General features: G+C 37.5%; 2 protein-coding genes across 6 annotated transcripts; one reads left to right on the forward strand and one right to left on the reverse strand.

Annotated features, from left to right (window-relative positions):
* Positions 1 to 13,163: 13,163 nt before the first annotated feature.
* Positions 13,164 to 41,024, reverse strand: PROSER1 (proline and serine rich 1). Of its 2 annotated transcripts, XM_054446377.2 has the most exons (13): positions 40,102 to 41,023; positions 37,057 to 37,122; positions 34,492 to 34,560; positions 32,192 to 32,286; positions 31,116 to 31,209; positions 29,159 to 29,269; positions 27,346 to 27,429; positions 25,923 to 26,001; positions 25,197 to 25,283; positions 20,418 to 20,462; positions 15,702 to 17,487; positions 15,094 to 15,244; positions 13,164 to 14,503 (listed from the first exon to the last, which is right to left on the reverse strand). In XM_054446377.2, exons 1-13 carry the CDS (start codon positions 40,144 to 40,146, stop codon positions 14,381 to 14,383), a joined length of 2,835 nt encoding a protein of 944 aa, XP_054302352.2. In that variant the 5' UTR covers positions 40,147 to 41,023; the 3' UTR covers positions 13,164 to 14,380. The 2 variants fall into 2 exon arrangements, with proteins under 2 accessions (XP_054302352.2, XP_054302353.2); XM_054446378.2 differs by lacking the exon at positions 37,057 to 37,122 and having other exon boundaries at positions 40,102 to 41,024.
* A 186-nt stretch (positions 41,025 to 41,210) lies between these two features.
* On the forward strand, positions 41,211 to 52,714 carry NHLRC3 (NHL repeat containing 3). Of its 4 annotated transcripts, none has more exons than XM_054446381.2 (7): positions 41,211 to 41,625; positions 42,040 to 42,192; positions 42,468 to 42,615; positions 45,003 to 45,203; positions 46,991 to 47,082; positions 49,642 to 49,754; positions 50,279 to 52,714. In XM_054446381.2, the coding sequence occupies exons 1-7, from the start codon at positions 41,542 to 41,544 to the stop codon at positions 50,529 to 50,531; spliced, it is 1,044 nt and encodes a 347-aa protein (XP_054302356.1). In that variant the 5' UTR covers positions 41,211 to 41,541; the 3' UTR covers positions 50,532 to 52,714. The 4 variants fall into 4 exon arrangements, with proteins under 4 accessions (XP_054302356.1, XP_054302354.1, XP_054302355.1 ...); XM_054446379.2 differs by having other exon boundaries at positions 41,238 to 41,792; XM_054446380.2 differs by having other exon boundaries at positions 41,247 to 41,792; positions 45,057 to 45,203.
* The last annotated feature ends 227 nt before the right edge of the window (positions 52,715 to 52,941 follow it).

Here is a 52,941-nt window from a genome sequence, read left to right on the forward strand (position 1 = left end):
AGCTTTTGAAGCTCAAATCTGATCATGTCTTCATCCTGCTTAAAATAATCAAAAAATTGCCAACTGTCAATATTGTAAAGACCAAACTCCTAAGTGTGCTACAAGACCCTGCTGCTCTGCCCCTTCCTCCCTTTCCAGCCTCACTCATGTGCCTCTCTGTGAGGCCGCTCCACTGGTCTCCTATCAGTGCCTCCAAAGCTTGATGTGTCTTCTTGCCACTGGATCTTTGCACGTGTTATCATATGCATAATTATTTGGCTTGTGTCTGTTTCTTCTTCTAGACCAAGAATTGACAAACTGTAGCTTGCCAGCTAAATTTGATTTACCACTTGTTTTTAAACATAAAGTGTTATTGGAACACAGTATGTCCTTTTGTTGCTTTTTTTTTTTTTTTTTGAGATAGGATTTCACTCTGTTGCCCAGGCTGGAGTGCAGTGGCACAATCACAGTTCACTGCAACCTCCACCTGCCAGGCTCAAGCAATCTTCCTACCTCAGCTTCTTCAACAGCTGGGACTCCAGGTGCACACCACCACACCTGGCTAATTTTTATTTTATTTTTTTTAGAGATGGGGCCTCACTATGTTGCCCAGGCTGGTCTCAAACTCTGGGCTCAAATGATCATTCAGCCTTAGTCTCCCAAACTGCCTGGATTGTAGATATGAGCCACCATGCCCGGCTCTTCCGTTTTTATATTGTCTGTGGTCACTTTTGCACTGCACCTGTGGTTTTGAGTAGTTGTGACACAGACCATACAAGCTGTAAGGCCTAAAATATTTACTGTTTGTCCCTTCACAAAAAAAGTTTGCTGACCCCTGCCTTACACTATACATTTCTGTGAGGAGAGTGACTTGGTCTAACATTTCCCATTGCAACTGCAACAATTAGAATAATGTGGGCACATGGTTGATGTTCAACAATACTTGCTGAATGAATGAATATATAAATCACAAATGAAAACAGCTCTCAAATGGCAAAGCTCTTTCTCAAATCCAGATCCTCAGGATCCTGTACTAGGGTTCCTTCTTTCATCAGACCACATAGAACCACAGAAAATTTTGTGGATATTCCAATACTAAGAACACCAATTTTCTAATTTTCTGATGTTCATTTCTCTCATATCAATATCCCAAATATATCTTGTTTTTCTTTTGTATACCATTATATTTATTGTATGGCGTTTATTATATTATATTGTATTATTTTGTGAAAACAATAGAAAAAATCTCTAATCTCTCCCTGGCCTTCTTGTCTTTTCTGGTTTTTCTTCTGCCAACCACCTAGTTATTTCCTTCTTAGCAACTTCATCTTAAAACTTTTATCAGATTTCAGCCTGGACAATGTGGTAAAATCCTGTCTCTACTAAAAACACAAAAATTAACAAGGCATGGTGGCATGCACCTACAGTCCTAGCTACACTGGAGGTTGAAGTGGGAAGATTGAGCTTGGGAGGCAGAGGTTGCAGTGAGTCGAGATGGCACCGCTGCACTCCAGCCTGGGTGACACAGTGAGACCCCAACTCAAAAAAGAAAAAAACAAAAGTAAAAAATTTTCCAGATTATGGGTTACTTATACCAACTGCTTGATAATCTTGATTGCCTTCTCCATAAACTCAAATTGATTGCAGGAATAACTACTATGGCTGTCATCCACAGTTTGTAATTACAATAATTAATACAGAGTATTAGAAATTTAGGAAAGGAGACCAGAACACAGATTAAAACAGACAGGCATAATGTGTGCACAGAGTCAGCAACTGTCTGCTCTAGGATAGTTTCCTCTGCACCTCCCTTAAACATCCTCGCTTACAGCTCCAAGTAGAAATGTTGCTGGAGGCACAGCGGGCAGGAGAGAAGGCTCTGGGCTCATACTGCCCAGATACAAAGAAAACTTTGCTATGTCATGAACTAGTGTGTGACGTTGGGTAAGCTATTTAACCTCTGTGTTTTATTTTTCTCATCTGTAAAATGGGGATGGTAATATAATATTTACCAAACAGAGTTGCCTGTATGAGAATCTTATGAAAATTATATGTAAAATATTCAGAATAATGACTAACATTAATAAATGGTAACTATTATTACCATGAATGGAAGCTGGGCTGTATTTCTAAGGACTGAGTTAACTTCTCTCTACAATGGCAATATTGGGCTAATTTTCACAATGTCTCCATTGTCCCCTAATTTCAAGTGAAAGGAAGACTGATAGAGATTGATTTGGTATGTCCATACATTAATCAACTCTCTTCTCTCTCTGATCTAATGCTACCTTCATTTGCCACAAACTTGAAAACTCGAGGCCCATTCCTGGTCTATATTGTCAATATATAATTTCCATCCTGTTTCTTCCTAGCCTCTACTTTATCACCATGTCATCATCACTTTGTAACTAACCTCTCATGGAAAGAGCAACAGAAAAACTTCCTGTTTCCATCATTTCTCCTGACTTAAGCCAAAGACAATCTTTGCCTGGAACTGAAAGCCCCTTTCCCTTTGAGTCAGATGCTTCTCCACATTCATGCAGCAAAGTGTTCTGGAGGTGCTAGTTTAGCTTATTTCTAAATACATTTTCTCTTAATATTAGCCAAATACCATTTATGCTAGCACTGCCAGTCACTGAGGTGCAAGGTTCAAAACAACAGAAACAGTAATTATTCCCTGGGAGCCGCTACAAAGAGCCTCAAGAGTGCTTGCTACCGTCCATCCCTTTGGAAGATGACTAAGCAACTGTTTTTTCTTTTTCCTAAAGAAAGTTTCAAATGTCTCAGCCTAGAAAGCAAGAAGGGTTTCAGCAAGCAATGAGCACCTACGACAAACTGAATCCTCATAGCAGGGTCTCAGGAAATGAAACATGAGCTCATTTTCAAGTTTCCTACTTCTTTTTCTGTAAAATATAAATTAGTAAGCCCAGTGGATGAATTATCATCTGTGGATGTTCTTTCACTTATGGGAAAGGAGGTTACAGGAATTTCTGGAAGATGCTTCGGATGAAGACTTTTCAGTGTTTCTACATTTTCATTCTATCAATTTCTGCACTAGTGAAAGTACTGAGATGAGGACAGCTTTTTATTTTATTTTATTTATTTATTTATTTATTTATTTATTTATTTATTTTGAGATGGAGTCTCTGTGTCACCCAGGCTGGAGTGCAGTGGTGCAATCTCGGCTCACTGCAACCTCCGCTCCCCCTGCGCCAGGGGTCAAGCGATTCTCTGATGCCTCAGCCTCCCAAGCAGCTGGGATTACAGGCATGTGCCACCACGCCCAGCTAAGTTTTGTGTTTTTAGTAGAGATGGGGTTTTGCCATGTTGCCCAGGCTCGTCTTGAACTCCAGGCCTCAAGCGATCCGTCCAACTCAGCCTTCCAAAGTGCTGGGATTACAGGCATGAGCCAATGACTCTGGCTGAAGACAGCTATGTTTTTAAAAGGCCTAATTCTATTTCCACCCTTGACATACAGGACATGTGTCCTTAAGTATGTATATTTGCTTTCCCCTGAATGTTCACCTTATAGCACAAACCCTCTCTTGAGACAATCCTTTCTAGATTTCCACCTGTTTTCCTTTCCTAAGCTTCTGGTTTTCAGACACCACCCACCATCCTTTCTTGCTAAGATGTATCCAGGTGTTCCAGGACAGTGGCTGCTCTCTTAAGAATACATGCCCTATAACTGGATTATTTGTAGGACAAAGAATAAATGTTTGAGGGGATGGACACTCTCACTTTCTATGATATGATTATTTCACATTGCATGCCTGTATCAAAATATCTTATGTACCCCCATAAATATATACATCTACTATGTACCCATAAAAATTAAAAATAAATAAATAAATAAAATTTTTTTCTGGAAAAAAAAAAAAAAAAAGAATACATGCCCTTTTCTTTAAATTGAAGTTCTCTGATCTCATTAACTTTTTTTTTTTTACGAATATACATCATACACTCTAACTTATCCATTCTCATTTATTCAATTCTTGAATTCCCACTTTTTTTTTTCTTTTTTTTTTGAGATGGAGTATCGCTCTGTCGCCTAGGCTGGAGCGCAGTGGCGCAATCTAGGCTCACTGCAACCTCTGCCTTCCTGGTTCAAGCAATTCCCCTGCCTCAGCCTCCCAAGTAGCTGGGATTACAGATGCACGCCGCCACGCCTGGCTAATTTTTACGTATTTTTAGTAGAGATGGGGTTTCACCATGTTGGCCAGACTGGTCTCAAATTCCTGACCTCAGGCAATCCACCCACCTCGGCCTCCCAAAATGCTGGGATTACAGGCATAAGCCACGCCCTGCCGAATTCTCACATTTTTAAATGAGAAATTCGGTCTCCAAATCTGTAAAGATATTTATAGTGATAACTCCCCAAGCTGCAACTCTGGCTTATACCTCTCTTCAGAATAATAAATATTTTTAACTATCAGCTGATGAAACATCTCTACCTGGACGCCCCCCAATCAAATATTCTATACGTTAGAACGAAATCTATTGAATTAAGGCATTTGTATTATGGAATGCTGTTGATACATTTAAAATGTATGTATTTATTGAATAAAGTAAACAACCATCAATATACCACACAACAGCACCACTAGAATATCACCAGTACCATTGAAGCTGCTTGCGTATTCCTCCTGGGTCTCATCCTCACCTCTCTAAAACCACAATTTATAATTTTGTTGGTTATTCTCTTGCTTTTAAAATAGAACTTTTTAAATTATATATTTACATTTCTAAAACACTTATGATTTAGTTTTGCTTTTGCCTTGTCTAAAAATACCCATGTAGGCTGGGGGCGGTGGCTCATGCCTGTAATCCCACCACTTTGGGAGGCCTAGGCGGGCGGATCACGAGGTCAGGAGATCGAGACCATCCTGGCCAACATGGTGAAACCTTGTCTCTACTAAAAATACAGGAATTAGCTGGGCATGGTGGCATGTGCCTGTAATCCCAGCTACTCAGGAGGCTGAGGCAGGAGAATCACTTGAACCAGGGAGTCAAAGGTTGCAGTGAGCCAAGATTGTGCCACTGCACTCCAGCCTGGCAACAGAGTGAGACTCCATCTCAAAAAAAAAAAAAAAAAAAAAACAAACAAACAAAAAAACTCATGAGTGCTCTGCAATTTCCTTTGACATTCCATATTACGTTGCAGGAAGCTATTGCTCTTTAATTTTTAGTGCTATTTAATACATCGAAGTGTAAATGGGCCACAGTTCACTTATTTATTTGGATACTTTTAGGTTTTCATTATTACAAATGATACTATCATGAATGTTTTCACATACCTTCTGGTTGGGTACACATGCAAGAGTTTCTCTAAGGCCCTAAAATCCAGATACATACATCCAGAAATGAAACTGTTATATTTTAAGTTCAACTTTACAAGATTATTGTAAACAACTTTGTAAAAATGTTTTCCAAAGTGGTTTATGTCAATTTAATCTTACTAGTAGTGTACAAGTATTCCCTTTGTTCCAAATCATTGATGGCACTTGTTCATACTTGACTATCTGGTCAGTGTAAAACAGTATTTCATTATAATCTGACTTCAGATTTCCCGGAGTTTTAATAAGGCAGAACAAGTTACACATGGTTATTTACAATTCGTGTTTTCTCCTTTGTGAGTTGCACATACATGCCTTTGCTCCTATTTTGGACTTCTTCTTGCTAATTTAATAAGTAGTCTTTATATATACTTACATATACTTGCCATATACATGTTGAGTACTTCTTATCCAAAATGCTTGGGACTTAGAAGTGTTTCAGATTTTGGATTTTAGAATATTTGCATATACATGAGATATCTTGGGGGTTGGCACCCAAATCTAAGCATTAAATTCATTTATGTTTCATATATGCCTTATACACATAGCCTGAAGGCAACTTTATACAAGAATTAATAATTTTATATGGAACAAAGTTTGTGTACATTGAACCCATGTGGACAGTCTGTGGTTGTTTGGCGTGATCATCATTCTTGACTGAATTTCTATGCTACCAATAAGCAATCATTGTCTTATGCTTATTCACACATAAGTACTTAACAATAAAAACTATGACACCCCGTTAACACAGTGAAAAAATAATGTGTTTAGCAGCACAGTAGCATCACCAGAATACCTGGCTCAGCTGTTAAACAGCAGCAACAACAAACAAACAACGGCAGGCTTTCAGCCTCTAGCTATGATGCTGTGTTTGTGTTTTGATTAAAAGGCTACAATATACTGTATTTTATTTTTTTTTTAGGTGGGAAGAAACATCAGAAGCAGTTGAAGGACAAGGGAGTGGGTTCTCTACGGATGAGGAGGCATCCTGCTGGAAGGCCTTTTAAACGGTTTCCTCCAGAGTCATCTGCCTCATTAACAACAGTTTTTGTCTTAGACATCTCTCTTGGATTTTATAAACTTACATTGTTTCCTGTTCTGTTATAAATGCATGCTGCTCTACTCCTTCACTAAGCCCATCACACATTTTCATCATGTTGTCTAGAGGCACTTTTTTGCAGTATTAACAACATCATCTTCATCATCACTAATATCACGATCACCTTGATTCAAAACCATTTTGGCTATTTCACAATCCATCAATGAATAAACAACTGGAGCCTCGTTATTGAAGGTACAAACTTCTTTAATATCAATTTCTTCCAGTTTATTGATAGACTCTGAAATAATTTTTTTTGCATATATAAGGAGGTCAGACTTTTTTTTTTTCTCATTTGACATGTGGAATCCTTCAAAGTCTCCATCTTGTTCATCGCCTTCACTGTCAGAGGCTGTGGCAGGCATACACCACTGTGGCCTGAGTTCTGTGTTTCAAGAGAATGCAACAGCATATCCGGTATCTGTCATGACAAAACCATGTTGAAAACCTTCTACACGCATGCCTCCATTCACTGCTGCTAGCATACTGGTCAAGAAAGTGTTTTCATTTTCACTCTTTGTTTATCTAAGAATGTTCTGGTCACATAGCTAATGAGTTAATGAAGTCACATTTTGGGGAACGTACATGGCATAAACATTTTTGATGAGAATTTCATGTAGAGAATGAGCAGAATAGCTATCAAGGAATAAAAAAAATCTTGTGGTCATCATCCAGCCTATCTTCCTTGCAGTGAGCAAGAGCTGCTGATATAAAATGTCTGTGAAGCCAGTCAGAAAAGCAGTCCCTGATTGTCCATGCCTTTTTTTGTCAGAATAATGGACTGGTAAGAAATTCCTTTCTTGGAAACAGCCAGGGATGCAGGCTTTTGCCTATCACAGCAAGTGTACCCTTATGTGTGTCTGCTGCATTAGCACATCCCAGCACAGCTATTCTGTCCTTGGCATCCTTAATGCCTGTAGGGGCTGCCTCATCAGCTGTAGTCAGTGTCTTTCCAGGGCAGTAAGGACAAAACAATGATGTTCTTCAGCAGTATAGGCTTGTTTTGGCATCAGATTTTCATCAGTGATGACCCTGACAAACTCATTAATGAATTTCTTCACTGATCTGTGACCAGCAGATGCCTTATCACCACAAAGGTTTAAAAATGGAATGCCATGTCTTGTGTTAAATTTCTGCAACCAGCCTGTTGCGTATTCATGGTTCCCGTCAATTTTCAGTTTATCATGATCAATCTTTGCTTGTTTCATGATCAGCATACCATTAAGCAGCATATGTTCACTTTAACACTGATGAATCAACTCTTCCAATACACAATTGAGATCTTCATTTTTAGCTGTATGTAGTGTTTTTCTATTTTTGATTCACTTCTGTTCATCACCTTTAGCATAGAACTTCAACAGTTTATCCTTCTGTTTCTGCAGGTCATATAGGGTGGTCATTCCAATGACATACTCTTCTGAAAGATGTACCACACTTATGCCACTGTCCACTTCCTCCAACAGCTTGGCTTTCTATCAAACTATAGATAAACATAAGTGCTTCCTTATTTTCTTATTACTTATAAGGGTGTCTACAGGCCTTTTTGACATTTTCACGGTATCTTTACACCACAGAGCAGAGAATAAGTGAGTCGTGTCCATAGGACTTGGCTTCATGTGGGGCATGATGGAGAGCCTGCCTTCAGTGTGTCCGGCCTGCACATGTGCTATTTTTGTCACCCTTTGTGGGTATGTTTGAGTGGGGCCTCAGGATGCATGGAAAAGATAACATTGTAGCTGAAAAAGGCTGGGAAGGTCTTTCTTCCCTTGCGGTTGCTGAATAAACTGCATTGTGTGCCTGGATTCTGACTGTGACCTGTCCATGAGACCAGGTGTGAAACATTGCACTTGTGGTGTCATGTTGGTGCTCAAAGTTTTGGATTTTGGAGTGTTTCAGATTTCAGATTTTCTGATTTTTGGATTAGGGATATTCAACCTGTATATGAATATATGCACACCTACACAATGTGTGGGTGTATATGTACACTTTATACATTATATGTACTTATGAATACTTGATACTTGACAGCATATAAGTGGCAAATATATTTTTCCAGTTGTCACTTATTTTTCACCTTTTTAATGATGTGTTTGATATCAAATATATAAAATTTCAATATATTTAATGCTTGGTGTGACTTGTTTAAAAATCCTTCCCTTCCTAAGGTCTTGAAGACTGAAATATCAAGCCTTGATAATTAGTAGAGAAGGTCCTTCTGCTTTATTCATTCTCTTCGGAAGAATTTTGGCTATTTTTCATCCTCTGGTCACCCATACATTTTAGAATAAGTTTATAAAACTTATTTAAAACGTTGTTGGGATTTTGATTGGAATTGTGTGAAATCTGGAGACTGAGAGATTTTATATTCTAAGGCTATGATTCATAAACATGATCATTGTGTATTCTCCACTTATGTAGGTTTTCTTTTTTTATTTTTTTGAGATGGAGTCTTGCTCTGTTGCCCAGGCTGAAGTGCAGTGGTGCGATCTTGGCTCACTGCAACCTCTGCCTCCCGTGTCCCCACCATTCTCCTGCCTCAGCCTCCCGAGTAGCTGGGACTACAAGTGCCCGCCACCACGCCTGGCTAATTTTTTTTTGTATTTTTAGTAGACACGGGGTTTCACCATGTTAGCCAAGATGGTCTCGATCTCCTGACCTCGTGATCCGCCCGCCTTGGCCTCCCAAAGTATTGGGATTACAGGCGTGAGCCACTGTGCCTGGGCTAAGTAGGTTTTCTTTAATGATGCTTATAAAATTTAAAAACAAATTCACCATAAAATTGTTACTCATCTTTTGTAGGATTTATTACTAGGTGACATGTCACTGTTTTTTTTTTTGAAAAGAACATACTAGCCAGGCACGGTGACTCCTGCCTGTAATCTCACCACTTTGGGAGGACAAGGTAGGTGGATTGCCTGAGCCCAGGATTTCAAGACCAGCCTGGGCAACATGGTAAAACCCTTTCTCTACAAAAAATACAAAAAAAAAAAAAATTGGTCAGCCATGGTGGTGTGCACCTGTAGTGCCAGCTACTCAAGAGGCTGAGGTGGGAAGATTACCTGACCCAGGGAGGTCCAGGCTGCAGTGAGCAGTGATCACTTCACTACACTCCAGCCTAGGTGACAGAGGGAGACTCTGCCTCAAAAAACCAAAACCAAAACCAAAACCAAAACGAAAGAGCATGCTATTGATACTGTTGCTCATGTTTGAAAATGCAACTGACCTTTGAATATAATGTATCTGAATCTTATAAGCTTTTTAATTCAAATAATTTGTCACCTCTGAATATTGTCTGCTTTATATATCTTCCTTTCCAATCCTTATACTTGTTACTTATTTTTTTTGTACCTTACTACACTTGCTAGGATGTCTGATACAATGCTGAATTACTTTCCTTGATTGATATCTGCTTTTAAAGGGGTATTTCCGGCATTTCATAGTTAAAAATAAAGCATGCCATAAATACTTTTATAGATTTCTTTTACTTGGTAGTTTTTTTTTAACCTAGTTTGCTAAGGGTTTTTTATTATTATTTTTTAGCCATTATGGTGGTTGAATTTTATCAAATGTTTAATGTTTTTGATGCATAGACCGAGAATGTTTTTTCTCTATGTGGCAAATTGCACTTTTAGATTTCCTAATGTTATTTTACCCTTGCACTCCTGAAACAAACACAACTTGATCATGGTGTGTCATCTTTTTTTTAAAAAAATGCTCTACTTGTATTGCTAATAATTTATGGTTTTGTACTATTCTCTTGAGTAAGCTTGACATGTATTTTTTATTTTTCATACTACTCTTGTCTGAGTTTTGGTATCATGGTTAAGCTGGTCTTTAAGAATGACTTGAGGGGTCATATAGTCATATATAGTCAATATAAAGTGTCAACAGTCATACATAGTCAATAGAAAGAGGAGTGTCTTTCTACTGGAAGAGTTTGTATGTCCTTAAAATGGCCCACCCCTGAAAGTTCAGGACTCAGAAAAGCCTTCCAACACTGCTTCCTTTCCATTTACAAGTGTTGAGATTCTAATATAGGAGGTCCTCAAATAACATCCTTTCGTTCTACATTGTTTCATTGTAAGATGAGTGGCTGGGGACTCTGTCTGCATGGTTTGCATTCTCCCCATATCTCTGTCTCCACATACTCTGGTTTCTTCCACATCCTAAAGTGCCTGTTAGCCTTACTCGTGTGTCTAGATTGTCCCAGTCTGAGTGAGCATGGGTGTGTGAGTGTGCCCTGGGATGGGATGGTGTCCTGTCCAGGATGGGTCCCTGCCTTGCATCCTGAGCTGCAGGGATCAGCTCCAGCCACCAGTGACCCTGAACTGGAATAAATGCGTTGGAAAATCAATGAATACAAATTGTAAAATAAAGGTTTGTAAAGCCCACGATAATCATACAAATGCATGACAATAAATGATGTGGTGCCTAAGCGCTCAGCAAGCCTGCCATGTTTCTGATTGTTTTTGAACTCCGAGGTGGTAGGAGGTGTTCCTGACAATTTTCTTTGTAAAGGATACGTACGCATATTCCTTGACTTAGCCCACCACCAGTCACTGATGAAAAATTGGGTAATTATCTAGTTTTTATTACTTTCTTAAATGTATGTTTAGCTCACATTTATTTCAATGTTTAATTAGAAGCGTTCTGGGTCTTTATTTAGACATTTGGTGTAGTTTTTGTGACCAGAAACATTCCACAGGAACTTAATTTTGCTTGCATCAATTAGCCTATGGTAAAATTGGTTTCATTATACTGTTTCTCTTAGTCGCAGTTTCCAAAAACCTATTGATGATCCAAATGAAAACTCACCATACAGGAAAGCCTAACTAACGTCTTACCGTGTGCTTTTCTTACACTTGTCTGTGCCTTTCTTCTGGTCTTTTGGATGTTTTTGTTTATTCCAATTACCTTCTCTACAAATTAGGAGTGATAAACACCACTGACTTTTAGCTCTTACCATAAAATTTTGTCAGAGATACTTAAAAACTTAGTATCCATAAAAGGATCTTGGGGATGTTAAAACAAACTAAATATGGCCTGAGAAGGACTCCGTACTTCTGTATTTGAGTCCTTCTGAATGAACTGTAATCTAGCTTAACAGTCAGACATAATGGAAAACCTAATTCAGGAGCATGCGCCTGTAACAGGAACTGAATCTTGGCCAATCTCAGCGGCCATACTTCAACCATTGCTAAGTGTTCGAATTGTGTTCAAATAAGGCACCAACCTGCAAGCAATCCAGCTGTTTCTGTATCTCACTGCCAATTTCTGCACATCGTTTCCTTTTTTTTGGTCTATAAATCTTCTTCCACCACATGGCTGCACTTGAGTCTCTGTGAATCTGCTGTGATTCCGGGGGCTGCCCAATTTGTCAGTCATTCATTGCTCAATTAAACTCCTTTAAATTTAATTTGGCTGGAGTTTTTATCAGGGACAATTTGGATTACCCTTCCCAACTTACTTGCTAATGTTCAATATTTAGCCTTGTAATTGACCAAATTAGATATTGTTTGCCAATATGTTGTTTCAACTCTAAAAACAACAAAAATTTGAAGTCCTCATTAAATTTGGAGTTGTCTTTTCTACAATTCTGACACCAACTATATTTTATAAATATATAAACTAATCTGGCAAATCAAATGGTGAAGCTTAAAGTTCATCAATTATATGAATTAACAGCTTTTGCAAACCTTAAACACACTACTGGCCTTCACATAAAGGGGATAGAGAGGAACACAATCTTCATCATCTTCATTTTTGGGTTTCTCCAATAACCTCTAATCCAGCCTCTACGCTGCCGCCTAAGTGATTTTTCTAAAGCACTCCAATACATTTCCAAACTAACCATAGAACAAATCCCCAGGTCTTTGGCATGTTTTAAAGGTCTTTCATGATCAGGTACCTCTCTTGCTTTTCATCCTCAAACTACCACGCTCCATCCACATATATTATATTGCTATGCTCTTGTCATACTTTGTGCCTTTATAAATCACATAATTCTTACTCATTCTTTAAGACTTTAATGTCACTGATAAATCTTTCTAGACTCTCTCAGGTAGTAAGATACTCCCCTCCCTTCTCGCGTTTTCTTAGCACTTGGTAGTAGAAGTATTCATAGTAGATGCTTGATTCAGATTTACCACTTTTTATGTGACTTACATCTTGGATTCTTTAGTGAATTAGGTTACTTATCCCATATAGTTGGGAAACATATACATAAAACTAGCCTCTAGGAATTAGTGCAAGGATTCTAAAAACATTCACTTTTATATATACCTTTGAATGGCCAATTATGTGTGAGGCCAGGGATCTATACGATGAACAGGATATAGCTCCTCTTTTCAAGGGGCTCATAGGATAGCAGAAATACACCTTGTTGTGGCATCACATTGTATCAAGACTACTCATTCAATAATTTTCTGAATGAATGGTCAACATATATAAAACACACAATATAATCTTAAAAGAAGTTTTATGGGTATAGATTTAAGAAAAACAAATGGCAACTTCTAGCAACTGGTATCAGATTAAACTATAGCTTACATTCTGTGTTTAAAGACATAAATCAGTCTGTTCATGTGTTGGTTATGACTTTTACATTAAGATATCATTTAAACGAATGAGCAATCAGTAGTATAAACAGAGTTACAACTAAATTTGGATAAAAATGTTCAATATATTAACTCTAGCACGTACACCAAATTAGAAAGCCTATCCAAGCACTTAGTAAAACACACAGAATATTTGTCATATCCATAAAGTTTATTTTAAAAAACTGTTAAAAACTAACCATACAGGTTTATTAATATACTTAAAAAGTTTGTTCCCTATGTTGAAGTAAAATACATTAGCAACATCTTCTGGACACCATCTTTATAAAAGTAAAACTTCTAGATCCTGAAATGTACTACAGTAGAGTCTATAGTTTACACTTTTAATCACAGATTGGAATTCATTCTCCTTACTCCCCTACTTCCCACATGTGGCAGTTATTACTCCAAAATTAATGACATTCACTCATGTTATACTACCACAGATCCTTAAATAGAGTACATACTGCATAATTACTAACAGAGTCAGTCTTCTCTATTTGTTGTCACATATTTCATATAAGCATTTGACTTAAAGTACAAATAGAAATACTACATCCCATAATTGTAAACATTCACCAGGAGCTTCCATAGTACAGTAAGTAATAGAGGTGGCCCAAGAGTCAGTCAAGTGTTCTTCACTCACTGGATACTGCTGAGATTAGGAAAACTGTTTTGAAGGCAAATTATCCTAAGTCTTACTTGTATTTCTATAAGGATTCAGTTCTGGATATATACTTCCAGTTGAAAACACCTGAAAGTCATTCTATAGTCTACGTTAAGCACCACTTTCACTTACCTGAAATATTTTGAGTTAAATTCAGCAGTATGTATGGTTGTTAATATCAGAAATTAAGAATAACTCTGGGTCTCAAGTTCCCTTTTGTGGATACATATAGAGTACTGAGTTCCCACTGATGCTAATAGGAACCGCTCATGCATACCAAGGGTAGTAACTCCCCCAGGACCACATGCAACCCCCAAGTCTGAGGCACAACTATTACTTCTGCCAGTGGATGCTATACAAGCATATTTAAGGCTGTATTCGGCTATAAAGAGTTCAATCTACTCTTTAATATTCTTTCTATGTAGATCACATACACAATTCAAAATTTTATAGGACAGGTGAAAAGTCTCCAAACACTTTTTAAATACCATTCTCCATACAATTTATTGTCAGCATATTTACATAGGGGAGTGTTCATGCTTTAAAATGCAACCACAATTTTCAAATTGTTGTCACAATTTCTCCAGGATTACCCTCATTCTCATTTTCCGACTTTTGGCCAGCTTCACATGTCTCAGATTGTTCACTGCAGTTCTTAGGCAATTCTGATGTTGCTCTGAAGGAGAATAAAAGTTAAAAGTATTCACTGCCACCCACTTTGGGACAGGCTTGGTTGCAAAGAAAATGGTGTTCCTGGCGCTGAAGGATAACTAGGAAACCCATCAGGCTGAGCTGGATAGCTTTCCAGAGCCGAAGCTGAATGGACCTGATGGAAAGAAGAGCGTGTGGTTTAGCACAGTGCCAAGTTCATTCAAGCCTGCGCTTGCTTCTACCCATGCCACACAGATATATTAAGAATAGGAAAGAAAGACAAAACTCTGAGGCACAATAAAGTCTGCTCAGTCACCTAAAATTTTTAAGGAAATGTTCAAATTTCTTCAGGTGAAGGAGATGCATAGAATTGTCATTAAAATATTTAATATTCTCTCAAAAGTCAATAGGTTTTCTACAGATAATGTGCTTTAACGGTCAATCATTAAGCTGGAATTATAAAAGACAAGTTAACATTTAACTGTCATGAATAGATTCTTAAATTTTATCAAGTAAAATCTATAAGCAGGAAAGAAAAATAATTTATACAGATGACTATAACCTACCACCTCTGTTACTCTCCTGAAAAAAGACAAGCATAATTTGCAAATTTGGAGAGAACTAATCATCATCAAATCTCTATGCATTCTGCTAAAAGCCATTTTTTGCCAACGTTGGGATATCGCAAGTGATACTGCAAGGTTATCACTACAGAAGTTAGTTATACATGTTACCATGTAATTTATGCCAGCCATTGCTGCTTACCTGCTGTAACAATGCTGACTGTGCAGCCGCATTATGCTGTAATTCTTGCAAGGATGATTGTGAAGGATTCTGAGAAAACCCAGGGATACCCGGGAGGGACAAAAGGCCTGGAAAAACAGAACTGCCTGCAGCTTGAAGTCCAGATGATAAACTAAAACAATTCACAGAAAAACAAGTTAACTGCAGACAAGACATAAAAGCTACTGCTTCCATATTTGTCAAATACAATCTTAAAATGTTAAAAACAAAACAAAAACCTTAGAATTTATTTCTCTGTTGGAAGGACCATAAAAATCAGCCATTCCCTGATATGAATCTTTCTACTGTGAAGTATATTATTTGAAATTCGGTAAGTCTGTTTTGCATATAATCCTTTCTGCTGTCTTATAAATAAAACTACCAAATACAAATCCAAACATTATGTCAACAGGCATTAATATTTTATATATTTATCTTAACATGGTTCATAAAACATTTTTGAGTGCTAAAGTTTCCGCCCAGAAAAACATCATTTAGATTTTGACATTCATTTGGATGACTTGAAATGAAATGTGAACTACAAGTTAGGTGAAGAATAATTTTATCCTATTTCCAAACTATCCACATACCCGGCTTGTGCAACAAGAGCGGAGTTGAAATTGGAACTGAATGCTGAGGCGAATCCTGGGAGGACTGGAGCCGGGGATGGGGCTGTGGCAGCCACAGGTAGTGGTGTGACAGCTGCGACTGTAGAGGGCGCCTGCAGCCCCGGGAATGACGGAAGAGCAGGGGTAACACTTGGGGTATTAGAGACAGAAAAGCCTGGGTAGGAGGGATTTGAAGATGACAGAGGTCCTTGAGTAACTGAGAAAAGCGAGGGAACAGCAGTGGATAGGTTGAGGGGGAAAGGTGCTGCTGAGACTGGTGCTGAAGCAGAAAGCCCTGAGAGAGCAGCTGCCGTCGAGCTGGGATGAGGGAGAGATGTGGAGGTGGCAGCGGCAGATGAGGTGGCTACTAATGACCCTGGGAGAGATACTGATGGATTAAGAGATGGGTTGCCAGTTAAAGGAAAATTGTTGGTCAAAGAAGTAAAAGGAGGAAGAGCAGTGAATACTGGTGCAATGGGAGTGGAGGAACCATGTGGTGGAAGGGAAATAGAGGAAAGAGGATTTGAACCATTTAAAGGAGTACTCAAGCTGGAGAGACCTGACAATGCAGGATTAAGGCAAGTAGATAAACTGATGGGCAAGGATGTTGAAGTATATGCGCGGCCCAACGTCCCTGACAAACCTAAAGTGCCATGAGAGGGATTCCCAGAATGAGATGGACCTTTGAAGGCCGAGGGAGTAGGACTCGTAGGCTCAGTTTTGATCATAACAGGAAGAGTTGTTGCCGCAGGGATAGATGAAATATGCAGATCTGAGGTACCTGGGTGGGGGCCATGCAAAAGGGAGGCTGAGGAGCCACAGCTAACTGGCGCTGACGTGGAAGCTGATGCAGCAGTGGCTAAAGGAGACTGTACAGGCAATGTCAAGGGAGTGGAAGCTGAGTTAGCCACAGGAGACGGCAGGCCTGGGAACAGGGCCAACCCTGGAGTGGAAGTCCTCTGTGGGGTAGGGATGGCTGATGGGGCATAGCACTTGTTAGGGGCTGAAGCAGAAGAGTCAGAGTTCTGAAGAGTAAGAGAAGATAGTGAAGCCAGCCCACTTGTGACAGCAGAGGATAAAGCAGAGGAGTTGATTAAATTGGTGTCATTGGATGTCAGAAAACCTTTTAATGCAGACAAAAGAGGACTGTTCACACCAAGTGGACCGGCAACGCTGGGAGTAGAGCCACCAGCAATTACAGGAGTCGGGTTGGATAGGCCTTGGGATGTTGGTGGTAAGGGCAAAGGGAGCCCTGTAAAAACTGATGACAATGAAGCAGAATTTGGGTTGCTGGTAGAAGCGGCAGTAGAGCTGGTGGAAAAGGGGAGGCTAGTGAAAGGTGCAGAAGTAGAAGCAAATGCTTCACTGGAACCAAGAGTGGATCGTAGTGAAAGTCCTGGGGTAGGAGTGGCTGGGGTAGGAGTGGCAGAAGGACCTGGCAGTGACACTAGGCCAGAAAAAATGGAAGGAACAGGAGTGGTGGTTGTACTGTGGATGGATGTAACAGGTGCAGTGGGCAATGAAGGGGTTCTGATAACTGTTGGGTTTGCTATTGATGGCTGTGGTGTGTGAACGGCTGAGGAGACCTGCCCTGGGAACACAGGAAGGACAGTACTCAGCAGGTTCATTCCAGAAACGGTGGCAGCTGCTGATGCTGATGGATGATTGATTGTCTTGACTGGGGATGCAGTAGCAACAGGAGTTGCAGCAGGTGTTGAAGGATTAGAACCATGAGGAGAAAAGAGTTGACTTGCTGGGGTGGAAAATGCTATATGGAAGGGGGAAAAAAGGCAAGAATGTATCATCATGCTGAAATGTCAAATTTTGAATTAAAAAGCATAACCATTTTTGTAATATTTAACAAATACCAAATTAAAAAATGACAAGTATAACAGGCTCTAGTAATATCTAAATTGCTGGGTTTCATTTTTCAGATCTTTACTCTGGAGCCAGTCAGATCCAGTTGTCGTCTAGACTCTGCTCAAAATAGCCCTCCAAATCACAGAAGTTTTGAGAAGCTTGCAGAGTGTCCTTTCATATTTTTCCACTTTTTAAAAATTAAAGCATTTATTTTAATTGTGATTAGTGCCGCTGCACTGACTTTACCTGTAATTCTTTCAATCTACTTATCTAGAGTAAGTCAGTCCCCCTCATAGGAGCTTTCAGAACATGGCTTCCCTTGCAGGGCCATACAAGGCTTTCCAGGATTCATGCCCAGCTCTCCAGTATTGTTTGTTGCCACTCTGTGAGTTGAATTTAATATTCCAGATTGTTAATCTGTACAGTTGCCCCGCCCCACCCCCATACATTTGCTCATACTGACCACTCTACACTACATTAACCCCCAACCTTTACCTGGCAACTCCTTTAGGGGGAAAAGCTGTGTCTAATTCATCTTTATAGTCTTAGTACCTAGCACAGAACACAGCACCTGCATAGTTAATGAGTGTCTGCTGGGCTGGATATATCATAATTACCTCAAACTACAGTTCCCAAACCCACTCAAGGACTATTCCCAACACTATTTCTAGAGTTTGCTACAGTATTTTTATTCTGATAAACTCTACAAATAATAAGCATTTTGGGGGATGATGTGGGCTCCCCTCTGAATGTATTCAATGGCTATCCCCACCTGTGATAATCTTGGTGTCAAGGGATATCACGACTTAGGTAGCTAATGTCATAAAGACAACTATCATTTGATACTGTACTCACATCAAATTGTTTCAGTTGTAAACAGAGAATGTTCCTGTTGCAGTGATAACCAACTGAGAAATATTTTCACGGACCAACACATTTTAAAATTTATGTATAATTAAGATTCTTTTGACATAAGCAAGCTGACATGGTCAACGAATATGCTACTCACTATATCCACTATGCTACTCATAGATGGGAAGGGACAATAGGAAGAAAATGGAGGTAAACAACACATACATAATTCATTTGCACTATGTGAAGGCCAAAGGGTGTCACATTGGGCTGAACAAATTTTGTAGTTGTTTTAGAAAAAAAATATGATTGGAAAATTGACAGTCATATTTAAGTACATAAACTGAAACTCAAAAGTCCTTAAGTCTTGACCATATTAATGGTTGTAAGCAGTGATTTGGTTTCAATAAGACCAGCTATCATTTTAAACTTACAGTACCTATAAAAATGGATTTGTATGTTTTTTGTACTTAATTTCTTTTATAAGAACTAGAAGCATAAGGTATACCTAATCTTATGTTTGTAAATAATGTACCAAAAAGGTATTTAAGTCCATAGTGTTGGGTATCATTTGAGAAATCACTATCTTATTAAACTATATGCTGAAGACCATGTAGCTAATGACAAATCTGAAGGTAAAACCAAGCTATCCTAGAGTGTTATTTATAGCAGCCTCTGTTGGATCTTTTTATTTAATAAAGCAAAAGCTATGCATTATTAATCATAACACTTGCAGGTAAAAATGAAACGAACAAAAATAAAAAAATCCCAACCACATACCATAATAAACAGCACTTTCCAGTCATCTAATTTGGTTATTAACCATAAAACATGATCTGTCAAGCCCTGAGCTAAGTTAGGCCCATCATTTCACTTGTCCTCACAATAACTCTCTGAGATAGAAACTAATACCCTCATTTGACAGATGGGCAATCTGAGGCTTGCTATGACTAAGCAACTGGATAAAAGATCATGCAGCTACTACATGGTGGAGCCAAGACTTGAGCCTGGATCTTTCAGACTCACATCTTTAACTGCTATACTAGTTTGTCTTAATTTCTGTTTCTTAATACAGTTCCAAAAGGAAAAAATAAAATCTTAATCATGCTAACATCGTAAAAGCTGAAATTTCCTCAATCTCCTTTTCACTGGAGTTAAATTACCTGTTCAAGGTCACAAAACCAGGTGGTGCCAGAGGCAGGATAAGAAACTGGATGTCCTGACATTTCACTTAGTGTTCTTTACACCCCACTATGCTACCTCCTTTACAAACTACCAGCTGAGAAGCACCTGCTAGGCACTGTTCTCAGGGAATGGAATTCTCCCACTGAGACTCCTAACTATGTACTACAATGGTCAGGCTATTGTGCTACTTTGCTAAACAAGAACTGATGTCAGTTTTGTCTCATACAACAAAGCCTTTCCTTCCTGACCACACAGATCATCACCTGGGGGAAAATACAACGCCAGCACTGCTGCCATCTGGAGGCACTATGTAGGACACACTTCATCTTCATTTCAATTCCATTTTCTGCTTTGGTGCCCCTTGTTCTTTTCTACATGAAGATATGCTTAATAATACTTATTGAAATAATGAACTCTAAAAATAGAATCTGACTAGCATTTGTCAAAAAGGATTTTTATCATCCCATGTGTTTATATCAAAAAACAAATGAGGTTTCCAGTATCACAGAATGTAAAGTGAATGTGAATGCAATGCTACATAGTACTTACATTACACTGCAAGCTTTGCAAATTGTATAAAAGTCCTAAGATTAATTTTAAATCCAGTTAACACGTGCATTTCATGTTATGTATATAATATGTAACACTAGTAAACCACTTTTAACAAGTATGAATTATATTCTTTAACCAGAAACTTTTCCTAAAACATAAGAATTCCAAATATACTCAAATTATTCTCAGTGAATAACAGTGCAAACCATGACAGATATCCGTTATCTCTGGATCAAATTTGCTACTTACTTTGATTCTGTATAGGTTTTGACAGATTGGAAAGGTCTTCATTCTCTATATAAAAATAAATAAAAGTTCATTTTAAACTTTAATCAAATATTTGCCACCATAATAAACAGATATTTGTATAAAAAGAAAAACACAAGATATAAATATTTATGGACTGTGTTAGGAAAAAAATGTATACATATGGGAAAATAAATAAAAATAGTAGTAACTCTACTATAATTACTACTAATACTTTACTACTCTATCTGAAGAGCAAGAGGATTACCAGAAACTGAGTGAGTGCTCTTTTATCCCCTAGCATCTGCACCTTAGCTTGTCAAGTTTTAAATACACACTATTAATTTTACATATATACTGTATTCAAGAACACTTTCTGGAAAGATGCTGGCCTGAGGGTGCCATCCAGGAGAAAGTGTACCCTGCAGCTGCAGTGTAGAGAGGACCACTGTCATTGGCTGACCTGACAGACAGCTCCTCTGAGTACCAGTGCCTACAGGAGTGGGGAAGAATGAGAAGCCAGGTGGCAGCTGGATGAATAAGTGTAGAATTCACTGCCATTCACTGTGGATTGTCCAAGCAAACAGAAAGAAACTGTCCTGCCCATTTGCTGTACTCAGCTTGGGAAAGGCCCTATATTAGGAACTACCATGGAGAACTAGCCTAGTTGAAGCTGACTTGAAGCCTGTGAGACTGACAACCTAAAGCACACTCCTCAAGGCGAAGGATCTATCCAAGCAGCCCATTAGCCAAGGATACAAAGGGAGAAAAATTTACCCTCTTATGGCTTGACAACAACTGCCCAAGAAACCAATACTGTGACAGGCATACAGTGTAAAGGAAATCTCCACGCCCTGGTATAATGAGCAAAGAAAAACCACAGCTTGTTTGACTGAGGTGACAAAAAATAACCACCAGAACAATGGAGATTTAATTAAAGAAAAAGGACTTTTAAAACCTGACACACACACACACACACACACACACACACACACAACTACTAGGAAATAAGCAGAGAAGACTTTTACATATAAAAATCTGATTCCAAATTAATAAATGGAAAGAATAGTAAAGATTAGAAATAAAATGACTAAAAGTTAAACTATGGTTGGAAACAAGAAACAAATATCACTTAGAATGCCAAAAAAAAATTTTTAATGGAAAAGATGTCATAAATGAATAGGTAATAGGCTTAGAAGGCAAATACAGAAAATGTAAAATAAGAGTAGCAGGAGGACGGGAAAAAAAGCAGAGGAAAATGAAACAATTAAAAGAATAACAAAAACAAAATTTTCCTAAGCTTTAAAGACTTGAGTTTTCACATCAAAAGAACTTACAGAATGCCAGAGAAGATTAATGACAAGATACACACCTAAACATACTGGTGAAATTTCTGAAATCCAAAGATAAAAAAAATTCTTTGTAAGCTTACAGAAAGAGACCAAGTTCCCAATAAAGAAAATTATCTGGAATTAAATTTCCCATTCACAACTCTATACATGTGTCCTTTGGAAGAAATTTCTTAAAGTCATTTTCTACCAAAATTATAACAGGCACATCAAGACAAAGAATTAAACAAACAGAAGAAATAATAACAAGTCATTATCAAAGGCAATTTTAAAGAAATTAAATATCAGAAGCAAAACTGTCTAGTATCCCAACAAAACACACAAATTGGTTTTAAAAAGGAGAGGTCGGGTGCAGTGGCTCACGCCTATAATCCCAGAACTTTGGGAGGCCGAGGTAGGCAGATTACCTGAGGTCAGGAGTTCGAGACCAGCCTGACCAACGTGGAGAAACCCTGTCTCTACTAAAAATACAAAAAAAAAAAAAAAAAAAAAAAAAAAAAACATTAGCCAGGCATGGTGGTATGCCTGTAATCCCAGCTATTTGGGAGGCTGAGGCAGGAGAATTGCTTGAACCTGGGAGGCGGAGGTTGTGGTGAGCCGACATTGCGCCACCGCACTCCAGCCTAGGCAACAAGAGCGAAACTCCGTCTCAAAAAAAGAAAAAAAAAAAAGGGAGAGAATATGGAAGTAAAATGATATATAGAATAAAGTTTTTGTATACTGACAACCATTAAGAATAAGAAGGTAATCATTAGCAATATTAGAGAAAATTTCTAAGTTTGGGTGGGGTCAAGGAGAGAACAGTTGTTAAAAAAATAAAATGGCAATTTGACCAATACAACTTAGCAAAAGGTAAGAAAAACAAAACTGGAATAAAAGAATAATGAAAATAAAAATAAAATGGAAGGACTAAGAACAAATGTGTAATTTTTATTATTATTAAAAATTCCTATTAAAAGTCTAACAGGTTTAAAAATAAAAATTCAGCTATATATAATTTACAAACCAAGCCAATCTACCAAATAAAATCATAGGAGAAAAAAGTTTAAAATAAAGGTACAGGCAAAATATTTTTTATGAAATAAAAATAAGTCAGGACAATATTATTACTCAATAAGGACTAGGAAACAAAGAAATATTTTATAGTAAGACTATAACTCAGCTGATATTATTTTATATCTATCTAGAAAACTCAAGAGACTTAAAAAAAAAACTATAGAGGGTAATTAGTAATAAGCACCTAGAAATGATACGTTCTATTTATAATTGTAACCAAAAATATCTCTGAATTCTATAGACAGATTTAAGGAATAGAACCTGCATGTAGAAAACTACAGTATCTTCTTGAAAGGAATAAAATAAACCCTGGGGAAGAAAACACTACCAGCTTGACATGATATAAAGATATATACACACAACTGAATGGTAAGACTTACTATCATAAAAATGTCAGTTCTTCTGAAATTACTATATAGCGCTCTCTCTCTGTACACATACACACACACCCTTGTTGTTTTAAGTTGCAGAAAATGATCTTAAGGTTCAGATGCAAGATTTCTAACGATAATAAAAATACAAAAATATATAAGGGGGAGCCTGCCTTATGAAACACTAGAACACACTACAAATCTGGTAGTAAAATTAGTATATAATAATAAAATAACTACAGTGGTATTTTAATAAAGAACTCATCAAACTCATGAGTAAAACAAACAACTGATATAAATAAAAATTAATTTTTTATTAAAAAACACAAACAAAAATGTAAGCTAAATTAGTCTACCAGACTGGCAAAGTTAAAAAACTGAAAATCTTCCATGTTGAAAGGGTGTGAAGAAACTGTAGCCTCATATACTCTTATGGACAGGTTTAAATTGGTATAGGGTTTTTGGAGAATAGTGTGACAACATATGGGAAACCATTTATTGTTCATATCCCATGTTACCAAAAGACCCACTGAAAAAGGTTGGCCTGGCAAGTGTTGGGGTGTTTTAGTCCTTCTCACTGCTTTTTTATGAGCCCTTCCTCTCCATGGTAGGAGAGGAATTCAATTAAGTCAATGATACTTCTCCACAGCACGTCAAAGTTTTACCACTCATGAGAAATAGTTCTTTTTCCCATAACTAGCCTGTGTTTACATATGTGACCCAAGGCCACTCGAATGGAGTCTTTATGTCATTAGCAAAGTGAATGTGGAGACAATCATGCCAACTGGCCGTGGATCTTAGGCTACAGTGGGCTGAATTCCAGCTCCTGCCCTACCTCTGCCAGGCACGGGGTACCCAATTCACCTCCTCCCCAAGTAATTACTCTTCTAATCTGCATGTGATAAACTGCCTTTGTGCAGAGTATTCTTTGCTATCCCGCTGTCAACTCCATACACATTCATCCATCAATTTCAGTTTCTGACAGTTCCTTTGCCGAGTCAGAAAGGTGCCTACCCTAGTGTCCAAAGATTCTTAATAAAAGTTTGGAGGCAGAAAGTCCCCCAGCTCTCTTCAATCTGGCACTTAATAAAGATCCTTGAAAAAAAAGTTGATACTTTGATCTCTCTTGGGTTCTCTGTGCACAAATTCTAGCATTTCCCAAACTTGCTTAAAGAACCACCAGTAGGTCATTATAAAAAAATAAAAATACCAGGCACCCCCATCACAATACACTGAATAGAATCTCTACAAGTGGGGAACTAAGGATATTTTTTTAAAAGTGTCCCAGGTAGTTCCAGGCTACAGAGAAACCACCTCATTGTTGCTTTGTCATTCCTCATATTTGATTATCAGTTTGTTTTCACCCGTTTCTTCCTCAACTTAATTCAATTAAATGGCAGCTTCATTATTGGGTCAACTACCTTTAACAGTATATTATGCAAGCAGCTCACATTTACTTTAGTGGGGCTGATTTGGATGCCTCTCCTATGAGTTTCCATAGCACCCTAACCCTATCACAGCACTGATCATTCCAACATATCTCTTTGAATCTAAGATGCCACTTGCTATAAATCACAGTCTAATTTCAGAGAAATTAAACTATAAAAAATGTGCAATTGAGAACCAATAATGTAGAATATATTGAAATGGCCTTCTCTTTCCTCATCTGTATTTTTTCACTAGACTAAACTCTTTGCAAACATGACTCTTTGTGCACCTCTGTATCCACAGCACACAACACATGATAGGGTCACCTAATATTCATTAAACATGTTACTGAATAAATGCTATTAAAATGTTATCCTATATTACAAATAGAGAAAGTGAAGTCCATCAAGACTACAAAAACTGTCCAATATTACCAAGGATTCACTTTCAGATCCTTCAGACTCTTGAGCTTGTGTTCCCCCTCTGTCAGAATACGTCATGCCAAACAACTGTCCATTCCAAGTGTACATTTGTGTATGAATAAGTTACTTAAACACCCCCAAATAACATGACTTTACCTGTTCCTACAGGATTAGGAGTATATGGAGGTGGAGGTGGAGCTATGACATTCGCTAATGGTACCAGACCTGCATTGTTATAAGCACCTAAAATAAAAACACAATAGAAAAAAAAATACGTTAGTACTGTTCTGCGACTAGTATTGTTCTGTGACTAGGAGTTCAAACTATATTAATGCAGCTATTCAATTTATTATAAAAACTCCTATTTAATAGAGTTGATTTTATATGGAGGTTTGGGTCTAGAGTTAAGTGAAAACTGACACCAGATGAAACAACCAGAGATTCCTATTTCCCACTGCATGCTCATTGCAGTGATAAGCTCAGTGAATGGCATGGCAGGCAGAACCTGCTATGCTTACATTATTTGTCTTTTCTGCCAAACACATATACTTGACTTTTTAAAGTTAAATGCATGAATGATGCCTCTGAACTACCAACTACCAAAAAAAGGAATTCAAGATGATTTACCAAAGTGAAAACTCATAAATAATGAATGACTAAAAATAATCTAATTAATTTATCATAAAGAAAATATCCTAAATAAACTGTCTGCTGCAGTGTTGTAGGCCAGGACACTACTAGCTAACTATGGGCATAATTAAGCTCACAGTAGCATTTCGTAAGTGCTACAGATTTCCCAACCGCATAGACCAGCACTTACTTTCAATTTAATAAATAAACAGCAAAAAAGAAAAACAAGTAAAAAATAAGGGAACTCCTTACTTGGTGCAATAGTTGCATGTGGTCGGCATGGAGGTATCGGATAAGGAACAGGTTTATGTGGATTATATGTTGAAGGAGGCTAATAGATGGGGGAAAATACAGCAGTTAAAAGAAAATCAAGTAAGCTGTCTCCTGGCAACTTGTCTTTCAAAATATTTAGTCCTAATATGCTAAAAATGTCCCTGCATATCAAATACTACCAGACTACATGGGATGACAAATGAGGGAAATTTCTTTGGTTTAATAAATGTGGTTGCTATTAAATTCCAAACACAGATCTTGCCAAAGATGGCCATAGAGGTGGCCAAAGATTTTTAAAATCATCTCCAATAAGGGGTTAGATCTCATTGTAAACAGCAAACTCCTCCCAGGCCCAGCCTAAATTAAACCAAGAATTCCTGTTTCCTCCTACATAACAAAGACAAGAAACCTTCTAGGTTTTACAATCTCAAATTACGCAAGAACTCTCAATGGCAACATCCTCCTAAACTGACAGGAATTCATCCTCTCATTCCCACCCTCTTTCCTCCTTTTAGAAGAAAAAAGCACTGTTTGTGTTAGCATTCGGCATTCTGACAACTCCAGTAGAACACAGACTGGAATCAGGAATTCAGTATGTTAGTTGTTCTGCCTTTTGAAATCCATAAATCCACCAATACTTATTTTACAGTTGATGGAGCTTACCTAAGTAACAAAAAGCATTCAAAGAACTGGTCTTTAGAAAACTGGAAGTACCTGAAGCTAAGCCAGATGCTGTACTTTTTACCTACAGAAAGAGCATGTGCATGCCTGTAAGGCAGGGGAAAGGATCCACTGGTGGTAAGGGAGCCAGATTCTTTCCAGCTCCCATAATTGTGGCCTTATCTGAAGTCTTGTGCAAGAACCATGATCTGTTACTATTCTGCCATAAACAACTCCACTGGAGTTCTTGTCATGTGGACAGGCAGGTTTTGTAAGGTGGTTGTATGCAGGCCTCTAGTACTTCAACTCCAAAGATCCTTCAACCCATGGGGTTGTCTTCTCCTGTCCTGTTTACACTGCAATCATTATAATCACTATCTTGTAAATACTTTCAACCTCCTGACTTCACTGTGGTTTCACTAACACTAATTCAGCTAAACTACAAACTTAGTTAAAACAAGCTCTCCACACTCCGTATCTCCATCTGAGCAGCTGAATGCGTCTTGAGAAAAAAACTGAAAGCAATTTGACTGATTCTACTTTAAAATAAAAAGCTTAATCTCAAAGGGGCTCTTACTACTGTTAAATATTTATGTTTCCCTCAACCATTCACTCTCTCACTCTCCTACAATTTCTAGAATACTTCAAACTTTGCAACACAAAAAATAAAACTTATGCTTTGAGTAAAAAGGAAACTATGTAGGAAGGAGTTTGGGCTTGTTTCATCATTTTCTAAACATACTGGTTTGGATGGTCCAAGAATTCGTGCAGCTATTCCTTTGCCTTCGTTAGTACATTCTTCACCATCTTTTTTCAAAGGAGTTCCCTATTAAAAAAAAAAAAAAAAAGATAATTGAAACTTAAAAAAAAAAAAACCCTCAAACCAATAACAATAACCAATCTCACTGTATTACACTGAAGAAAAGGACTTGGTAAGAGTGTAAAGACTTGCATTCCCATTTCAGTTCTGCACTGCCTGGTGGCATGACCCTGATAAGGTCCTCAATCCTCCTATGCTGTGGAACTCTCATATCACATGCAAAGGTACTCAGAAGTGAACATGAAAAACACAGAAAGGATGACAGGAAAAGATAAAATATCCACAGGGACTGGTTCTAGGACCTCCCCCATAGATACAAAAATACATGGATGCTCAAGTCTCTTATATAAAACAGCATAGTATTTGCATATAACCTGAACATATCCACCCGTATACTTTAAATAATCTCTAGATTACTTATAATACTGAATACAATGTGGATGCTGTGTAAATAGTTGTTATGCTGCATTGTTTTACTGTATTATTGCGTTTTTTTGGAATACAGTATGTTCTAATTTTTCTTCTTCACAAAAAGGAGCAATTGGAAATGAACTTCCAATGCCACAGTATGTATAATATTCAAAGAATAAGAATACCTATGTTACAGTTGAAAGTAGATAAGAAAAAATGGTGTTCTCTATAAAGATTAAGTGTGATTATTTATATTGTCAAGGGTAAATGAGACCTTATTCAAGACTGCTAAAATTAACAGATCAGAATAAGTTGATAGATTATTGCAGTGTGTCATCACCCTAACAGTGTGTGTGGCTAAATGGTATATACTAGCGTGGAAGCCAACTCCCAAGATGTCCCCCACTGATCCTCATCTCCTACCTGCTCTTGCACCATTCCCTCCCAGAATGAATGGGGCTGACCTGTGTAACACATGGGACATTGCAGAAAGGATGGCATCTGACTTCCAGGCAGCTTCCACTTGTCTTCTCTTGCTTGGATTACTTGCTCTGGTAGAAGCCAGCTGCCATGTCATGAGGACACTCAAGCAGCATTACAAAAAAGTCTCTGTGGTGGACAACAAAGGACTCCTGCCAACCACCAACGCTACCTTGCCAAGCATGTAAACGAGTCACCTTGAGGCCCTATTCTTGGGCTCCAGTCAAACTTTCAGATGAATGTAACCTCATGAAAAGACCTGAACCAGAACTACCCAGCTAAGCATTCCAATATTCCTGACCCATAAAAGCCATGTGAGGTAATAAACGTTTATTGCTTTAATCCACTAAGCTGTGGGGTTGTTACGCAGCTACAGAAATATAACATTCTTTGAGAAAGCTGTTTTACAAAGAGGTTTGAGGAACATTAGATGATACAAAAACAAGTTTCTTTTTTATAGTACTTCTCAGAGCCTTTATATGCAATGTGATTCCCCAGGAAGGAAACACTGTATGCAAAGTTTCCCAAACACACTTCACTGAATGAAACTGAGATTGTAAGAATACTGAGAATTTGAGAATTATTCCTTTACTAAATGTAAATCAGTGCTTCTAAAGTACTTTCAAAAATAAAATCATCCTCTCTTCTATTTGTCTTGTTCTATAGATTTTATATAAATACCCTTAATACTTTAATGAAGTTTAGACATGAACTTTCAATCAGTGGTGAGCCTATGAATTAAGTTACTGACATAAAATTCCTTTCCTTTAAATATCATTAACTTATTCTACACTTCATACTTAACCATGAGAAGTTTCATATACAGCTACAGAAGTATGCTTACTGGGAAAATTCCATTTATGCGGCTAGGTCTTCCTTTGGGATATGGATTTCCTGGGATCGTTCCACAAGAAGATATCATAGCATGAGGAGCTTTGCAGCCCCCCTTGAAAGCCTGTAGTATAAGAAAGAAGAGGGGTAGGAAAAAAATTCTTAAAAGACAAGTATTCTGAACATTGGGAGCTCAGCTAAAAAAAAACATGAATTAAGGAACAGCACTACATTCAATCTGCTCATACATCATTCAGCACTTACAGTGGTGAATGTGACCAAAAGTAATAAAATCACTTTATTTAAATGGAATAATTAAAATGGTAACATAATAATGTTGCAACTAACAGACTCATACAAAGAATGTCTTCACAATAGATTTTGTAAATTGTGTAAAAAAGTGTTTGTTATCTAATCTGTCCCATTTCTTCAACTACCAAGAAATAACAAGTTCAAATCTACAAACGCCAAGGTCATGTTACATTTGAGGAAAGGAGGACACAGAGATGAAAGAAACATGGTCCCTGCTCTTTACAACCCAGTGGAGGACAACATAAACAAATAACATGATATCGGGTGGTCCAAAGAGCTACATACCATTGAAAAACCAAGTTATAATGTTCAACATACTATTACATATTTATGAGAAATAGTGAGGGAAGGAATTTAGGTCTAAGCTGTTTCTCACTGCATCCTCAGCTTCTAAATGATGCCGTACACACACTGAGTTAGTGCTCAATACATATTAATAAATGAAAAAACACTGCATTAGGCAACATATATTCCAATGCATCTATATTGTTATAGAAATATCCAGCTATATATATATGTGTGTGTGTGTGTATATATATTCACAAGTATGTACAATGTTATATATTTTATTATATATTGGTTTTATAAATCCCTTCACAACACATATATGTATATTAGCTATATAACCCAGCCCCTCAAGTAAATACCCCAACCCTGAAATCATCTGAATTTTTGGCTATAATAAAGAGTACCGGGGTGAATGCCCTTATATATAAATTTGTATATTTCAACATTTCCTTCAAATAAATTCCTAAAAGTAGAAATTTGGGGCCAAAAGGTATACATTTTTAAAGGCTCTTCAAGTTTACCTTCTAGAAAAGTTGTACTAATTTACATTGACCAGACGGCCTACTCTACAGGACACTCAGTCCCAGAATATTTCTGAGAAGGAAAGTGACATGATCGGAACACTTCATAAGAAAGAAAACTACAGCAGTAATATGCATGTTGCCCTAAGGGTTTTAGTCAAGAAAACTGATAAGGAAGTTACTGAAGTAAATACATATGGCTCAGATCTTAACTCTTCTACAACAATGTATGACTAAGGTGAATTTGCCTACCATCCCTGGGCTTAAAGGAGTTTGTGAGTATTAAATACAACTGAACTGCCAGGCTCATAATTAATTAATTTAGCTTCCAGCCATCGCAATCCTACCTTAGAAATAAGTACCTTAGATGACAAATCAAGTTTTCTAGGGTTGGACAAGTACTATTTCTCCCATTCTTATAGATTTTTAACTAATAAACTGGAATTTTAACTAATAAACTGGCTTTAATATTCATCTCTTATGAATCTGATTTAAAATAAACTGGATAACAAAGCAAATTTGGAAAGTTAAGTTCCTAAATACATAAAGTTTAAAGCAAAAACTTGAAGCCATGGCAAAGGTACCAAGGGACCAAGACATAAACATTTCCATGAGGCTCAAGCTAAGTGGCCAAATGACTTCTCACTCTCAAGCCATCTCTTCCCTCTTGAATGTCCCTGTCAACCAGCTCTATTTCCACTCTGCACACCACAGGGATGTTCATTTTTAACCCATTGTACAACAGCATTCAAGTTATTCACCAAAGTCAGTAAGAAGAAAGGTGCTTTTTCACCTTCAACATTCAGAAAAACCAGCGTACCAAGTACATGACAATCTTTAGAAAACTACCTGTTCAAGTATTCTCTTGCACCGTTTCTTCTCAGACATATTTATCCTGAATAAATCTTCAATAGGACGAGAATTCTGTGCATCAATAATGTTCCTACCAAGAAAACACAATTTAGCTTTTTGTTTAAAAACCTGAACATATATCGAGGTAAACAATCTTTGTTTACCGCACAAACATATCTAAGTAAGCTTTCTCCATGACATAGGGAGAAAAGTGTGACTATTTACTTTTAATAGTTCAATTTAAATAACATGTTTATATATAAATATAATAACAGGTTTATCTGATTACTGAAAAGTAAAACAGTAATACTGTAAATAAAAATCACTATTTTGAGATTTTTCAAAACATACTCTCTTCAGTGATACAAGAGCTATGGCAATAGAACCAACCCATGTGCTAAATGCATAAAAATCATCTTATGCTAAATGCATAAAGTTTTATCTTGTGCTTTATTTTAATTTTGTGCTTTTATGGACACCTATGAATATAAAAAGGACTTAAAAATATATGTGTTACAAATAAATAACTTATACATTCTTCAATTACACAAAGGAGTAGGTTCTTTCCATGTCTTTTTGAGCTTACATTCACTACGGTCATCTGTCAAATGCTGTGGTAGGTGCTTTCACAGACTTTCTGATATTTAAAGTTCATTACCCTATTAAGTGGGTATGAGTCTTATTTTTACAATTGAGGCAAATAAGGCTCAGAAAAAATAAGCACCTTGCCAAAAAAAAAAAAAAAATTATTGTGTCAGTAAGTGAAACAATCTCTAATTCTTAAATTCCTGTCTTTTCAGAGTAGGAAGGAAAAGCGAATAACTGAAATACAAAAAATCAAATTAAGCAATCTTGTTAAGCCCCTTCATTTTATAAGTTATAATCATATATGTAATGAGTACACTAGATACTTATTCACATGAAGAAATCAGGATGTATCACTATGCTTTTGACTGTATTTTGTTAGACACATTAACACACACTAATTAATGTTTGACACATTAAAACACTAATTAGACACTTAAAAGGCTTCTACATTTTTTCCCAATGAAGTAAAAAAAAGAAATACTTACGAGGCTAACAGTTCAAGAGCAACTAGTTTGTCTTTACTGAAAGTGAAACAGTTGAGTATATTGACCACTTCTGTGGGCTGGACAGCCACCATTTTCTGTTAATATAAAAAATAATTTTATTTTTAACGTGAAATTTTCATGCCAGAAATTACCTTTTTCTGGAAGTACAGTTAAATGCTCTTAATATAAACATTTTAGATAAAATATATCACATTTTAGATGAAAACCACTTACTCAAAAGAAAGTTCTAACAATAAATTATGCTCCATCAACATAACCATTTCAGTTGAAGAGCTAATGAAGATCTAAGTTCTCCTAGAAGCTCCTTTTTTATCCATTTATCGATGTGTTCAGTTACAGAATTAAAAAAATCAGAAGTATTACTTTCCTCAGAAAGGTTATATAAAAAGGTGATACTCATACATATGGGAGATTAAACTGTTCAAAGGTTAGAAAAACACTATTATACTCCTCAGTTAGGGGGCTAAGTATGCCACAGATCAGTGCTTCCGTGATGTTAAACATATTACAAAAAAAGGTTACATTAGCCATATAAGGTAGGGAAAAGCTGGGTTAGACAGGTTTCTCTACTGCAGAACTTTAAGTCTTATTTTAATTTAACGTGCATTGTGATGCACCAAGATTGTGTGGAATGTTACATAATTATTTGACCAGAGTACCTTTATTTCTGAAGAACATCCAGAAGATTTGGCCAATTTGGAGATTTATGTTAACAGTGAAGGAAAATTAAAAGCAACGTCAACATAAGAAGTAAGACTGGTCAGAATCAATATCCAAGAGCTCCTAAAATTTGGAGCAGTGGTTTTCGCATACTTTTATGTACTACCAGAAGAACTAATAAAACTATATGCCCCTTTGCATGTTTTTAAATTGATACCTAACGATTTTATTAGAAGTTTAAATACTCACAAAAGGTCGATTTTTAAAATACATTTATATATCTGAAAGAACTTTGAAACTACTAATTTAGCTCATTTATGGAAATATTTGTTATGTAACCTAACTGGCGAAATCAGTCTTCAGTGAGAAAACAATCAAATCAGACTAACATTGTTAGAAAAGGTCAGACTTAATTTAATTCAAATAAGTGTATTGAGTTGTCCCTGTGATACCCTTGTCATCTCTGAATTTTAAGTCTAAGGCAGGGAGACAGGCAAGCAGGCCTCAGAGCTTTGTCATGAGTTTGTTGTCCTGATAAAATAAAGCAAAGCCCTCATCAATACTCCCCCTGCCTCAGCCTCCTGGGTAGTTAGGACTAAAGGAGCACACCACCACACCCAGCTAATTTAAATTTTTTATATTTTTCTAGAGACAGGGTCTCACTATGTTGCCCAGGCTGGTCTAGAACTGCTGGCCTCAAGCGATCCTCCTACCTCAGCCTCCCAAAGTGCTGGGATTACAGGCTTGGCCACTACCCCGAGCCCCTTATCAATATTTCTTATAGAGCCTCTCTTTGCTTTGCTCTCGCTCTCAAGAGCAAAGCACTGTCCTTTTGGAACCTGGAGAAACATTTTCACCCCCAGAGAACAGGCGCAATAAATCTTTCTTTTGCAAAGCAGTAAAAAAGCAAGTATTAAAGAGGAGGTCAGAAAGCAGCACTAACAGACCCAGATACCTTCTTAGGCTCATCAGTTTAGAAAGTCAAGAATCTGTAAACTGATTCCACTGAAGATATCCAGGTCTGATATCGCTTCAAAAATCTTCCTACACAGCCAGATACTCTTGTGTGATCTAGATGCTCCTGTTGACCTAGGTTCTAGAGCTGTGCTATCCATATAGTAGCCACTAAGCACATGTACCTATCTGAACTAATTACAATTAAATAAAATTAAATATAGTTCCTCAGATGAGGCAGATTCAAGTGGCTCAGTGGACAGTGCTGATATAAAAATTTCCATCATCGCTGAAAATTTATCTGGACAGTACTAACTCTTCTAAGACTAAATAGAAAGATGGTGAAGATGGATACTAAAAAAACAGAAGTGCAAAAAACCAGAAGTGCAAAAAAACAGAAGTGCAAAAAACCATTAAGAGCAAATCCTATATTTTGCTTGCTGATTTTCTTCTAACTTGCCAATCAGGACACTGTGGCATACAATTTAAATGTGAAGTTTAGAAAATTTTAATTTTTTAACATAGCTATTTTGAATCAAAATACAATAACACGTAGAGTTCACTTTTCTAATGCAAATAAATTACAACTGAAATAAATTATAGACAACTGGGAGAATTAAAAATACTTAAATTCCACGTTCCAAAGGAAAAAATAAGTTACTTACATGCTGTAATGCTTTCATTGCCTTCAACTGGGGCTCGGCCCAGGAAAAATATCTCAGCAAATCAACCACCTGAAAACAAAGAACTAACAGCTCTAATGACAGCATGTTTGCAAACATTTCTAAAAGATTTATTTCAGTACTTGAAATTATAATTCAACATGTGCAGCCCAGGCCCAGGTGATACAGGTGGCATTAAAATCTAAAAACTGTGCCAAAAGAATAGCAACGTGCGGTTATATACATTTAAATCACTTAAAATCAAATAAAATGTAAAACTCAGTTCCTTAGTGACACAAGCTACATTTCAAGTGCTCCAGAGCTATGTGAGGCTGATAACTACAATAATGCACACTGCAGATAGAGAACATTTCTACCATCACAAAAAGTTCTACTAGACAGCACTGGTCTAGAAAGCAAGAAAAATATACAATACAGAAAAAAACAAAGTATCCTCATAGGAAAAGGATGGCTGAAAAGTACTAGACGGAGATCAAATGTCAGCTCAGGAATATAAAGATGGACTGTGAATGGAAAACCTTTCAACACGAGGGGAGAACAGCACTCACAAGGGCACGGTGGTATGTTTTAGTGTAGGTCCACTAACTTTAGTCCTAGTAGGTCCTTTAACTTGAATCTGGAGGGCATAAACTTAAATCATAAATCTAGTCCCTTAAAAATGTTAAGAATCAACATGAATTACTCCAGCAGCCCCTAAATGATACATCATTTGAGAGCTCAGAGTGTGCAGCTCAGATCAGCTCCCAGCACCACCTAAGAACTTCAAACAAATGAGGGAAGCATTACGAGATAGCCAGAAGAGGTGAGCACAGAGCATAAAGATCAGGACACTGAAGTCTCAGCATGATCACCACCACCCTGTTTCACTGCCTCCAAAGATGCTCCAAAGGGGGAAAAAAGTGATACAAGAAGACAGTTCCTGAAAATATGCTAAGGTTTCAATTATTCTATACAGCAAGGTCAATGGTGCAAACTGGAGTGGTATGTAAAGAGAGTAAAAATAATTTTTACTCCTTATAAAGAAATACATATATAGCAAATAAGTATTATGTATACTTTCCAGTTAATTTGATAAAAGTGTATGTCCTTAACTTTGATGGGAATAATGTTCTTAATATCTAATAAATGCTATACTTTACCAACCATAAAATTTTACAAGCCACCATATCTAAGATACAAAGAAAAATCTTTAATATAATAAGCTCATTTAGAAAGTGGCTTAATAAACTTTGTAATGACTTTAGCAAAGTGGAAGCATCATTAAGGGTGGTACATCACATACACACAAGAAAAAAATGCTATTAGCTGTAAGAAATTATAAATCTTTTTAAAACATTTAATTATTTTTTTTTTTTTTTGAGACAGAGTTTTGCTCTGTCACCCAGGCTGGTGTGCAATGGTGCGATCTTGGCTCACTGCAAGCTCCGCCTCCTGGGTTCAAGCGATTCTCCTGCCTCAGCCTCCTGAGTAGCTGGGATTACAGGCACCCGCCATCATGCCCGGCTCATTTTTGTATTTTTGTAGAGATGGGGTTTCGCCATGTTGGCCAGTCTGGTCTTGAACTCCTGACCTCAAGTGATCCGCCTGCCTCGGCCTCCCAAAGTGCTGGGACTACAGGTGTGAGCCACCGCGCCCAGCCAAAACATTTAAATTTTTAAAAGAGCATAAAGTAACTTTGTAAAGCAATGGGAAAGCTGAAAAACTGACATAAAGACAACAAATGCAAATCATAAAGTAGCTTTTAAGAATTTAGTGGGCAGAACTTCTATAGGCTTAAAGTCATTCAAGCTTTTAAGTTTTGAAGTTCTTGAGAAACCAATGAAAAGCTGGACCATTTACTAACTCAATTGGAGCATTTACTAACTCAATATATAGATTCATTCATTGTCCATCCTTTCCCCAAGCTGTTCTCCAGACATTTCTATTAATATTTATGCCTGAATTCTCTATCAAGAATTTTCCAACTATCCCTCAGAAACATGTCCCCTTTTGTGTGTGACACACATATATTTTAATTAGCAAACTGCCCCTAAGGTGGAATGAAGTTTTCACTAAACTATCATGCTTAAAATGTTAGTATTCTGGCAGTTACAGAAACTACTTATTAAATAACACTGTGTATTTTTCTTACTGTTGAAATTTTTATTTAGTGGCTTCATATAAAAACATATTTCATTATTTGTTCACATTTTCTTTTATATTACATGATGAATTTTGTAATTGTCTTACATGTAACTATAAAAATTTGGGTAAATTTACCATTACAAGTTTCTAAATCTTTGATATTGTGCCCAGAACCATAAACACTTTGAATTGCTTTAAGACCCTATATTTAAAATCATTTTAAAATATGAATTGGGGTGAAAGTGGAGAGATGCTTAGTCCCTGAATTATAAATTCTGTAAAGTTTTCTGCCAAAACTGAGCTTCTCGAGTTCTTGAATACAGCAAAAAGGTAAAAGCAATTCTGAATTCAGCCAGCAGACAGACATTAACCAGAACATTGGTATAAAAAGAAAGCTTTGTTTAAACAAATAATGAGGAATACCTGTTCACTAGAAAAGTATCCATGCACATATTCAATTGCTTTTAATTTGTATTCTGTCAAAACAGCCTAAAAAAAAAACACACACACACACAGAGTAAAACAGCATTAATATACGTAAGCAGCACAGTAATATACATCTATCAAAACTGCCCAAGCAACTCAACAGTGGCAGGTCTACTTCAGCCCTGTCATTCAGAGGAACTAAGGTCACTGTGGTGAGAGGCCCTTCCTTCCACCTTTCTAGGTTCCATATTGTGAGGGACACACTGAGCAAGCAGGAAGATCTGCTGGGCTTCCCTACCAACTTCTACGAAGAAAGGGAATAAAATTGTAATAGATATGATTCAACATCAGTATACATAACATTTAGAATTCCTAAATATGTAATTAAAGTTTCAAAACATTCCAAATCCAAATTGTCATTTTTAAGATTAAACATATCAGATGTTACTCATTCATCAATTACTGAAGATCTATTATGTGCTAAGTGACAGAGAAGCAAGAATAAGACAAGGTCTAGTTGAGGCTCTCAGTATTTCTATAGGGACGTAAGAACGCAAGAAGCCCTGAATTCAATCTCTGTGCCTGCCACTAACTGGCAGTGTAGACTTTGAAAGGCATTTTAATTCCCTTTGAGCGTCCTCACTCACACAGGGAACACCATTTGCCAACCTCAAAGAATTACTATGAAAACTATAATAGTGGACATTAGATGTGACATATAATAGGTATTCAGCAAGTGATGGTTCCTTTCCTTTACGGAATCTATCAGTGGGTGAGAAAGAAGTTGGCGGCTTTGATGCAGCACTATCTAGAGCCCACTAAATCACACATGCTCCCCTTGCAGCTATTTGCTCAGCTTAAAAATGGAAACAGCTATCTTAAGTCAGTAGCCACTAATCATTAAAAATGAACTAATCCCTTTGCTTGTACTACAAAATAATTTTAATATTCATATTTTTCACATATATCTTTCTGCTAGGAGAAAGTATTATGACCAGTCAACTGAAATATCCTGGGTGCTCAGTAGTTCAATATTCACCGAAAAGGGAGAAAATGGCATTCTAAATAATGTACTCCTAGGAGTTTTATTATCAATATAATAATCGGACACAGTCAAATACAAGTTTCTGAACAAAGTCTTGGATTGTACTGATGCCAAGTCATATCTCAATTCTTCCATCAATGCCTGAGAGGCCCAGCTGTAACCCAGGCAGGACAGCATGGTGCTCTGCAAGCATAGCTTGAATACTGCCCCCGGCCCCCAACTTACCACCTGGGGAGTCTTGAGCTGACTAGTTAACCTCACAGAGAGTAGGCCGCCAGCTATAAATAAGTACAGTGCCTACACCTCATAGGTTGTAAGGAGAATCAAAACAAATAATGACTGGAGAAAGTGCTTAAAAACAGGCTCACAAAGTAAGTGCTCACTAATTAACAGCTATCATTCCCTCCTTTTTGAATAATCAGTTAAGCATTGCTTTTTCCCCCTTTCTACTCCCTTTCCCAGTTCTGCTAGTGGCTACTTGTATGCCTCTGTTTTAAATGACAGTGGTGACAATCAGTATTATCATATAAACTCACTGTGATAAGAGACGACCTGGTTTAAACTGACTTACATTTACAAAGAACAACTTTTAAGAAAATCAATAGTAATGTTCATATTTAGATATGCCAATATTTTATTCCATTTTAATAGATCATGACAATGTTGATGTATCTAATCACTCGGCAAAGCCAGCAGAAGATATATTTCAACTGTTGACCAGAAATACAGACTTAAGTTGCCATCTCATGTGAACAAGACTTTCATATCTGGAAAATTTCCTATTCCCCTCTTTAGAATTTACTGTGACGTTTTTATGACACTAGGAAGAGAATATGCACACTGAGACCCTGTATCTTGCAAAAGTAAAAATCTGCTGGTCTACTTGGACTCACCAATTATTTTCTCATGAAAAGTAATTAAAAATCAGCCCAAGAACAAATTGTGACAAATTTCTAGGCATATAATTAGCAAACCAATATTTTATTTCAAAAATTAATTGGACACTTGGGTTTGCAAGAGCAGAATTTGTTCAAAAAATGTTCAGTATTATCAAATATGAAAACTTAAACACGTCAATTTGAAAAAAGAAAAAAGCTGTATAAAAACAAAGTAAAACAGCAAGACCAGAGACAATTTTAATAATAGCTTTGTAAACTGAAATAAGCACCAGAGCACATGGCAACAATTTCTTCCATTTCAGTCAAGGGTCGTAAAGGTATGCAACTGACGAAAGAATAATTGCCCGGAAGGCCGAAGGAAAGCACCGTGTGTTGATGTAACAATGGTACATCAAGTCCTTACATTTTAAAGTAAGTAACTTCTCGGTTATTTTTGTGCTTGAGATATTGTTAGGCTCAAGACTGCCTTCCAGAATTGTTGCTGTCTGGTTCACTCTGGGAAATGGGATCCACACAACAGCCTCAAAAAGCAGGAAAAACTTGGAAAGCAAGAGAAAAAAGTTTTGAAACTCAGGTTATTGACGGCCAATTCCTAAGAAAGTGACTTTAAACTTAATGCCACACTTACCATCAGGACACGAATTTTGCATGGCCAACGCAACAAATATACTCTACCTTATGCTTAGATTTGAAAACCCCATCATAATAACTACCATAAAAGAAACTTTCTGCGTATTACCTCTCGTTTTCAGTCACTCTTGGGTTACTGAAAGATAAGGCAATAAACTCAAAAATATTAAACCACTTACCCCAAAGTACAGAGCTATTAAGGATTTGTAAAGCCGGCTTCGGAACGGAGGGCCGTCTGAATATAATTCCCACGACACCGTGCTGAGTCTCAAATTTGGCGTTAACGTAACTTAATTTCTATTTGTATTGGAAACGTATCAAGATACAAACTCCTCCATTACACGTGAGAATTCAAACCAATTTGACAATCCTAGGACCCTTATTCTGCACAATCTCCATACAGTACCTCAGAGTCTAAATCACGAGAATTCATCTCATAAAATAATTCATGGAATCGAGTGTAATTACCTTTCTAATTTCATCCAGCACCATTTCAAAGGACTTTTTATCCATCTTGACTACTATCCCGACGTGGTTTTAACAGTTATACTTGCAATTACAAGACGTTCATCCCTGGTCTGCTCCGGCGATAGTAAAAATATTTATAGCTGAGGAGGAAAAAGACTCCACGAGCAAGAGAGGATGCGAAGAGGTAGAGAGTATTGCAAACTTCGCAAAAAATTTTCTAAAAACTGAGACTCAGAAAAACTTTTTTTATTAAAAAGAAAAAACACTCCAGTCAGGCTTCCCCAGCTTATTCACACAATGCTTCCGGGCACCTCGAACAAGAGCCAGGTCCTCTGAGTTTTGCAGAAAAACCCGGGCTCGGCGGCAGGTTTGAGTGCGGTTTCCCTGCAGCTGAGGGCCAGGTGCCGCCAGAGGTAGCTCTTGAAGCCGCTTTCCCAGGTGGAGCGGCCGGCAGAGTAGAAACACCTGCACTCAGAGTCCACGGGCGGCGGGGAGGGAGGCGCCGGTCTCTCGACCCGCACCTGCGCCTCGGCCGCCGGCCGCGACCCTCACCGCCGCGAACCCGGACGCATGGTCTGGCTCGCGCTCATCCCCAGCCGCTCCGCCCGACTCCTGGATACCTCGGCCCCGGCAGCAGACGGCCCGGCAGGCTCTTTGTTACCAGCTGCTGCAGCTTCCGGGAGCGGGCCGGCGGCTGGAGAGCACCGGGAGCCGGGCGAAGAGGGGCACGGCCTCGCATAGGGGGACTCCGGAAAAACGCAGCCCCAACAGCGCCAGGCGCCCTGCCTGGTTACCCCTACAGCCCCCACCAGCTCATGGGGACCTACAGTAAAACCAGTCGCGCCCAAGTAAACTCAACACTGCGCCGCCAGGTTGGGCTCCTCTTTCCTGAAAGCCAGAGGTGGGGTCCTGGTGTGGGAATATAGGTATCCATAGCGGATGCCTGGATGGTAGGAATAGGATGTGGCAAAAATCCTTCCCGAAGCCTAGCGGTCATTATTTTGAATGTCATCCCCACCATACCTCGTGTCTGAGTGTGCGATGTTTTGATTTTGCCGTCTGGATTAAAAAGAATAAATGGCGAGCGATTAAGGCATATCTACGGGCGCCCATACTTTGGTGGCCACTGGCAGTCAGCGGCGCGGACTGCCCCGAGGGCGGGAAAGGGTGGTCACTGGGTCAGCCCGAAGCACCTGACATGAGGGCGGGGACCCCGAAATGCACACGAAGTCCGGAACTGGTCTTCTGTGATTTTCATTCGCCCTGGTGTCTGTTCCCTTTCGTACTCAAAGCTCGTGCATCCAGGGAGAGGAAACCGGAGATAGGGTCTTCGGGCCCCGGGCAGACCCTCTGTGCCGCTGCAAACCGTTGGGGCCTGAGGCTGTCAGGTCCTCCCCCAGACACCTGCGGACCCTCCCTCGCGTGGCTTCCCGTCTGGTCATGGCGAGATTCTGGGTCTGCGTAGCCGGTGCTGGCTTCTTTCTTGCATTTTTGATTTTGCATTCGCGTTTTTGTGGCTCTCCAGTGAGTTGGGTAGTGAGGAAATGACTGTCGGGTGTGCGGATGGCCCTGTTGGGAGGCGTCGCCACGGTCGTGGGATGGAGGTGGCAGGCCCTGGTTCCCTCAGTAGCTTGTCTCAAAGCCTACACCTGGGTCCAAACTGCCTTGACTCTTTGAGTTTAAAAATTTGTGTATGTTACATCGCCATTTTCCTCTTTCCCAACTCCTACTACATCCTCAAATAATTTGCAGACTTGTATTGTGGTCGTGTTGGTCTTTAGGCATCTTCAGCTCATTTCTTTGGAATTATTTCAGTCCAGCAAACTTCTAGTTGTCAAGGCATGCTTAAAAATAAGCCCTGTTACCCCCTCCCCCCCGCCCTTCTTTTGTTCTTACCTAGAGGGTAAACTAAATCTGAATTGTCTAATTTTGTTTAAGGTTTTGAGGAACTTTACTTTTGCAGTTTCCTGGAGAACTGAGAAAATTCTTTACCGGCTGGATGTGGGTTGGCCTAAGTACCCAGAATATTTTACCGGAACAACATTTTGTGTTACAGTTGATTCCGTCAATGGATTGGTTTACATAGGTCAAGTAAGTAACACAGAGATTTTAAAAAATTATGAACACAAAGGAAACAACAGCCTTCCTGTGTTACTGTAGTAACTGACCATATGCGTTAATATTATGCTAATTGTGCAATTTATTTCTGAGTTGGTCTCAAGTATTTTGGTTTCGAATGTGAAAGATATGTTAGATTTTGAAAGTGGTTTTTGTAGTAAAATTCTCAGTTTTTTTTTTCTTCGCCAAGATACAGATTACCTTTCCTTTAAATTGATCCTAAGAAGTTATTTTTTGTATACCTTCAGAGAGGGGATAACATCCCAAAGATATTAGTGTTCACAGAGGATGGATATTTCCTACGAGCCTGGAATTATACAGTTGACACACCTCATGGTATATTTGCAGCCAGTACTCTATATGAACAATCCGTCTGGATCACGGATGTAGGAAGTGGTATGTATAGTAATATCTATTAAATTATCTTACTGGAAATCGCATCTTTGCACATGTCCTTGCTTGTATTGTTTAAAATCAGAGTTGCTGAATCTAACTGTAATTTCTTTAACGATTCATGAAATCACATGTTTTTAACAAACTTTATATTGTACTTCTGTGGAATTAAGAAATATGACAAGGGCTGGACGCGGTGGCTCACGCCTGTAATCCCAGCACTTTGGGAGGCCGAGGCGGGCGGATCACGAGGTCAGGAGATCGAGACGATCCTGGCCAACATGGTGAAACACCTTCTCTACTAAAAATACAAAAAAAAAAAAAAAATTAGCCGGGCATGTTGGCGGGCCCTTTAGTCGCAGCTACTGGGGAGGCTGAGGCAGGAGAATGGCGTGAACCCGGGAGGCGGAGCTTGCAGTGAGCCGAGATCGCGCCACTGCACTCCAGCCTGGGTGACAGAGCGAGACTCCGTCTCAAAAAAAAAAAAAAAGGGAGAAATTTGACAAGGAGCCTGTTAATATGATCTTTCCTTGAACTTGTCTAGGTACTTTTCCTCTTTAAAGCATCAGTTGCTCTTCTCAGATTAAATAACTCTAAACTGAAGCCAAATAAAGTGGCAGTCTCTGAAAGCAATGACTGGTATCCTTGACTCTTATTTTCCTTTTCCAGTTCTCTTTCATAAAAGATTGTGAAATCGTAACTGTATTGTTGCTCAAAGTGCAAAGATTGCAGAAACTGTTGTTAATGATTTTGAAATTCTACTGACTGAAGCATATCTGAAATCTTCCTGCCATCAAATATTTTTAGTAGAAAAAGCTGAAAAATGAAGTGAGCACAACTGAATGTGCAGCTATGGAGAAAGTTTTCAGAGAAACAATTCACCTGTGGCTGTAGTTTAAGACAAGGCAATACCTGAGATATCCTGGCATTACCCTAGGAATTCAGGAAGAAATGGGATTATAAAGACATTATTTCTAGTATTCCTTGGCCCAGTTATGTTCTTGAATTGAGGGACATCCTGGTTCTACAGTCCTGGCTGATTCAGATACCATTTTTTAGAGATAATGAGTTCTCAGTTTCCGTAAGTAGTGCCATTATCACAGCTGTTCTCAGAACCCATAAGATTTCTGGGCCTCAGCTGATGGCCCATTTATTTCATGCTGTGTTTTACATAGTACGAATCTGGTTCAACCAAAAAAAAAAATCTATAGATTATCACTGAGTGAATTGTTAATACTGTAATGAGAGTCTATTTTCACTTTTTTCCTGAAGATCCACTGTTAAAGACCGTTTCTTTGAGTTCATTTTATTCATGTGATTTTTAAAAATAAGACTTCCTTGATTCCCAGAAATAAAGAGCACAGATGATCTCTTCATTTTTTCCATTACAGCTAATTTTCTACCCAGAGATCTGAAGACAGTTTTATGTTCCTATTTCCCAAAGGAATAAATTTCCTCTGATGAAAAATATGGCTACAAATTAGCCTTTTGCTTTTTGAGAAAATTTTTTATTGGTAGTCTTTTTTGCTAGTTTTTAGAAACTTGGAGGCTTATGTGTTTTTTATTGCTATAAACTTTAGCTCAACTGTCCAAAAGTGTAATAGTAAATAAATTATTTGACATAGAATTGTAATGCAAGCTGATTCACACTTTCTTTCTGGTAAGCTCAATGTATCCAGTTTGTCTTTTAAATACCTATCAATTAATTTGGCATGTGTACCTTCAAAGTGATTTCTGTTCACTGCTTTATGATATTCCCTTATTAGTAGTCTGCTTTATGCTCTTGCTTGTAAGATAATTTTAACTTAAAGAAATTTTAATGTGAGAAAATAAGATACTCATGATTTACAAAGATTATTTTCTTCTTAGCAAAGAAAAGTTGAGGGGTTGAATTTTGAATGTCTCCACAAGGTGAAAATGCAGTTAAAAAAAAACCATAGAGAACGTTTTTGTTGACTTACTGAAATTTAACATCTGTATGTGAGTGATTGAAATAACAATTTCAAATATAAGCTGTTCCCTTTACATTTTCTTCTTGATTTCCTTTCATAAGCAATGCTTATTCAAGGTCATAAGATTAAAAAAGAAAATGATGCACCTATACTTTGTTAACATTCTGAGTTTCCTGTATAATGAGTCAATTATGGGGATGTTATTTATTTGAATTTAGAATCCCCTTATTTTGGACTAATGGAGATTTTAATTCATGATCAAATTTGGCTGTAATTTACAAAGAAGCTATAGTGCTTGTCAATTATATGTAATTTCCTAAGCCTATCAACTATTTGTTACTATTTACTTCTATCAAATTTTTGCTCTTAGCTTACTTGAAAAATCTGAATGTTTGTATAGTGGTTTTATTTGTGAGATGTACATATCTATCTTTATAGGATTCTTTGGTCATACTGTTAAAAAATACAGTTCTTTTGGTGATCTTGTTCAAGTCTTGGGTACTCCAGGCAAAAAAGGCACCGGTTTGAATCCTTTGCAGTTTGATAACCCAGCAGAATTATATGTAGAGGACACAGGAGATATTTACATTGTGGATGGAGATGGAGGATTGAATAACAGATTGATCAAACTGTCCCAAGGTACGTGACTTAATTGTTTATGGTATTATAAAAATATTATAAATTGATTTTAATTTGTTCGATACTTGGTATAATGTTTTAAGTGTTGTGTATGAAGCGGTGTGTAAAGAGCTAAATGTATTACTACGAGAAAACCGAAAAACAGATGGGTATGATTACCCACCATAAATGATCCTGATAACAGGCCCACTTATTCTTCACCAAAGGCCAGGAGATTCCTCCAAAAGTAACTGGCAATAGTATGAGAATTTCTAGTGGGCTCAGGAGATAAGTGTGTATCCTATTTAATTAAGCATGTAGAAATTAGAAACCTAGAATCCCAGAGTCAAGTATCCTACAGGCTGATTAATCAGCAAGCATTTTATTGAGTGCCCTTTCTGTGTCCTCTCTAGTATCAGGAGGTGCAGATCTATTATGTATGAAACAATGAAATGTAGTCTATGGTATTGATTCTTAAAGCAAAATGGACTTAGGAGGAGAAACTAAATTGCCTGGAGAAATAGAACAAGATGTCATGAAGGAAGTAGTTATTGAACTAAACTAGTTTTGGTGGGAGGAGAAGGGAGGATGGATAGAACATTCATGGAGGGTTTATCATGCATGGTCTACAGGCATTTATTAGCAGGAAAGAAGGCGAAGATGCACTTTTTCAGCAGCAGAAAATACAATTTGGGATGTTTTTGACGTCTTATTTGAGGATTATTAAAGCCATGTTTTTGCCTATAACGTTTTTGACGTTTTCCTAGTAGGAAAGTGATGTTACAGCAGCAGGTTTTATAAGACATTCTTTTAGGATCTATTTCAAGTGAGCTCTGTCATTTGGAGGCTGTGTAGTCAATTTATCATTTAGTAACTGAATTTAGTTGATAACAGTTAAAAGGGAAGTGTACGGTAAGGATAAAGCAAGAATCCAAAAAATTCAATGAAAGAAACAACGAAATCTAGGAGACAGATTGAATATGAGTGTATTAGTTTCCTGTGGTTGCCATAACAAATTGCCACAAACTGCATGGCTTTAAACAACATAAATTTATTCTCACAGTTTTGGAATCCAGAAGTCAGAAATCTGGTAGACTGTGCTCACTCTAAAGGTCCTGCCTTGCCGCTTCTAGTTTCTGGGTGGCTCAAGCATTCCTTGGCTTGTGGCAGTATAACTCTGATGTCTGTCTCCATATTCACATGGCGGCCCCTTCTTCTCTGTGTGTTTTTGTGCTTCCAGTCTTTCCCTTCTTTCTCTTAATAAGGATTTAGGGCCCACCCTAAATCCAGGATGATCTCATGAGATCCCTAATTTAATTTTATCTGCAAAAACCATTTCCAAATAGCATCACATTCCCAGGTATCAGAAGTTAGGACTTGGACATCTTTTTAAAGGACCACAGTTGAACCCACCATAGTGCATAATAAAGGAGATAGACGGTAAAATCATAATGTGAATTTTTAAGGTCGTGGAATACTCATATCAAGTAACAGATAAGTTGGGAAGGGGAACCAGTTTTAGGGAGAGGATGGCATAAACCCTAAACAATGATTTTGAAGCAGTCATGAAAAATTCAAGTGGAGATAATAATTAAAGAAGTAGATTAATTCTCTAAAGCAGAGAAGGAACTTTAAAAAAAAAGCTGTAAGAAATGGGCAAATGGACATATAGACAGGAAAGCCGAGAAAGCATAGTCAAGTGAACCAGCGGTGTAATTAAATAGGTCTTTGTAACCTGTTTCATAAAATATGCAAATGCATGAGACATTCTATATGTTGCTCTGACTATATATTTTTACCATTTATAGATTTCATGATCCTTTGGCTGCATGGAGAAAATGGGACAGGGCCTGCTAAGTTCAACATACCTCACAGTGTTACACTTGATTCAGCTGGTCGGGTAAAAATACAGTGTCATTGTGTCTGAGACTTTGTGTCTGAATATGTTTGTGTGTGTATGTGTGTGTGTGTGTGTGTCTGGGCATGTATATATAGATTGTGGTATACATGTGTGTCTGGGCATGTGGATACATGTGTGTTAGTGGGTATGTCTGGGTAATTACTGTGGGCTGGGTGTGCACACATACTTTCTTACAAGTGTTTGAGTCCTATAGTGAGGGGGTTCCCCAAACATTTAGAAAGGAGCAAAATGGATTTCCTGTGCCATTTAAAAGGATAGAATGAACAAATAATGGATCTGAACATAAAGTTACCTGAAAGAAAAAGTTGCCCTCTTACTGGGAAAACTCCACTAAAAGTGTTTGAATATCTTTTCACTTCTCAAGAAAAAAATGTGCTGATCTAAAGTGGAGTGGGAGAGGTTAACCTTGGAAGTCTGAAAGAGAGTCACCTAGGCAAACTCTTGTTCTCACTAGCTCCATATTGTTTAGGGAACAGAAAGCTTTAGCCAACAAATTTCAATCAGCTTCTCTCTTTTCTACCCTACTCACTACTATCTCTTTTGCATTTACTCAACTTCTAAGGATAGATCACACTTCTTTGAGGTTACCTTTTCACAGCGAAACCCCCACCAAAAAATTGTATATTAGTTTCTCCTCCTCTTTTCCTATAGCAGCCTGTACTTCCTATCATAGTAACTATCATGCTATATTATAATCATTTGTCTGTCTCCCCTAATAGATGTCAGGCTGTTGAAAGTGCTTACTGAATCTCTTTTGCTTTATTTCTTCGTGCCTACTACATAGTAGTCATATTTATTTATTAAATGACTAAATGTCTTGACACATAATGGATACATTAGGCTACTTGCCCTCATACCATTAGGTATTTAATCCATTTCTACTTCTGATTCAGTGCTCAGCAAACAAACTTCTAATTATGACTTGGCTTCCTAATCATAATTGATTGACAAAAATGAGAATGTTTTGATCATTAAATCTTCTGATCTGCCATAAGATGTTAATCAACCATGTGAACTTTGTATATAAATTGAGAACTGGAAACTTTGAATTAAACTTTTGCACATTATCCTCCTGAGCTTGGGTGACTCATTGTGTGCTAAGAAAAAAAATCAAATTTCAGAACATGCGAGACCTCGACCCAGGTAAATTCATCATGGTGAGGAACACCCTTCTAAAAGGCCTTGGAAATCATCTGATGGGGGAACTCTGGCATTCCTGAGTGATAAAGAGTGTCAATTATACACAATTGTGTTTTATAACAATAGCAATTCTGTTCTGAGCATTTTACATAATTAACTCATTTAATCATCACCACAGCTATATGAAAGGTTAGTCAGTTCCAGACTTGTTGTTATGTGTTAAACAGGAGTTCCCGTAATCAAAATTCATGGAGTGTTGAGCAGGAAAGATGACGCTAACAATCTAAAGTATCATTCCATCCTAGGGTGTAAACTATACTTCTTCCCTGGTCATTTGTCTGGGATGCTAATCTCAAACTCTTTAAGAAAACCCATCTTAACTAAAGGATCATAGATCAGGAAAAGACCTTGAGAAATTGCTTTATTTTGGCATCAACAACCTTTCTTAAATGGTGTAGTGAGTTTTGATTTGTTTCTGATTGGAGATTAATTCAATGGCTACCAAAATTCACACACATTGATGAAGCTGTAATCAGGGTTACCTGTGAAGAAATAATCTCTCAATCCACAAATCCAAGAAATCCAAAGGACCAAAAGCAGGGAGGTAGAAGTGAAGAGGACTGACCCACTCCCAGTCCATTCTTTCATGCCTCTCTACAACCCTGGCCACAAGTCATCAAAAACCATTTCCCTTTATGCTTTAAGCTGCATGCATGTAGCCATGAAATGTCATTTAGAATGCATCTCACTTCCTGTCTTAGAACAAGTTCCTTAGTAACCCATTACAGCCTATAACAAACCTAAATTAAACCTATTACTGTTCTTTATGTGTTGCTAAAATATCTCAGGCTTCTTCTTTAGTTGGTTCAGCACTCTATACATACCTTGGTAATAGCAGGTATGGGTTTAATGATACTGCAATATGAATGAATACCTCACATCCTGCTATATTGAGCTCTTGAGAAGTAAGGCTGCTTTTCTTTGTCATGTTGCCTGGCCCAGGAGCTGACAAGCCAGTAGTACTCATTGAAAAATGAATGCTTGTTAGAGGAATGAATGAATGTTGTCACTTTTCATTATCTACTGATCCCCTGCATTATGGTAGAGTACTCCAGCTTTTTAGTTATTCACACATTTAGAACAGTAGACAGAGTATTATAAGCTTTGGGTTAAGACAGCTTTGGGTTGTGCCTCTCCCATTTGTAAGCTCATTTCAGAGATGGCAACCTTTCTGAACTTTAGTTTTTCCTCATCTGAAAATGGGACTTATACTACCTTCTTTGGAATCCTCTTAAGTGAGATAATGTATGGTGAAACTAATGAAAATAAACATTCTTTTCCCTTTTTTCTTCTCATATTATGGATATTTTTCAATTGACATTTTTGTGTGTTTCTCAGGTGTGGGTTGCTGACCGAGGAAATAAAAGAATCCAAGTATTTGATAAAGACACTGGGGAGTGGTTAGGAGCATGGAATAATTGTTTCACAGAAGAGGGACCTTCTTCAGTCAGGTAATTGTTTCATTTTATTGCAAAATGCTTGTTTTAGTTAGTGTATGTGTCTCACTTCCTCTGAATAGCTAGCTGAAAGTTTAAAATATTTATTGTTCATTTTGAATTAGGGGAAAATAGAAATATACAGAGAAATTTGATATCCGAGATTTTCAGATGCCAGATAAAGTGAAAACAAGAAATAACATATGCTAGAACTCTCCTCTAGCCTTTACTTGGTAAATGTTTAGACACAGGACAAATATCAAACCCAGCCTAACATCAATTCTTCATTAATTTCATTTTGTGGACTATGATATTGATACTTTTAAAAAATTTAAGCTAATCTTTGGCTTTGCTTACCATCATGGACATCTTATTCCCTCATAAACAGAATTAGATCAAATTAAAATTCTTCTTAAAAGAATCATTCAGCAAGTAGGTGCCTACTGTTGTTTGGCACAGTAGGGGATTAAAATGTTGAAAAAAAATACCCTTATGTTTTTTTCACAAACATTTATTATGTTAAATGTCTTTCTCCTTAGGTTTACTCCTGATGGGAAGTACTTGATTGTGGCCCAGCTGAATCTTAGCAGGCTCTCATTTGTAGCAGCACCCCCAGTGGGAAGCATTGGGGAATGTTCTGTGATCAGTACAATCCAACTAGCAGATCAAGTTTTGCCACATCTCCTAGAAGTCGACAGAAAGACTGGAGCAGTCTATGTAGCAGAAATTGGAGCAAAACAAGTACAAAAATATGTCCCTTTGAATAGCTATGTTCCTTCATTTGGTTCATAATGTTTCTTTCCTGGGAATATTTCAAGTGGCAGTTCAGATTCTCAAATTCACTAAGTGCTTAAAAATGATGTTCAAGCACAAGAATTTATTTTTCTAGTATAAAAGATCTAGTATCAGAAAGATTTGTTTTTATATCATTAAGAATCTTATATTTTGTTGCCCTCTTGGGACTTAGTTTTATTTGTAAGTGCATAAGGATATTTTAATGAAAGGAATGTAACTAAAAAAATGGGGTTGGGAAGAGGGACTAAGGTCGTAACCTCATTATTTGCCCCGGTAGACTGATTCTCCCTGGGTAAGAAAAATGGGAATAAAAATGAGCTTGCATGATAATTTATTAAATTTCATGTGAAGAACTCCAGACCTCCAGATTGTGCAACTAACATAAAATGAGCTGCTTGAGAGATTGTAAATAAGATGAACTATTGATTAATTTGAGTACCCACAGAATGCTGTGTCTTGACGACTTAAAAATGAAAAAGCAGGATTGCCTTTTGAGTAGCTTGCAGTCTAGTGGGGAGACAAGCGGGCAAACAGTCACAACACAGCAAAAGCGACCTTGGAGCATAGTGGAACTTTTGGAGTAGGAGCGCTGCATCTGACTGAGGGAATCATGGATACTTCGCAGGAGAAGTGAATTTGAGCTCAGACTTGAAAACTGAGGAGGAGCTTACCAAGGGACAAGGAGGAGAAAACAATAATTTCCAAGTAAAGAAGGTATAAAAAGTTGGAAACGTACTGTAAACTTTGATAGGCTTTTAGGCCTTTTTTAAAGCCCAACTTGGCTTCTGTCCATTATCTATAAGATATTTAACGTCAGTCAGCCTTTAAATGTAGGAATAAAATGGCTGGCATCTAAGCACTTTACTAAAAGAGGTTTTTACAAATAACTAAGGATTGTAGAGCTTCCTTCTCTTTTTTTTTCTTTTTCTTTCTTTTGTTTTACATGAACTCAACTTATTCCTAACATTTGTCTACCTCAAAGAAATTTCAAGATTATTTAGATAACATAGATATGTGCCAAATCCTTTGAGCTGTTAAGATGGATAATTTCCTGCTTTCCTCCTTCTACATCTCCTCCCACTCCCTCCTTTGGTCTGAATATTGGCTTCCCAATTAAGACCTTTTTTTTTTTTTCAGTTTGTTTTAGCTTATTATAGGTTTTGGAGGAACTTTGCCATTTTATAATCTTTCAAATCATTCTTCCCCCTTCCTCACATCAGCTTCCTGCTTTTCCCAGTGTTTTACTGTAAATTGTGTAGCATATGCCAAATCTTGAGCTGACTTTGCTCTTCACCTGTTATGGCTGGAGTATTTTCCAGACCTGAAGGGACTCACACTTGTTTTGATACTTGGATCGCATCTCCATGAGGTTAGGAAGGTAAATCTACCAACAGGAAGCCCTGTACTCTGTATTCCAAGGCCATTGATAAATGTGTTTGTGCCACTGATCGGACTGTATGACCTTAAACAAGTCACCTTAGTTTTCAGTGAAATGGGAACATCATTGTCTGCTCTTTCATGAATGCTGTGAGAATCAGATGTGCAACAGGTACAGACTTGCCCTTTGAAATCTATACCTCTGGATACATTAGAGACATTTTATTATCAAAGGCCCTTCTGAATGTGCTATTTATTTGACAATAACTATCAGATTTGCCTTAATTTTGTGTTTATAGCATTTATCAAAACGTATCCTCATAGACTTTATGCAGATTAATATGGTCAATTGATTTGGATAAAAGAAAGTAATTTCAGGGTTTGTTTTTAAGCCAGGACAAGAAGTGCAAATGCCTCTTAGAAGCAATTTAGGCCAAACTGATTTTGAAATTTCAAAATGTTTTATTTTACTTTGTTTTATTAAGCCAGGACAAGAAGTGCAAATGCCTCTTTGAAGCAATTTAGGCTAGGTAAACCGATTTTGCCATTTCAAAATGTTTTATTTTACTTTGTTTTATATCAGAGTCTTATAAAACCTGCTGCAAATATTTCTGAATGTCTTTGTAAAAGTGTTTATTAGTGTACCTGTGATTATAGTACTTCACTTTTTTCCTTTGGATTAATTGGTTAAATGAATGAGAAATGTGTTATGTTTTTTAGTAAAAAGTATAAATTAAAATTTTGGAAAGAAAAGGCAATATTATCTGGCTCCCCAATTAAAGTTTGATTTTATTGTCACAAAAGCAGTCTATAACTTTTTATTGCTTTAAAGAATTTCAACAATTATGAAATCAAAAGTTGATGCTGAAAGAATATCCCACTTTTCACACATATAGGGTGTAAGCTGATGTGCATAAATATGACTAGAAGTTGCTTAGAACATTTAAAGAATAGCTTGTTTTGAGGTGGTGGGAGGGTACAACTGACAGTAATAACTAGCTAATTGTCTACATTTCTGCATCAAAAGTGG

This window comes from Pongo pygmaeus, chromosome 14 (assembly GCF_028885625.2).
Source record: "Pongo pygmaeus isolate AG05252 chromosome 14, NHGRI_mPonPyg2-v2.0_pri, whole genome shotgun sequence".
NCBI classification, from domain to species: Eukaryota; Metazoa; Chordata; class Mammalia; order Primates; family Hominidae; genus Pongo; species Pongo pygmaeus.

Coding starts and splice junctions, on each gene's coding strand:
- PROSER1 (XM_054446377.2), bottom strand. CDS start 40,146: ATGGATAAAAAGTCCTTTGAAATGGTGCTGGATGAAATTAGAAAG. Junction 25,284..25,922: donor ACATGCAACTATTGCACCAA/GTAAGGAGTTCC, acceptor TTTTTATTTTAG/GTGCTTATAACAATGCAGGT. Junction 20,463..25,196: donor TCCTAATCCTGTAGGAACAG/GTAAAGTCATGT, acceptor ATTTTTATATAG/AGAATGAAGACCTTTCCAAT.
- NHLRC3 (XM_054446379.2), top strand. CDS start 41,646: ATGACTGTCGGGTGTGCGGATGGCCCTGTTGGGAGGCGTCGCCACGGT. Junction 41,793..42,039: donor CTTTGAGTTTAAAAATTTGT/GTATGTTACATC, acceptor ATTTTGTTTAAG/GTTTTGAGGAACTTTACTTT. Junction 42,616..45,002: donor GATCACGGATGTAGGAAGTG/GTATGTATAGTA, acceptor CTATCTTTATAG/GATTCTTTGGTCATACTGTT.